This window comes from Gymnoscopelus braueri (assembly GCF_963280865.1).
Source record: "Gymnoscopelus braueri genome assembly, chromosome: 12".
Classification (NCBI taxonomy): domain Eukaryota; kingdom Metazoa; phylum Chordata; class Actinopteri; order Myctophiformes; family Myctophidae; genus Gymnoscopelus; species Gymnoscopelus braueri.
The window spans coordinates 25,372,518-25,444,606 of NC_137614.1; the positions used below are offsets into that span (position 1 = coordinate 25,372,518).

General features: G+C 43.4%; 1 protein-coding gene across 1 annotated transcript; it reads right to left on the bottom strand.

Annotated features, from left to right (window-relative positions):
* Window positions 1-6,131: 6,131 nt before the first annotated feature.
* On the bottom strand, window positions 6,132-18,972 carry LOC308096451 (uncharacterized protein; the record flags this gene model as incomplete). Its single annotated transcript, XM_080443872.1, has 7 exons — window positions 18,811-18,972; window positions 16,203-16,806; window positions 12,407-12,417; window positions 12,179-12,213; window positions 11,682-11,754; window positions 11,429-11,517; window positions 6,132-6,356 (listed from the first exon to the last, which is right to left on the bottom strand). The coding sequence occupies exons 1-7, from the start codon at window positions 18,935-18,937 to the stop codon at window positions 6,132-6,134; spliced, it is 1,164 nt and encodes a 387-aa protein (XP_080299998.1). The 5' UTR covers window positions 18,938-18,972.
* Between the last annotated feature and the right edge of the window lie 53,117 nt (window positions 18,973-72,089).

Sequence of the window (72,089 nt, forward strand, 5' to 3'; positions counted from 1 at the left end):
AATATAAGTGGTGCCATGCCGTGTACAATGGAACAAATAGTAAGAGATCTGTGGTCATGGGTGAAGGAATGCCTCAGCGAACAAAAGTGGCGACGCAAACCAAAACGCGATGCACATGGAGCTGACAGGAGTCTAGTAGTAACAAGTGTGTGTGGTATGTGAAAAAGAATTATGTACAGTATTTAATATGTCACTGTACCCTGCTTAAGTTGTGACACAGACATGAGCACATAGGTTGTGACATGTTATTCACTGTAGATGAATCTGTGTTCTCCCTGTTCGTGACTCCTTCTTTATCATTATCCCACCTACACCAAAAAATGGCTGTCACAACTGGATTCCATGTAATTTTTTCATGAAACTATCAATTATGTTCTGTAATGGAAAGCCCATATGAGCAACCTAGTGGGGATTGATAATTCTCTCCACAATCTTCTTAAATCTCCCTTTTCCCTTTCTCTGCTCCCTTTTCCCTACCAATCCTTTCCCTTTCCCTCCTGCTCCATCCCGTTTCCTTCTCAGAGATCTATACTTTCTAATTAGAGCCGATGAGAAGAGGGACTTCATTACCGACTGGCTATGAATCATTATGTGGTGTAATTGGCCCTCCGGTCCCATAGGAGGTGCCCTGTTCCAGCCAGCCCAGCTGGTGAAAGCCCTGATGGCCCAGGTGGAAGCCTTTGTGCAGCTGAGGTCTTGCTTTCGCTCCACCGATTTCATTCATCTTCACGTCTGTAAGTGCCTCCATCTTTCCGTCTGTTGTTGCTTAACTAGTGCTTCTAATGCGTGATAAAGTGAAATGGTTATTCAGGGGGTGTTTTTGAATTCATTGCATTTTCAGTATTACCCAAGAACCTGATGTTGATGTTGAGTATCTCTTCCACACATCATGAGATAATTAGCATGTTTTTTAATGATTTATGAGATGCTAATGGAACTGAGGTTCCCATCACAGCAGAGAAGGTCTTAAGCCAACTCAAGTAATACATGACTGGCGCAGGGGATAGCTGGTGCAACAAGCACTGCATGGCCAGTCACTCTCTAATATATATTTCATACATCATATCTCCCTGTCAGAGTGATTCATAATTACCCTTTTTATCACACCCTGAACATTTTCTAAAGGATTCTCTAATGTTTTCCTCTTTCAATATGTACAATTATTGCAGTCTCCTCTCATTCAAAAAGTAATTAGCAAGTCTGAGCATGATGTTGTCTCTCAGAAAATGATTTGCTAATGTTGATTGCTAATTGAAAAATTAGAAAGTCAATTAGAGGCTGGAGATCTAATTAAGGAAGAATTGAATGAAAATCTTGCTCCAGCCCGGATTGCTCTCTCCAATTTATAATCTCCTCAAGGCTGGATACGGCTGGCGAGTGAATGCAGCTCTCCTCTGTGTGTTCCTAAAATGCAATTGGCTTCTCCACTATACAGCCATCTGACAGATTGATTTGGATTCAATCGCGTTCCCTTCCCTGGCTGTGAAATAGATGAAAATAATAATGTTAAGTTATTACTTGGATGGGAAGTCTCTAAACAAAGACAGACCGCTGTGACCCCTCACCACCACCGCTGCCATTGCTGGCACTGAGGGAACCACGCAGAATGACTCTCTTATCCAGATCTGAAGTGCAGGATGCTGCAGCCAATTGCTACCGTATACGCCACTGGCTGCCACGCTTCACCAGCACCTCGAATGTCTTAGTTAAGCACCTCAGCACTATTCTTTAAGGAATTGATGGCAAAATGAAGATGTCACTCATGACAAACTAGTCTGTTTGCACGAGCCCACCTCTCATCAGTTATGTTGTCAGACTCTGGGGCAGGCTCTGTCTGTCTTAGATCTATTACAGCCCAGCAACGCTGTAGCCTCCGTTCGCATCATTGTTTACCTGTTAGTTGGTGTACATTTTGGAGGGGTGTGGGCAAGGCTGGTTAATTATAAATAACAACAGCCCTGGGCAGCACCAGATAATGTATCGACATGCCGTGGGTTTGATGCATGAGAGGCTGAGAATGGTTTGTGGCCTCGCGGCAGGAGTTCTTTGACAAACAGCCGCGTGAAAAATGAAAATTGTGTCGGCTAACTGTAATCTATAGTTTTCTTCTGCTCCACTGTGTATTTTAGCTTAATATGTTATGCTTACTGCAGACGGCGGCAATTTTTTTCCCTCAGCCTGAACATTTTTTTTCCTGCCTCCTGGCGAAGCCTGAGGAGATCCATGAAAATGATTGATTGGCCATTTGGATAGATATCAGAATATGGATAGATGGGAAGTAAGAAACTTAGCAAACAGAGTCTTCCCAAGCCAAAACAGCAATGTTTTAACCACATGAACGCTAGTATCCCTATTCTGGGGATGTCATAGGAGAACATTTGGCGAAAATAGGCGAACATTCGTTGAAAGTAGCAGCTCTATAAGCTCACATCACGTTGCGTTGCTGCGACACGTTGTGAGCATGTAGATCGGCTATTTTTGGCTAAGAGATTTCGTATGGAGGGGAAAAAAGTAGGGGAATAAGTATAGACCGCTGGCTAGGGCACACCAGTCAACGATGTATATACGGTTTGGTAAATAAACATTAAATTATTATAATTTTTATTGGCGATAATTTTCTTTTGTGTGTGGCTCTAGCCAAGATATCACAGGGCTAATCCACAAATGGAGCACACATTTCCTCTTGGAGTTCTTTTCAGTCTATAGGCTAATGTGTAAAAAAGCTCTCTGCAAACAGACTGAATATTCATTTGTTCAGTGTTGGGTGGGCTCCACTAAGCCATTTATCCCCCCTGTGGTTATCTAAGGCGTCCTCATCACACATTGAGAGTACAGGCAAGGACAAATGTTCACCTTCTCTTCCCTATTTAGTCTACTGTACTTTCCCTCCATGGTTGACACAGATTGCTGAAACAGGATTTTCTCTGCAGAATTCTCATGAAATATACTGAATGAAAGGGACTCTTCTTTCAAAACATAAGACAGCAGGTTTAGCTTGAATTATTAATTATTTAATTTTCTGATATCTGACCTACATCTGTACTAGTATGACGCTTAATGTGTTATTAAATTACACAAATAGCTGCTTTAATTTATGTTTGGGATTACAACAGTTTACGTTATTAACATTTTACATACAGTATACTAACTTCCACCTGTTCTCCCTGTCTTTGTCCCATTCGTATAAACATGTCTTCAATTGTTCGTTTAGTCTAGCTATTACTGTGTGCCATTTTATTGGTTGTGTAGCTTTCCCTATGGGAATTAAGTCTGAAATCGACTTCTGCAAATTTATTTTGTATTTAGCACTCCAGCCTCTTAAGTAGATTGACTTGTGGCCATTATTGGGAAAAAAAGAAATCCCTTTCCATAATAGCCCTTTAAGAAGCCATTAGGGACTGAACAGTAATAAATTATGAACTGTACTATAATGAGCTTGCAAGATGGGCAAGAACTTATTAATGATGACTGGTCACAGATGCTTAATTTAAAGCATTAACTCTGATTCATTTGTTAATATTTATCAGAATGGGGGAGTACTTGAAGGATCACTTAGAGGAACAGCAATGTGATTAGTCTGGGGTCTTAACATGAATTCTGCTAACTTTGCATTGTGAAATCCAAGCCCAAGCTAGACTTTCATAGTTTTTCTCTTTTGTTTTTTTGACTGGACCAACAGCGGGGCAAATGTCTGTAACTGACTGACTGACTGATGAAGTTACCCCATTGGTAGACCAGTTGGCGTAACAATGAACTAGCCAATTGTAGAGCAATCGTCCATCCAGCGAAGACGATATAGCGAGGGAATGAGCGTGTGAGAGAGATGGAGAGCAATCGCACTTGCAGGCACTTCACAAGCTCACTTATTTTTTTTACTGTTTTTGGAACACAATCATGTCTGGCAAAAGAACATCACGACAGGCATCCTTTTATTTGTAATGGTGGGTATAGCATGGTTTGTGGCCAACATTTGATACGTTTGGATGAACTTGTGCAGCCCCAATCTGCAGTTTCTGATAGCCCTGTGCGGGACCGTTTTCTTAGTCCTGCTCTCAACCGCTGGCGTTGGATGTCTGGACTATTCACGCTCACGCTCACGTCCACAATGGTTTATTTTCTGAAAGACCACAGTTAATTTCTGACTGACTGCTCCTGCCCGCATCAAAATTTAAGTGCCATTTAGTCCTGCATAATCTTATTATGTTACCATCTGGTGCTGCATAATCCCACAATATTTCCATTGGGTCCCAAAATTATTACAAACAGAAACAGAACTAGAAAGGTGCAATTCTGGGAAATTGCAAGTGTGGTTGCATCGACGCGAGTTGTGGGTTACGACTGGGAGGAATAGCTTTTGGAGTACACAACCCTCGACATGTGATTCAAATTTGAGATTGACTGGACGTTTCGTTCGTGATTTTTGGCATCCAAGTGTTGTAACTGTAGCCCTTACAGTTTCCGAGAGAAAAATACTTGAATGGGAGTTTTTGCATTTCCCATTATAAGTCAATGGGAAAAATGTATTTCACAAATAAATTAATATCAATTAAACTATACAACATATCTCTCTCGGTGAAGCCGGTCGATTTGACATATGGCTCGAGTGTGTGCCGCAAAAACTGTGGAGGAGTAGCCGGACAAAATAATGTTTATCTAGAATAAAGAATAAAGTCACCCAAGTAGGCCTACTAGAGTGTTTTGCCCTGTTAGGGCAACCACACTAATGAGAAAGACAGCGAGAGAAAGAGACCAGAGAGAGATGGCCATTATAGCACCAATGCATGGACAGCGACACAGTAGGCTCGGCTGGACTTACTGCTTGACAGTACAGTAGGTTATTAAATACATGCCTTATGCACATACCTATTGCGAAAGGATGTTCTCCTATGCATTTAGCCATAATAAGATAAATGTGTTCATATCAAGCTAAAGTGAAGCACAACCACACATGCCTCAGATGCGCTACATCATTTATCGCAGGATTTTGTGGGAACCACAGGTCGTTTCTTTTTTTATCGCCCATTACCGCCCACAACCTTAAAAAGTTTGCCATTGGCTGGCCAAACAATGAAGCCAATAGCAATAGAGAGAGAATAGCAGAGCAATCGTCCATCCAGCGAGGAAGATGGAGCGAGGGAATGAGCGTGTGACAGAGATGGAGAGCAATCGCTATGTGCAAGCACTTCACAAACGCGCTTATTTTTTTTTTTTACAGTTTTTGGAACACAATCATTTCCGAAAAAAGAACGTCACAACAGGCATCCTTTTATTTGTAATGGTGGGTATAGGTCATCTAGCAAGTTTTGTGGCAAAGATTTGATACATTTTGGATGAACTTGTGTAGCCGCATTCTGCAGCTTCTGATAGCCCTGTGCGGGACCGTTTTCTTAGTCCGCCCGCTGCCGTTGGATTTCTGACCATATCCGCCCACACCTTCAATTGGTTTAATTTCTGAAAGCCTCCAGTAAATTTCTGACTGTCCACTCCCGCCCGCACCAAATTGTAAGTGCTGTTTAGTTCTACATAATTCCGCAATATTACCGTCTAGTCCAGCATAATCCCATAATATTTCCATTGGGACCAAAAAACATTACAGACAGAAACAGACACAGAGAGACGGCTATAGCACCACGGACAGCGACACAGTGGGTTCGGCTCGACTTATTAATGGTTACATACATGTAACATACATGCCTGGAACAACATTTCAAAATGATGTTCTACTATACATTTAGCCATAAGATAAATGTGTTAATATGAAGCTAAAGTAAAGCACGACCACACATGCTTCAGGTGCGCTACATCATTTATTGCAGGATTTTGCGGGACCCCCTTTTCTTTTTTGACAACCCATTCCTGCCCACAACTATTTAAAAATCATTTGTGTTTCTGTCATTTCAAAATAAACGCTCCAGCGTTTCATGCACTGTTCAACCATATACTATTTGTTGGCCTAGTATTGTTTCCCATGTAAAGCAACTTTGAATATCTAGAAAAGCAATGTGTGTGTGTGTGTGTGTGTGTGTGTGTGTGTGTGTGTGTGTGCGTGTGCGTGTGCGTGTGCGCGTGCGTGCGTGCGTGCGCGTATACCTCCAGCCAAGTGCTGGAGGTAAACAGGTGGAGTCAGAGCTTTACTCCTTGTGTCTGGCCTCCCAGTGTGTATCGTGTCCTGTGGGGAGACCTGCTCCCTGTGCCCTGTTTTCTGTTGGTGCCTTGTCCCGGCTGCCAAGGGCCTGGGGAGAGGGGAGGGGGGAAAAGTCACTCCCATCTGGTGCAACCGGATCATTGTGGTCGGTGGAGGGGGCATGGGTGGCTATGTGTCCCCCCACATCAGTGACAATGCCACTCTGCAGACACTGTGGAAGGAAAAAAAGGGGGGTAAAAAAGGGGGGGGGGTAGTTACATGTACAGTATGACTGGTTTAGACTGTCATTAGATGCTGATTTGTAAACTGGACTATCATGAACTGCACACTAACTGTCTTTTACTACTAGAATGACAAAGCTGATGTTTTTATAAGTGCACGTGATGTGCTGTGATTTCAACCTTGAATTACTGGCAGTTTGACTTTCATGTAGCATACAGTAGACGTGTTAATAGTGACTTGTAAATGTTAGGGCTCTATTATGTGTATTTTTATGATTATCAGCACTTTGATTCTTCAGTCTTGTATTTTTCTGTAGGAAACAACATAAAAGTGTGAACATCTTTTTTGTTCCCCCCAAATCCGTCCCCCATGCGAAATCTTCAATTAGGGCCGGTTTCATGCCATCATAGGTACTGATGGTGAATATCAGTATCTTCTTAGGCATTTGGAGGGATTGCTCTCATCTGATTCCCAGGCCCTTAGCGTGTTGCCTGAACCAACAGAGACACTGTGTAAATAATAGCCTTCTCTTCGCTTGTTTACCAAATTACAAATTGAGAAGGCTCCCGAGTCAATTTCTGTGATAACATTGCTAGTGAAGGTGCAGTCACTTTGCATCAGTTTCTCTCTGTGTATACTCAGTAAAATCCTCACTGTTAATTTAACCCAGAGAGTGTACAAGGATTGAGGATTTTACGGTGTATGTATGTTATTTCACTGTGTATAGAATGTACTGTGTTCTTTGAATGCATCTGCCCCTAGTTAAAATAGATAATTGATAATAGATTTTTCAAGATAATGCGGTTAGATACAGTGTTCAACTAAAGCAATTAAAACCCACTGGAATCCCACCCACAGGAGCTCCACCTTGTTTCCAGGTGCAGACCTATTAAGGCTTCTTAAATAGCTAATTATGCACTATGCTCGTTAACTTTAGAGGGTGCTGTGCCATGCCAGCTGCCCTGCCCTCTGCCCTGCTACTATCACAGTTGTTAATCATCATAGTGTAGCATGGCAGCACTGTGTTTTCACGTCTCATATGGCAGGAAACTAGGTTAACAGGAGAATTGGGTAATTTACTGACATTTTTGTGTACAGGGCTAGAACTTTGTGCTTTCAGATTTTTACAGATAATGAAAGAACAGTTTCAAATGTGTCATATAATGAAATCTGAAAATATTGAACATGACAAAGAAAACAGGTCTTCATAATGTGAAATTTTGTACAAAAGGATAGCAAAAGAAAAATCCCTTCTCCAAAACAATCAAGATTCAGGGATCAACATGCTCTTGTTGGAGCATGTTGTAAAACAAAAGTTGCAGATGAGTACATTTAGAGGTTATGAACTAGGTTCCATAGTGCCATTTCAAATGGATGTCTAACTTCTCTGCTTGGCCGTTTCTGCAAATCAAAATGAATAACAGTGATGGAAGTGAACAAATGAAATCAAATAAAACAGGGTCACACATCACTGGAAGGGCAATAAATGGGCACTGGAATGGAAGTAATCTTTTTCCCCTTGTGTTTCAACAAAAAAAGGGTAAAAAGCCATCAGTTCTGGTCAAAAAAGCAAGTTGTTATTTTGCCCGAAGCACAGCTAACTGCATCAACAAAAATATAGGTCTGCATGGAACTTTGTGTGACAGAGAAGGGTCAGTCATTTTAATGTAAAAGGACAGTTCTTTTGTGAAAAAGCGCTGAGCGATACAAATTCCAGGCAATGTAAAAATGGTTTTGAATAACCTGAATCTTATTCAATCTGATTTCCTCTCTTGCCCTGCGCAGGCTGAGGTACTCTACTGAGCCAGAGGCTTCTTGAAGTGATCTGCTGGCTGTGGAAGAATGCGTTTTGAAATCCTTGCAGATTTTATTGAACCCACTAACACATCAAAACTTAAGTCAGCTCTCAATTTTCCATCCTCTCACTATACAAGGGAAGATGGTTTTACTGCAGTTAGTTTAAAAGAACTGGTAACTTTTCATTAACTTGGAATTTTCACAGAAATAATATGGTGTCAATACAACATTCATGATCGCCTCTTGTGTCTATTTGTTTCAATAAAATCTAATAAAGTAAAAAACAAACAAACCATAAAGCAATGTCAGATGTGATTGGTTGCGTTATGAAGCATTCATCATTTTGAGATTAAAAACAAAAAAGGTATATATTGAGACCTGCCTGAAAACAATGGGCTGTCTACTCCTAGAGATAACTAACTTTGACAGTTGCGAAGGAACATCATTCTAAAACGGAAGAAATCACAGCAATTCAATGCGAGGAGACCACAGGGGATGACCGCTCCAGATCTCTGTGCTTTGACAGAGCTGTCATTTCAAAGTGTTGTGATGACATTGCAGAGTTCTGCCTTAGCACGCGCTTGTTCTATTATTGCTTCGATATTAAGAATTTTTGAATAACACGTTCTCTGTTGTAGTAGCAGTTGTAGTAGCTGCTGTCTTCTCAGTGAATCAATTCCCTAATGATATCACTTCACTTACAGTTTAATGTTAGTTTGCCAGCCCAGCCCAGCCCAGCCCAGCACCACAGACAACATGTTCACTTCTTATATATATATATATATATATATATATATATATATATATATATATATATATATATATATATATATATATATATATATAATATATATAAAGCTGGCAGAACCTTCGTTAAAACATCCGGGACAACGCTCCACACATCCCAGACTCTTCTCCCTTCTGGCTCCCAAACTGTGGAATGAACTCCCCTATGTAATTAGAACTGCAGACTCGCTCCCAATCTTCCACCGTAATCTGAAAACTCACCTGTTCAGACTCCACCTTAGCCCGTAGCACTTTCCCTAGCCTCGACGACCCTGCAGGCTTATGCAAAGGCTAAAATGTAATTTAGCGTCTGCTAAATGTCTAAATTGTAATTGTGTATATATATAACACACACACACACACACACACACACACACACACACACACACACACACACACACACACACACCCCCACACACACACACACCCACACACACACACACACACACACACACACACACACACACACACACACACACACACACACACACACACACACACACACACACACACACACACACACACACACACACACACACAAACACACTATTATATATGGTACATATGCACAATGACCACATGTTCACGATTTTATCTGCAACAGTATACTGTTAGCCTGGCTCCACCCCCTGAATCCTTTGCCTAGCATTCAGGGTCTGGTGACGCTTTCGAAAGCGGGTGTTTCTCGGTTGAAAATCTGTACGACGAATCGGGATCGGGACAATCCAGTATGAACCAATCGCATTGGTTCATAGTAGAGTCCCACTTTGGCCACGCCCCCATCTCAGAACTCCGCTGCATTGAGAGGGCTTTCAGACTGAATAATGGAGTGAAACGAAATGAAAATTCAGGCTGAGTGTCAGGCTAGTATACTGTATGACTCATTCAGGAAATGCCACTGCCCTGCGTTGCGTGAGGATTTACAGTTTAACTGCCCTGCCAGGCAATACTTCTCAAGGGGGGCATGAAACATGCTGGAACCAATTAAGAGTCAATGGCCACCATGTAAAGCATGGGAAAGGTGGCCTCACCTCTTCTCTAATGATGTAAATGCTTCCTGACAGTATCTCAGTGCACTGCCTGCATGATGAATCACAGTAGCTGGATATGTAGCCCTACCCATGTGCCACTGTTGACATACACATGTGTACTCAGTTGCAACTGTAAAACATACTGTATATGTGTGTGCACGCTGGCGGTTCGCCTGCAGTCAAAAGGTAGTACAATATTTGATTTGTGGTTTGTATTACATTTGTAGTGTTAATGGAATACAATCTTCCGCTTCCCACAAGCAGCATGTGTGCCACTGCACAACGACTGCATTATCATTTTATTGATTTAAAACCTCGGGAAATGCATTGAGGGAGAACCCTCATTTTCAATGGTGTCGAGGTACAGACATACAGTTAATGCAAACACAACTAAAATCAAATAGCATGGCTAGAACAAATAAGAAGAAAATTAAAAGTCATGATTAGTCAATACAATTAGGTATTAAATCTTGGAATTGACTCACCGGTATTAATGAGGTCAACTGAAAGTTTGTTTTGTAAGTATATTGGGGCACAGTAACAGAAAACAGAATCGGACGGGTATATCATGTCAATAATCAAGAGCTGGGAGATAGGGAGGAGCTTTTGTAAAATAGCTTTTAATTAAATAAGAATGCTGACCCCTCCTCACTGATAGAGCACGCCGGCCAATATTTTGGTATAGCAGGCAATGGTGTGTCATATAAGTGAATGTGTCCGGTGATGAATCTTAATGCGGAGTGATATACTGTATCTAAAGTTTTGAGAGTGGAACTGGCCGCCTGCCCATAAATAACATCCCCATAGTCCAATGCAGAGAGATAAACTGTTTCAACTATATTTTTTCTTGTAAATAAAGTAAAGCGAGATTTATTTCTATATAGAAAGCCCAATTTCATTCTCAGCTTTCCCATGCAATACTCATACAGTGTATGATGTGTTCTGTAACAGAGGATGAAACCCTGTGGGTAGATCAAACCGTTGGCACATTTAAACTCTACGTGGACAGCCTCTCTCTCTTCCCTCCCTTTACCACGACTCAGCCCTAAGCCCTGCAGGCCTGGCACACGTGCGACTTATAATTGATTCATTAATAATGTGAACAGATGTTTCTGGTCCCGACTCCTGACTGGCATCCTGCCAGCTCTCCAGCACATTACTTTAGCACCGCTGTCTGCCTGACTGCATCCTACTAAATGCCCACTGACACCGAATGGCGCAAGTAAAGCATTTTTCATCCCTATGAGAATGATGATGAAAGCATGCATGTCAGGGGCACGTGTCACCCACTAGACAAAATAATATCTGGTTTGGTCTGTTAAACCGTGTGAATTTAAATGAGAGTACATTGAAGTGTTACAAGTGTTACAGGAACGGGGTTTGACCCTGATCACATAACTGACTGTTTGGATACCCTAGCCTAGTTGATGCAACGCTACTATATTACAGGTATTGTGGGTTGAAGGGACCTATGGGACGAAGGTACAGATGTCACACTTGGGGAAGGTCCTTGATTCATAGCAGGCTTTACGAAACCTGCAACACATCACACGATAAGGATAATTCCTTTTAACAGGACGTTCATGAAAGTCCTTGCGGGCTTGTTTCCAATGAGGGCCTGTCAATCAGGGGTTAAGAGTCTTGCTCAGGGACAAATTTCATTTCATCGACACATATGCTGACCTGGCCTGGAATCGTACCTGGGGCAACCAAGGCCTCTGGCTCACTAGGCGGGCTCACTAACCACTCAGCTATGGCCGCCCCGATGATGTACTGTGTGACACAATGAACTGTGTCACACTGTAAATGGAGTCCTTACTTTGGACTTAGACCCTCCGCAAAATTCCCAAATCGAATGTTTTTAACCTGAAACACCAGTACCTAGGCATGAGTAGTTCCAGTACAGCCCGCCAAGAGTGACCCAGCGTGAGCACCCACCACAGCATGTGAGCACTCAGGTTATTATGGGCACGTATACAAGAGCATCCAAAGCAAGCATTTATGTACTTGTTAGGTCTACCGTAGCCCTGTAACAGTATGACATGCTGGAGAAGTTGTCCGACAAAGCAGCTGGCTGCTCTAGAAATGCTGTATGCGCCACTTTTCGGTTGAAGCTGCATTGTGTGATACACAGCCCCTACCGATAAACAAAGGCAGTTACGATAACGAGCTGTTGTTTCAACACAAGCCAGCTCACCCCCTTGTCTCTGGCACCTCCCTGTCTCCCTGTGTCTAGCAAAAAAAAAAAATCACACATACCCCCAACAGACTTCGGCAGAGAAAACGTGACAAGCTTAGCTATTTTTCCGTTGTTCTATCAAGTAAAGGGGTAGGTAGGTTACTGCGTCTAACAATTAAATTGGCTACTACATTTTGATTCATTAGTGCAATGCTCATTAAGCCAAAATGCAGTTAGAATCCTTACCTTTCTGGATTCTGTAGGGAAACATTGGTAAGGGAGGGGATGCGCTGATTTGGAAGAGTTGGCCTAGATTTTCAACTAAATAAGAGTACATTGAAGTGTACTCTTATGACGGAGGGCATGTCACACATTGTCCATTGTCACATACATGTATACAGAGGTGTGTGTGTGTGTGTGTGTGTGTGTGTGTGTGTGTGTGTGTGTGTGTGTGTGTGTGTGTGTGTGTGTGTGTGTGTGTGTGTGTGTGTGTGTGTGTGTGTGTGTGTGTGTGTGTGTGTGTGTGTGTGTGTGTGTGTGTGCGCGCGTGCGTGTGTGTTTCTAAGGGGGTAGAGTGGTCATCCTCATCACCACCCGCTGACAGCCACCGCGGCCTCTGACACCAGGCACAATATGAGATCACCATTAATCAGAGTGGGCTATATTCCTGCTATCTCCCCCCATGGGAGCGACCACAGTTCTGGGATGTGCTTGTGTGAGCAGCTAAATGTCAGCTCCTTCCATGGTAGCGTAGCAGCACAGCACGCTGAAGTCTTAATGTCATATCGTGGCACATGCAGAGAATATCAGTTTTCACCCCTCTGAAAGGATAATAAGTATTGTAGCAAAAGAAGAATTGGGGGGCCTTTGTTCTAATGAGATGGAGAGGAGAGGCTGTAGAGCTCGTGGTGAAGGTCTAATTAATCAGTCTCCGTTGCAGACTCCCGCAGCCATCCATTAGAGTTTCATTCAACAAGTCAGCGGAGCTCCTGTCCTACACTCTCATTGTTGGAAATGGCTTTGTAATAATAACATGAGTGTGGATTGATCACTGGAAGGTTCTGAATGGGAATCCGTGTGGTGAAGAATAATGACCAATACCTTGGTGCAGACATCCTTGGACAAAAGTATTTGAATGCAAATGATGTGTCTGTGTCAGAATCTGTGTCAAAGCAATCTTATTTTTCCCATCAATTCAAATCACTTTGGCAACAGTCCCAAACACTTTTAGCTATACTCAATCATAGTGTGTATTGAGCATGTTGGGACACATCATTTTTTGTTTGAGGTGAAGAACTGTTGCTGATAGCTTTCTAGGCCTCAGTCATTTAGCTCCCTGTGACCAATGGCTTGATATACTGTACTTTGTTGCACGTGGTGTACCAAAAATAGCAGATCTACAAGCTCACAGCACCTGCGCGCTTCAACGCATTGTGAGCTTGTAGATGGCCTAATTTTGGTGCACGACACCTGCGAGCAACTAAGTATACAGTAAATCACCCTTTTCCAAAAGAACCCTAGCGTTCCTGTTCTGGGGCAAACCTTTGCCGAAAATACATCTACGAACTCATAGCTTGTGAGCTTGTAGATCGGCTATTTTCAGTGAAAAAGGAGGGGGCCTATAGACCTCCGGTGGTCCTTGGTCAATTAACACTACTCTGGATATGAACAGTATGCTATCATTTAAAGATGAGTAATACAAACAGTCTGTTAACATGGGTTGGCCTGCAAGGCCATGCTATATCTGTGTATAGGGCCTAGAACTTGACCTCAGGGGAGGCTTAGATTGAGGGAGTACTGCTGATGGGCAGCATAGAGATACATTTTTCTTAATGAGGGCTAATTGCTTCAGATACTGAGGGGATGCATGACAGCCAACCAATGACCCCCTTCCGCATAGCCCTATGCGTAAGGGGGTGATGATGATTGTTCCCCCTAGGACAACTGTCACTCCAGTTCTTTATCACTTGGGTAGATGATGGGTGGATGATGGCTCATTGTAAAGCCTGGATGGATTCACTAGGCACTGTTTCCTCCTCACATTAACCACTCATTAACACATTGAGTGCCAGAGGTTTTTAAAAACAGGGTACATCCACTGCCGGCGTTTTTTTTTTTACCGTTTTTCTGCGATCTTTTTAGAGGTGAAGAAGCCACAACGAGGACCTGGATGTAAACTAAAGGTGTCTGGGCGATGGCCAAGGGTCCCGTCTAACGACTGGAACAACAACATTTCTACCGCGATCCGCCATTGCAGAGAGATCGCCCGTCGAAAATGGCTTGTTTTGACCACTGTAAAAATACATGGTAAATGGTGCATTTATATAGCGCTTTTATCCAAAGCGCTCGGAGATATGGACCTTTTTCTCAATCATCGTCACATCCGTCCATTCCCTTTTTTAAAGGGTTCTAGGATCATTCCTAAGTTGCGTTAGAGCGCCCCCTTGTGGGATTTTCTTTTTGAAAAAATGTAATATCACGTTTATGGCACTCCACGGGTGTATTATTATATATAATATTATGTTTTTGGCACTGCAGCTGATTGCAACACAAAGATGTAACCAGTTACACTAATTAAATACAAATAGGAGACATGCACGCACACACACACACACACACACACACACACACACACACACACACACACACACACACACACACACACACACACACACACACACACACACACACAGGCTGGCTCAGCACAGGTGCTCACATACACACACACACACACACACACACGCACACGCACAGGCGCACACACACATACTACTAAAAAGACAGATCTACAATTTGAGTAAAAGTGCTTTAAGTACTTAAAAGTAACTAAAGTGACTAAAAAGGTAACTACAGTGGGTAAAAAGTAATCAAAGGAGAAGGTTGTGCGTGCGTGCGTATGCATGTGTGTGTGTGTGTGTGTGTTGCATCGGTAAGTGTGCACCACTACATTGTAAGATACATTACTGTATCTTACAATGTGATGTTGTTTGAGGTGAGACTTTACAGAGAAGCTTTTTACTTTCATCTCCAACTGTCAGTGGTAGGTCAGGTCTTCTCTCCTCTATGAGTTCTCTCATGACGTTTGAGATGACTGCTCTGTCTGAACCTTGTTCCACACTGGTCACAGGTGTAGGGCTTCTGTCCTGTATGAGTTATCTCGTGACCTTTGAGTTGACTTCTCGTGCTGAACCATTTCCCACACTGGTCACAGTGGTAGGGCTTCTGTCCTGTATGAGTTATCTGGTGTATTTTGAGCTCACTGTTCGTGCTGAACCGTTTCCCACACTGGTCACAGGTGTAGGGTTTCTCACCTGTATGAATTCTCTGGTGAAGTTTGAGATTACTGCTCTGTCTGAACCGTTTCCCACACTGGTCACAGTGGTAGGGCTTCTCTCCTGTATGAATTCTCTGGTGTTCTTTGAGATCACTGTTCTGGTTGAACCGTTTCCCACACTGGTCACAGTGGTAGGGCTTCTCTCCTGTATGCATTCTCTGGTGTTTTTTGAGAGTACCTCTCCTGCTGAACCGTTTCCCACACTGGTCACAGTGGTAGGGCTTCTCTCCTGTATGAATTCTCTGGTGTTCTTTGAGAGTACCTCTCCTGCTGAACCGTTTCCCACACTGGTCACAGTGGTAGGGCTTCTCTCCTGTATGAATTCTCTGGTGAAGTTTGAGATTACTGCTCTGGCTGAACCGTTTCCCACACTGGTCACAGTGGTAGGGCTCCTCTCCTGTATGAATTCTCTGGTGTTCTTTGAGATCACAGTTCTGGCTGAACCGTTTCCCACACTGGTCACAGTGGTAGGGCTTCTCTCCTGTATGAATTCTCTGGTGTTTTTTGAGAGTACCTCTCTGGCTGAACCGTTTCCCACACTGGTCACAGTGGTAGGGCTTCTCTCCTGTATGAATTCTCTGGTGAAGTTTGAGATTACTGCTCGTGCTGAACCGTTTCCCACACTGGTCACAGTGGTAGGGCTTCTCTCTTGTATGAATTCTCTGGTGTTCTTTGAGATCACCGTTCTGGCTGAACCGTTTCCCACACTGGTCACAGTGGTAGGGCTTCTCTCCTGTATGAATTCTCTGGTGAAGTTTGAGATTACTGCTCTGGCTGAACCGTTTCCCACACTGGTCACAGTGGTAGGGCTCCTCTCCTGTATGAATTCTCTGGTGTTCTTTGAGATTACTGCTCTGGCTGAACCGTTTCCCACACTGGTCACAGTGGTAGGGCTTCTCACCTGTATGAATTCTCTGGTGTTGTTTGAGAGTACTGCTCGTGCTGAACCTTGTTCCACACTGGTCACAGGTGTAGGGCTTCTCTCCTGTATGAATTCTCTGGTGAAGTTTGAGAGTACTGCTCTGGCTGAACCGTTTCCCACACTGGTCACAGTGGTAGGGCTTCTCACCTGTATGAATTCTCTGGTGTTGTTTGAGAGTACTGCTCGTGCTGAACCTTGTTCCACACTGGTCACAGGTGTAGGGCTTCTCTCCTGTATGAATTCTCTGGTGAAGTTTGAGAGTACTGCTCTGGCTGAACCGTTTCCCACACTGGTCACAGTGGTAGGGCTTCAACCCTGTATGAAATCTCTGCTGATGTTTGAGATGTCTATTTCGGCGGTAGATATGTTTGAGTTGGACAGGAAAGACATCTGGGAGGGAGAATGAGGAGAGAGAAAAAATATGTTTTGAAATTACATGCAAGCTATGTTGTATTAGTAAGTAAGCCTTGTCGAGCCATGAGGCCCATAGGGCAGGAACCTATGTTCTGTTTCTGTAGCATGAGGCAGCTTGATGTACAAGTACACCCCCTGCACATGACGCTAGTATGTTTTGTAGCAGGGACATACCCCCAGTCCAATCCTTGATTCTGAGTGCCAAGCAGGGCTGGATCCCATTTTTAGTCTTAGGCAGTGTTGGGCAGTAATGAGTTACTTTTAATATATTACTGCAATATTATTATTTTACCAAGTAACGAGTAGTGTAATGTATTACTCTGCCAAAACAGTAATATTATACCATTTTACTGATCTAAATAACGCTGCGTTACTTGTTACAATGAAAGTGATTTGTTTTTGTTTCTGACCGAGATAAAAGCGCTCTCTCTGCGGTTGTATTGTCTATGAGCCGGAGACGCAGTGTGTCATGTGGGTGTGACCCACATGCTCCACGTCGCTGTCAGTCCATGCTGGTTGTGTGTGTGTGTGTGTGTGTGTGTGTGTGTGTGTGTGTGTGTGTGTGTGTGTGTGTGTGTGTGTGTGTGTGTGTGTGTGTGTGTGTGTGTGTGTTGTGTAACCTAGCCTACTCCTCCTGTTTGCTCAATTTACTTCATGTTAATTAACTTGCTCCGTCAGAATTCAAGAAACTTTCATAATGACAATGAAAAGTTAATCCTACAAGACGTGTCTCCACATTGAAATCATTCACGTTGTAGACGCGTCGCAACGTTGCCTCGTAAAAAAAAAAAGCATGTCAGCCCAAACAAAGTAGTCCATTGAAGTAGATATAGGGACAACACTTGTTGTCGACGTAAGCACAACATTTTAGATCTCTTTAGAGAGTTTAAAATGATCAATTCCACCTGAGTTGTGTGCTAGCAGTTAGCACATAGCAGTGACATAAGGTACTTCTTTGCCTTGCCCTTGAATATAATTGAAAGGCAGAGAGTGACATGGTTTGTTTTTTTCCTGGAAAACAATGAAAGGCAGACAATGTTGCCATACTGTCTGAATGGGAAAAACGTTTTATTTTATTAGGACTCGAACTCAAAATTTCCCTGGCTGGGACCCATTCAAATGACCACTCGTGGGGTAATTATTATTCCAAATGTGGAATTTGCAGCAGAAAAATTGTTCAAAACATGAGAGACTGTTGACTATTTTGTTTTATAGACAATTATTCAGTTTGGCTGATTAGTGACTCTTATTATTCCAATAAATTGGATTCAGTTCAAAAAGGAGCTGGCTAAACAAATTGTATTGTCTTTTTTTTCTTATTATTTTTGTGGGGTTTTTTTGGAGGGGGGGGGGGCAAAAGTAATATATAATATGATATATTACTCTTGATTCCAAGTAATAAGTAACATAACAGTATTTCTTTTTTTAAGGAGTAACACGTAATAAGTAACATTATTTTCTCGAGTAATATATTGCCCAACATCGGTCTTTGGTATGACCCAGCCGGGGGTCAACTTCCCAATCTCAGGACGGACACTCTAACCACAAGGCCGCTGGGCTGGTGAGCATGCAGTGTTGTATTACCAAATGATACTGTTCTAAATTTAGGACGACAACAGCAACTGCCCGGCACTGATTGGCCGTTGGAACATTTATGCTGATTCCTGGCCTGCATGATGACTGATTCTTCTTGCAGCTGTCTCTCTCTCTCTCTCACACACACACACTCACACACTCACACACACACACACACACACACACACACACACACACACACACACACACACACACACACACACACACACACACACACACACACACACACACTCGCTGTCTTCAGTGCTTATATCTACAGTTGATTTAGTGCTGGAAGGAAGCATTACTCCGTTACTCCACCGAGTACCGACAACATTTCTGTACATCTGCTTTCTATTGAAGATGAAAGAAAAGTGTACAGTGACAAAAAAAACATGCACACACCTATTCTGTGTAACTTTATCACAGGCTGCTTCAGCATGGCTTGCTGGTAGATCTGTCGCTGTTCCTCCTCTGACGCAGCAGCTGAAAAGTTGTTGGACGACATCTCTCTTTTAAAAAAATAGTTCATCTTCTTCGGTCCACTTTGATGGTCGACACTTGAGGCCCGGGTTTTACCGTTTGGGATCTGACTGTACTTGCTGACATTTTACGGTCTTGAGGTCAGTAGGACACTGGTAATGACTTGACCCAGTCCTCTGCTCCGCTCCCTGGCTAAACTCTCCCAGATCAACACTGGACAGAACAGCGCTGTCATAACCAGGACCCTCCCACTCTCCACCCACTGCTCCACCCACTCTCCACCCCCTGCTCCACCCACTCCCCACCAACTGCTCCAGCACTCACAGAGTCACATATGGGTACATGCACCCAGATCACTGCTGGAAACTAGGTATATTTACTCAAGTACTGTACTTGAGTAACATTTTTAGGTACTTTTACTTTACTTAAATATTTCAGTTCTTGAGCTGTGCCAACCGCTCCAACAAGTGACTGAGTGTGTTTGTCCGTATGAGCACGGCCTCAACAGCCGCAGCTGATTGCAACACAAACATGCAAACAGTTACACTAATTAAACACAAACAAGACAGTGCAACACATGTGCCACTTAAAGACATGCACACACACAGAGGCTGGCTCAGCACACTTGCGCGCACACACACAAACACTAAAATGACCGATCTACAATTTGAGTAAAAGTACTTAGAGTAACTCAAGTAACTAAAGTGACTAAAAAGTAACTACCGTGGGTAAAAAGTAATAAAAGTGTGTAAAAAATACTTAAAGTACTTAAAGGGATTGTAGGCAAGTTCAGAGATAAACAAAGAAAAAAACTCCAGCAGTTCGTTTCCCCGACCACCAGGGGGTGACGCAGGGAGGACTTCCATAGAGTTAAGGGGACTTCTAAACGGGCCATGCCGAATATAGGTTGCTTTATTCGGATACAATTCGCGGAACTGCCCGCCCCTGCCGGTTCTCTGAATTTTTATTTTTAAATAGGCTCTTTCATGATAAATTGACCACATATATGAAGTTAAACAACTAAATTCTATCCTAACGCTATTTGAAAAGTAAATTCTGTGCCTCAAAAAATAAGTTTGAGAGCGTTTTAAAACCGAAAGTAAAAAGTTCACACGGACACGGATGCGCACATGCGTGCGTTAATTTACGCCCCGGACAAACATAAACAGTAGGGAAAATACGGATTTCAGAAAGAGGACTGTGTTTCAATGCAGGAAAACACCCCAACATCATTATATAGTGGCTGATAGAGGGGGAAAAATGCAAAATATATATATATAAATATTTTTCAAATTTAGGCTTAATGTTGCCTACAATCCCTTTAAACTGAGGGCCTGGGGGGCCACTGGTGGGCCATGAGGATATTGCAAGTGGGCCCTCAAATGATTGGCAAAAAACTAAGATTTTTATGACAAAATAACATTAATATTAATATTTATTAATACATTAATAAATGAAACAATAATGTTACAAAAATGTCATGGTATTCTTTCTTTAGAAGTTTTCATTGTGATACTGAACTGAAAACTGAAAGTATACTATGTTAGTTCCACTGATCCAAGCCCAAACACAATCGATGTATTGATCATTAAAATTAAAATGCACGCGGCCCACACATCTCACCACTTAACACATCTGACCACTTAACACGACTGCCATTCGGCTACCGTGTTAAGTGGTCAGATGGGTGAGCCGCGAACACTTTGGTGATTTCCGAGTGGGCTCTGATGCAGAAAAGGTTGAGAACCGCTGTTTCGTCCCTATAGTCTAGAGGAAAAAGGGATGCAACATAAACAGGGAGTGAAACCCATTTTTATTAATAGCTTAAGATATTTACAGAAAATGAAATACTTCATATATACTTCAAATCATATAGGACACACAAAGCAACTCAGGGAAACAAACATAACAGTCCTAAACCTAAGCTTTGAGTTTTAAGTCAGAATTCTTTATGATGTAGTCAAAGTTATATGCTTAGTTCTACAGAGTTTTAGCTACCACTACAGTATAGTTAACGTTGCATGTCTATCTGTAGAGGGCATGCAGATATGCACATATGGACTAGACATCCCCGATTCATTGTCAATGCAATAACCCCGGTAATGATGGGCAGGCTGATATGCGTCGTGTTATCACTCAAATATTGACATGCCCGGGCATCAGCGCAAATCAGCACGTCTCATGCCCATATACAGTATAGAGATACCGATGGTGTGTGTGCCCGGATGATGCCCATATATAGAGTATTTTTAGTTCTGCTGAAACACTAGCGAAATCAACAAATTGTTATGGTGCAGGGGAAAAGTTCCTGCCCATGACCGGGGATGAATCCTCCATGGTTCATCTGGCTTGGCCTGGCACTTGAGAGAACAACAGAGCACAAACTCACCAAACACGTCTGCTGTGATTAGTATGGTAGAATTCTTGGCTGAGACACTGGAGTCTATGCTCAAGGAACCAAAACACAGAGAAGAAAACAGTGACCTTTTGACGGTTTATAGAATGGTTGCGTAATAGCAAGGCTGGCAACCAGCAGCACATGTTTTGCTTTCAAACAACTCCCTCCCTACACTGTTGGGAAATCCCCTTCGGGCCTTCCTTCGGCTAGGCCACACATAGGCAACATACGGCCCGAGGGCCGGACCCGGCCCTTTGACCATTTCAATCTGGCCCCCGAAGTCCTCAAAGAAAAACAAAATTACCCGACCAAAAATCTACATCTTAAAAGGCAGCATTAATGGTTTTGAGGGAAATTAATTTAAATCGACTCCAAATAATTATGTGTAATTAATAAATGTTAAAATCAAATGTTAAAATTATATAATGTAACAGTGCATACAGTCTCTGCCTTGAGTCCATATTTACAACATAATGTGAGTGATACAATGCAGCTGTCAAATAAAAAAAAATAGTTGACCCTATTGTATAGTCTGCTGTGTCTATCAAATTCGTGCAGTTTTAACATTTAGTTTCAATCCAGTGGCCCTTCACCCACTTTATCGAAGTCAGTATGGCCCCCTGGGGAAAAAATGCTTCCCGGGTGTTAGGCATTTGCCTCTTACCGTCGGAAGAGAACAGATTTTGACAGAAGAACAACCTAACTTGGCAGAACCAATGTCCAATTTGTAGAGAACTAATGTTAAAATCGGTTAATACATTTGTATAATTATGTAATAATAATTACATAATAATAATAAAAATTCATGGTTAAGCACTATTGAAGTTATAGTTTATCATTGTCTTTATGAATAAATAACACTATGGGAATGAGAGAGGAGGAAGACATCCAGCATTATGGTCCGGCCAGCCAGGAATCGATCAGGGCATTGCACCCATGTGGTATGCGCCCTAACCGCTTGGCTATTGGATCACCGCATTATTAACAGAAATTATGTATTAAGTTGAAACTGTTTTAAACTGTGCCTTTTATCACTTGTACCTTGTATCTCGTACAGAAAATGTTACCTTGTGATTCCTAAACTTTTGTCAAACTTAAACCTATTAAACATAATATTTCCACCATCACCAAATCAATTATAATAAGCACTGCTGGGGTTTTCACCAAATACACTTAAAATATAATGCTCAGACCAGCAAGTTTAGATTGTAATCCTATGAGATGGCATTGCAGTAGTAAATCACACTCATTGTCTTTGTATTGGGCAATGAATCATGGAAGAGTCATGGGCAAATGTTCAGCCTGGTCATAGCAAAAAAAAAGAGGAATGGGTTCCAATTGAGAACTTTTTACAAAACGGATAAAACTGAAATTATTTATCCAAATGGGCCATTTTTCCTCCTGACTCTAATTCATGAACTTCTTCTCACTAATATGCAATATTTTCAGTAATTGTCATGCCGCAATTCTAGTGAAAAATTGACCTTATTACCAGCAATTTGTGAAACTTCTGCATAGAACTTTTGCTCTGTTTAATACAGTAAAGTATCAGCATAGCAGCTTTTTGTTATGTTATCAATATTATGAATGTTGGTGGCACCTTCTCCTATAGTAAATTATGTGTTTTTGATTATCTCAGTGCTTTGCAAATTACTTTAATTAAATGGTCTTCCCAAGATTTAAACAACGTTCCATGCAGTCGGAATAAAGCAGCATTTTTTGTATAGTATATTTGTACTAAAATATACGTTTGTGATAATACTGTATATAACTCAGTTTATTTTGCTCTTTAACTGTCACATCAAGCAGTGCAGTGAGTGCACAGAATAGCCTACTGATATTCCATGTCAAAGATTTATTGTTAAGGCAACATATTGAGTAAAGTGGGTGGCCACTCTGCATTTACTGTACATACATTTCCGTTCTCTCCACATGCCTGACAGAAAAATGTGATCCATGCATTTTCCTCTTAGACATAAGCCCAGTAAAAGCCAGTGGGCTACAAGACTGGCATCAAGGCATTCTCCTTCAAATATCCTCTACCTTAGGTCCTCCTGAGTGCCCAGCCTAGCTAAATGCTTATGTCAGTAAAAGTTTGTGGCTTATTTCTCAGCAGCTGGTGATTCGACCAAAAGCCACCCCTTCAGCTTAACGCTGCAGGCCTCATTAATGCAAATCTAGCTCTAGCAGACTGCTGGGAAATTGGCTGCCTCCAGTCCATAGCTAGGCTGTCAAAAAGGCAGGAACAAGGTGAAGAGAACGTTGAGGTTAAGTAGACTTGGCACAGCTAGCGGCGAGATAGAGCTTGATTTGAAAGAAAAGTTTTGTATCAGTTAACTGGTGCACACACCTGGAAACTCAAGGCTTCAGAAGTCTAAAATTACATGGCCAGTAATGGTTGGCGAATGTCACATTATTTGTGTAGGAGCCATACAGATACAGTGGAGGCTGATGATCATTAGCACAGTATCAGAGTTAACAAACATACAATGAACCAAACACATTAACGTGTCACTGCTCAATAAAGGATGTTGCGGATGAAAGCAGAATGCAGAGAGTAATCATTTTAACAAAGGCAAAGAACTACATGTTCATGTTACTTATATTTGCTTGTTTGTCACGGTGGTTGCTTTGCTTATTGTTTTGCTTGGCTCATGTCACTTCAAGGTTCTTGGGTAATGTCATTTAATGTTAAGAAAATTTAAGTTTAAAGTTTAAATTGGCAGGGCTGAAAAGCTATGCAATCAGTAAGAGGATTTAGTGTAGGCAAGTATGTCAGAGCAGCCTATTTGTCTTTGGATATTCAGTGGAACACTGAGCCAAGCTTGAGATTAAGTGCTTCAAAGACTTACGAAATGATCTGCAAAAATGCCTTTTTATGTATAGATGTACAGTATGCACTGTATCAATCTGAATGTTGCCAAACATAAAGGACAGCTCAGCATTATGCCCCATACAGAAATGTACAGTAGGGAGATGTTTCTAGAGTTGCTATTAATGTAAAAATATTAAAAAGGCTACATCAAGCAGAAATGTGATGGTCTACTGTACATATGCACATTTGCATATATGCATATATGCAGGGTTATTTGTTAGGATGTTTACTTTGCAGAGTGCCTCTGGGTGACATTGGATTGGTCTCCAATGCTAATCACTAATTTAGATTGCACCATGAAATATTATGTTTGCAAACCATTCAAAAAATTTCTGACTGTGTTAATAGCATATCCTAATGGTTCAGCCCACCATTTATTCTTGGTGTGACATGATAGGCTCATAGATGATGAAGTTAGACAGAGTGCTATAGGCGGAAAATTAGATTGCGGATGTGTTGTTCATGGTTATGTGACAGTATACTATTGGTTGGATAACAAGGACCAACACCAATTAAAAATCACACATACATACTAACACACAGTACACAGTATATCATTTTTTATAAATGTTTTGGACTATTAATTTTTCTCATTCTTCTATACAGCAGTATCACAAAAATGTTTTGTGTGTTTATTCACTAAAGGCAATAACATAAAAAAAAAAAAAAAACACAACAGCTGTATAATCAGCATGTCCGAGCGCAGTTGACCTGCAGCCAGAAGCTCGTCACCCAGAAATGTGTGTTGCAACTTTGCTTCAGGCGCCTGAATGTGGAACGCATGTATGAACGCATTATGCTTTCTTTTAACACATGGATAAACTTGTTCCTCCACACAGTGAGTTCACTGTGTCGGTCACAGAGAGTGATATAAATTATAGGAGAGAGCAGCCATTGGTGTTTATAGGATGTTTGTGAAGATGGAAGGAGACGATCTCTTGGCCTTTACACTCTGAGAGTGTACAAATGTATGTATGTAACCAAATGGATTCTTACTGGTCCATTTGGTTAAATTTGTACACTTTTGGAGTTAAAAATGGATAAATGAACACTGAGGCTTTTACTGTGCACCGCCTTGGTCTCAGCCACTCTGTAATGAGGGACATACTGTAGCACAGTTGTTCTCAAAGTGGGCCCAGAGAGGGTTCCAGGGGGTCCCCAGCAAACTTATAATATAGCATAAAAATCAGTTTAACCACTACACTATTTTATATTTCAGCTATTCAAAAATAGCTAATCTACAAGCTCAGAATGTGTCGCACTAGCAATTTATTTTTGAACATTTTAGAAAATTCTTGAAGAATTGTGACCAATTTTTAATAATTCGATTTGTTTAACACCCAGATCTGTTCTTATGGGGGTGCCTGACACAAAATATTTTCAAATGGGGGTCCGCAGCCAAAAACATATCGATTTGGGGGTCCTTGAAATTAAAAAGTTTGAGAACCACTGGCACCACTACAGGTTAACATGCTGGAGTCACAATGTCAATATGGATTAGGGGTCTGAAGTTGCCCTAGAGAGAAACAAGAAATGACAAAGTCATAATATACCCGCTTGCGGCAGGCTCATTGTGCAGAATGTCCCAGCCAATGCAACCGGGTGTTGTTAAAACATTTAGAACACGTGCACGCCTTCTCTGTTGCAGCCAGGCCATTATATCTTTGTAGGTTGCAGGTATGAGGGGATATAATTCCTTTGTCACTTACTTTAGGCCTATAGAGTAGGTCTACATGTACATAAAGGTTCGTCATCATCAAGACTGGAATACTTTTTAACTCCGTGGCATTATGAACGTCCGAGGATTATGCCTCTGTTCTGAACGATGTTGCCAGATTTGGCGAGAGAAATAAGCAACCAGGTCTATGAAAACAATCTCAAAAGAAACGACTATATATAGGCCACCCAAGCACTTTAAAGTTTAAACCTATATAGAAATACATTGAATATTTGAAAATAGCCGATCTACAAGCTCGTTGTGAGCTCGTAGATCGGCTAGAAAAATCTGGGAAAAAAATGTTTTGAAAATGTATGAATATTTTCCAAATTCACACAGATCTTGCATGGGGGGTTATATGTGACTGGGTACAATGCTTTATGCCGCAAGTTGGCATTTTTCAAAATTGGAACATATTTGAAGAAGATGTGATCATTTGAATCTGGTTATCTATAATAGTGCAAACTGAGATAATCCCTTCTAAAGAATTGTCACTTCGGAGCACCTCTCAGCTCCAGGTAATGGGCGTGAACAATGGGTAATTTATTCAGCCTAGCCACTCCTCTAATCACTCCCCCATTGACACCTTTCAGTCAGCTGTCCACTTTATTTAGTGCCAGGGACCCCCATAGAGGATCTGTGTTGTAAAAAAAAGGCATAATAAGTAATCATCATCATAATAGATTTAATACAATATTTATTTGAAAATAGCAGATCTACAAGCTCACAATGCATGCTTGTAGATCGGTAATGTTCTAATTGCCGATGTAAGTAAATGTATTGATACAATCCAGTGCTAGTGTTGTATGTGTATATCTATAAAGTAACTAAAGTTTTCAAATAATTGTAGTGGAGTAAAAGTACAATATTTGCCTGTGAGATGTAGTTGAGTAGAAGCAAAAGTACTGATAATTGGAAATACTCCAGTTAAGTAAAAGTACCTCAACTGGTTAATTATTTTAAAAAAAATTGAGCATATTAAGTAATCATCATCATAATAGATTTAATAAAATATTTATTTGAAAACAGCAGATCTACAAGCTCACAATGCATGCTTGTAGATCGGCAATTTTCAAATTGCCGATGTAAGTAAATGTATTGATAAAATCCAGTGCTGGTGTTGTGCTGTGAGAGAAACAAGCTACGAGGTCTATGAAAACAAGCCCAAAAGAAACGACCAGTTTCGCCAGTTGAGGTGAAATACATCAGCTATTTTCAAAAAGAGTCTTGAAAGCAAGGCCAAATAAGCAGTGGTGGGAAAAGTACTCAAATTCTCTACTTAAGTAAAAGTACCAATACTGCAATCTAAAAATACTCTGTTACAAGTAAAAGTCCAGAATTAAAAATGTACTTGAGTAAAAGTACAAAAGTATTGGCATCAAAATGTACTTGAAGTACCAAAAGTACGAAATATTTGAAAATAGCAGATCTACAAGCTCACAATGCGTCGAATGTGAGCTTAAGTACAGTACTTGAGTAAATGTACTTAGGTACTTTCCACCACTGCAAATAAACGGCTTTGTTGAACTGCAACATGGCGTTTGCACTTTGTTCATTTACAGCCTGTACATCTACATAAACGTTCAGATTTGCAATATAAAGTGCTTACCCCATGGCCACGGATGTTACACGTCATTTCGGGTGGGTCTAAGTACCCGTATCTTCCGTATTGTTAATTAAAAAGCATTTTATTCCGATCGGCGGCCATTTTCTCATAGAGTTATAATGTATCAGAGTGCATACACCCCCCAACCGCTACAGCCGCGTAGTTGAGACAATGGCCACCAATCGGATCAAAATGCTTTGAAATCTGAACGTTTATGTAGATGTACAAGTTGTAAATGGAGAAATGCAAACACCAGGTGTAAGTTCAACCATGACGCTTGACGTCAAGCTAACAATGCTAAAATCGTCGACTAGCCTCGTCACTCCACCGTTGTTTTTGTCCACATCTACAGTGAAATTCTTCCATACAAACGAACATCGAGCGGCCTGTTGTTTAGCTGGAGCGCCCTCACCAATAGCTGCTGTGTTTGCAACATGTGAGCAACATCATTTCTTTGGTTTTAATGTCAATCATTAGCGTCCTGTCTCGGTCGCGCGCAACATAGCCGTTCATAGTATGGGGAAGTCTCAGGCTCCCAGTGGGGGTCCTCGGACCACCAGTGATTGCTTTGCGGGGGTCCCCAGGCCCCCTTGTATATCCGCTATAGCTTGAAGTGCTAATCTCTCTCTCTCTCTCTCTCTCTCTCTCTCTCTCTCTCTCTCTCTCTCTCTCTCTCTCTCTCTCTCTCTCCCCCTTTGCCTTCGGGAGGGGAAGTGCTGGGAGGGGCGAGGGGAGGCGGGTGCTGCAAAGGAGGAGAGGCATTGGCTTAAACGGGAAAGTGTCCCCATTGGCTTAAAGTAGTGAAGGACAGCCAGGACAGCCAATGACAAATAGGTGTCGCATAGGTGTCAAGTGGCCCAGCCTGTCTGTAGACTCGCCAGCTTTCAGCAAGCGGGTAAAAAAAATCCTCTCCCATCTTCAATTACAATAAGCAAACACGAGAGAGAGAGAGAGAGAGAGAGAGAGAGAGAGAGAGAGAGAGAGAGAGAGAGAGAGAGAGAGAGAGAGAGAGAGAGAGAGAGAGGAGAGAGAGAGAGAGAGAGAGAGAGAGAGAGAGAGAGAGAGAGAGAGAGAGAGAGAGAGAGAGAGGAGAGAGAGAGAGAGAGAGAGAGAGAGAGAGAGAGAGAGAGAGAGAGAGAGAGAGAGAGAGAGAGAGAGAGAGAGAGAGAGAGAGAGAGAGAGAGAGGCTAATAGTGCTGGGTTAAACCCACACAAGACAAAGTAAACATTATTAGCTTAATAAAATGTTTGATTATCTATTATACGCCCATAACTGCAAGCTAATGGAACACAAAGGCCAAAATTAATTGTAAAATATTATTTGGAATTACAATTAGTTTAAAGGCCCTCATAGACCCTAACTTGAAAGGTGTGTAGACTAGAGTAGGTGAGAACTTGCTCTAATTTCATTGCATTTTTCATCTCTGGCCATTCATGCATGATTATAGTGCATTATCCTCTGTTCTTCAGACAATCAGAGAGCCATTCAGCACACAGCCACAGCTTGCGATATCTCAGTGACTGTTTAATAGTCTCGTCGCCAGTTCTCCCATTACCTCCACCTACAGTAATGACTTTGCTCATGGACTGGTATTTTCACCGGTGATATGGACTATTACTTTTGTCATTTTGAAGATTGTGCCTCCATGAGATTTTTACAGTACATTACAGCACAGATAACACTTGTTTGAACAATAACTGTCTACCTACTGTTTTCCCAGAGATAAAATGCTAGTCAAAGTGTTTTATGACGTGAGTGGTGTCCAGGTGCTGTGTTCGTACTATCACTCGCCATCTGCTCTGGCTGGCGTCATCTGCTTTTTCTTTGCAGTCATCAGTTCTTCATTTTATGCTGAATTATAATTAACACTTTCATATCCAACCTTGAGCCACTGTTAAATTATTCATTCATAATAACGGTATTAGAGAATAATAATGAACACAATTATATTTCTTGATGCTTTACGCTATAATTCGTTTCCCAACATGAGTTCTCTTTACAGCCCGTTTGTCTTCGATACAATCACCCCAGCGTCTTACTTATTATCATCTTCACGTCTGCTATTTAATTTGGAGGACTTGCTGTTTTTCACAAGATGACATTAAAATAATAAATAAAGAAAATAGGAATCCATTGAATGTGCAAATGGACCGACTGCTGTTCTGTTTTGATGCATAATGAGAAACAGAGGGAACCTGTCACATTCATTTCCTTCTGTGTAATTAGGAGCAAGGGGCATCACTGCATGAGTTTGTGTCTTTCGCCCAAAACCCAAATGTCCCGTGTGAGCTCTGCCCAGTACAGTAGCTGTCCAGATATTCCCGATACACTGACTAGAGAGACCATTCAAGCTGGACTGACCAGCCCAGCCCAGACAGTCTAGACGAGACCAATAAGGCAGCCCATCCACCACCAAATGTTGTACTGTTAGTACTGTTGTACTGTAGTACTGTTTTTTTTTAAAATAAAAATGTCAACTTCCTGTTGATTTTGCCATTTTTAATAAGTAGAAAACCCGGACTGGATCGGCGGATCCGGATCCAGATCTTCAAATAGTAAAATCAACAGGAAGTTGACATTTTTATTAAAAAAAACAAACAGTACTGGGTTTGGTGATGCTCTATATTGTCTGAATCAGCTATGTTTGGGTTCATTTATTTTATGTGCTAAAAGAGTGACTTTGAGAGCTGTTTTACCGTACAATGTAAGTCAATGAGGAGCATATTTTGAATTATCAATTTCTAATCAATGGAGCAATTATTTTTTATTTCTTGCCCGCCTTTGGAGTTACATCATGGCAAGGTAACTACACAACCCAAACCTCTACTAAAGTGGTCTTACCCTTTAAGCCAGAACGATATAGAGTCTGGCCGCTATATCGTTATAATTATGCAGCCGATTTGCCTCAATATTTTAGGGGATCATATTGAAAAAATAAATAAATAAAAAATGTAGATCTACATGCACAAGTTTATTTTGAAAACGTTTTTCAAATTGATTAGAATTCATTTGGCACTTTTTGATAGTTTTGATCGTTTTATATTCAAAAAATTAAACATCAGTAATTGGTGGGATAGGACAGTAATCGGGATCACAAAGGACCCAAAAATCGGGGATCGGACAGGCTCTTGTGCAGGCCCCTTCTGACACTCTAGGACACTCTAGGTACTCTGAAATGTCGGCCTTCAGCAGCTCCCATTTCATCGTTCAATAAAATTCCACTCATTAATGCACTCTATGTTAGTCATAATTTTTTTCAGGGTTGTGGTGACATCACGCCATCAAGGTCAGTGGTTAATTTGTGGATAGAGAGGCACACAGTTGGAGATGTGTTTGGTGCAACACATTCCTTTGCTCCTGTAGCCTTTGTTTACCTCAAATCAAGCTGTGAGTGGATGAAATCCCTGTCCCGCGGGGGCACAACAACTTCCATCAAAGCCGGACAAATTATTGCACAGGCTCTTTATTATGCACGCCTTAATAGTTGGGGAGGAGAAGTGAATGTGTTTAAATGGCCTGAGCACTGTGAAATGATGGCATTAATACACAGCCAACCATGTGCTCTGGTTCGGAACGGCTCTGTTGAAGTGCATGTTGTATGGCTCGCTTTTCCCTCTCACCCACAATCACACAGAAATTCTATGTCGCCATGAAAGTGATGCCTGGTGCGGTTTTATAGTTTTTTTACTGATCCAATTGACTTGATCTCTGATAAATTCACTAAAAGGTAATTTAAATCATACAAGCAGATGTGGCCGGTTTCAGCACTGGAGGGAAGGCACACAGTAGGATACATACATTTAAGTGAATACAATACAAAAACAATACAACATTATTATTTACTTGGACATTATAATCTTATACATAGTAAAACTCAGTGTTAATTTAACTATATGTAGGGTACAACAAATGGACCCTTATGGGTCCATTTGGTTAGATTTGTACTCTCTCAGAGTTAAATTGAATGGGTTGAGAGTGCTATGTTTTTTACTAAAATAAGTGTTAAATAGCTCTATATTCTGAATCTGATAACTATCATTGCTAGTATGTTTGTTCAGTTACAAGGGTTTTCCAGTCTCTCCAGCTCTTTAGCGAACTGAACATGCATTTTCAGATTGGGATACCAATTGTATCCAATTAAGAGACAGGATACAGGATAAACAACCCCAAAAATGAGCCTATTTTGGGGGGTCTCTCTCCTGATTGCATAGATACTGAACAAACACTCTATAGTCTATTAGCAATGATTACTATCAGAATATAGACCTTTTTGAATACAAATATATCCCTTACACATACGCTACACCCCAATGAGGATTTTACTGTAGCGCAGTGACCACAATTTATTGCGAAACTGTCCCCATTTTGTCTCGTATCACTTCAGTTGCGTATACTAAATTGGTGCAGCTGCGTTGTGCCCGCCAGAGCTGTCCAAAGGGTACATGGTACAGGGCATGGTACGCCATGCGTGGGATGTGTGTTGTGCAGACCGACTGCTGTGCTGTGGGCATTCCTGAGACCTATGGACACCGTGTGGGAGAGATGTGGCCATTACTGCCAGCCTTCCCTCCAGTGCTGAAACGGGCCACATCAGCACGGGCCTGTGGGTCCTTGTTAACATTATTGGCAGGTGGTGCATAAAGCCAGTTGTCCTTGCTCGGACCGCGGGGCGCTCCTGCACAGTTAAATCCTGAGTGTTAATTTCACTCTGAGAGTGTACAAATGTAACCAGATGGGTCCATTTTGCTTACATTTGTACACTTTTTGAGTTATACATGGATAGATGAATACTGAGGATTTTATTGCGCGACCTCTGATGTAAAGCCCTGGTTCAGATTGATAAAAAGGGAGCTGTGTGTTTTGATATGACAGAAGGAGAGGAAGAAATATAACGATCTTGTGATGCTGAAAATGTTTTAGTAATTAAAATGCTAATTGCTGCTACTGATAAGAGCTTTTATCAGTGAAGCATTATTTTTAACTGCTCTTATGTGTCACTCAAAATGTCATCATGCCGCCAAAACCTATATATATTTCTATGAACAAAAATGGGAGAGACAGACATAGTACAGGTAGATAGGGTTATTATAGCATAGCTTCGTAAGGTACTTACTATGGGATATCATCGCCCCCTGGCGATCATACAGAGCACGCACAGACTCCCGAATTCAATTTCCTATTGGAGTAGGGTCGTGTGACGCAAAACACCGGCGACCGGTGGTGGTATAAATACCACTGCGTCATATGGGCTCGTTCTCTTCTTCCACTCTGCTTACGCGACTGCGCACGAGCCGAACTAGCACGGAGAAAACTCCAACACAACCCAAAACGAGGGCATTGGCGTGCCACTCTACGGGTGTTTCGTAAATCAGTTTTCAGTTACTTTAACTCTCTCGAGTTCCTTCATTTTATTTACTCTTATTATTACTTTCTTTCCTATCCTCTCCGTTTTCTCGCCACGAGGCGAAAGCTAAGCTAAGCTAACGCTACGCTACGTTAAACAAGCAGCTAGGCTAGCTACCTAGCCTTTGTTGTTTGTTTGCCTCGTGCTCGACGGAGAAAGGAAAGAATGGAGGCGCCTCGTCCATGCGCCATGCGAGGATGTGAATACCTCGTAGCTGCGGACGATGACCACCGCCTCTGCCTGTCCTGCTTGGGGACTAACCACGCCTGGCTCGCCCGTAACCGAGACGGAGACGAACTCGGGTGCGACCCCTGCAGGAGCTTCTCTGAGGCCCAGTTGGAGCGACGCCTGGCCAGGGCCGCCTCGCTAGCTGCCTCAGGTAACGGCTGTGTTAGCCCCGAGGCGCCGCCCGCCAAAGCACCAAGGGCGCCGGCGGCTAGCACTAGCCTGGGGCCATGGGCCCTCCTCTCTACTCTGCCCCACGTTCCAGTGGAGCCATCAGCAAGATCCGGGATGAGGAGGCCTTAAGGACCACCTCCTCAACCCCGGACCCAGACGCCGCTGCCGAGGCCGTCGGGCCGTCTCAAGACAGCGACTTCCTCATCTTCTCCCCCACCACCTCCATCGCCGCCTGGGGAGACACTGCCAATCCAGGCTTCGGCAGTGACTTCGACGGCGCCGAGGAGGACGACGAAGGCCTCGTCGCGGTGGCGGACGAGGATGGGGACGTAGGCCTCACATCCTACCAGGAGTCACAGGAGGTGACGATGATCAGCCCGGTTCCTCCTGTGCCTGCACGAGAGACGGCGGTGACCCCGGAGATTCCTGGCCAGGCGAGGATATCCGAGGAGGCCGTCTCCGTCGTGCTCAAACGGGTGATCGCCAGATGCGGCCTGGCGCAGCCCATGGAGCCAACAAAGCTGTCCGTCGGGGTCCCCATACCGGGGTCCCAAGGTTTGACCCCCCGCCCCCCTCGAGCAATCGAGTCCAAGTTGCTTCCAGAAGCCTGCGGCGTCAGGGACGCGGTGCAGTTCTCCTGGGCGGTCAGGAAAGAGCCGGAGAGACTGGGGTTTGTCTCCGACATCCTGACTGGGGCCGACCTGGGGGTCGCGGGCCTCCCGCCGATGGACAGAGACCTCGCCACTGCCATCGAGAGGGCCAAAGCGGGGTCGGTGAGACTTAGCCACGGGAGTGGCCCCGTCTTCGTCGACCACGGTAAGAGGTCCATCACCGCCACACACGCCGCCAGACTCCAGTGGCTCGACCTAGCCGCTGGGTGCAAGGCCATACTGACTACGGGTCTCCGTGGCCTACCACTCAAAGCCGGCAACCTGTTTGACACCGCAGCCGACCTGATCACCAGGACCAAGGCAGCGGAGAAACAGCTCGAGGAGACAGCCGCAGGCCTCCTCTCACTACCCACCGCCCCCACTGTGGCCAGGCCGCAACAGCAGGGAGCTGCGGGTGGCAAGCGCGCCTCTGGACGCAAGCGTGGCGCGTCCAAGGCATCCAGCTCCAGAGCCAGCTCCTGGGAGCGTCCTCAAGGCTCTTTCGGCGCTCAGGATGTCAGGCGCAAGGATGAGAAACGCGCTCCACCTCCTACACCTTCGCCTAGACCGCAACGTAAGGACAGCGGGCCTAGTCGCAGAGGGAGGCAGCCGAAGTGACACTCATCGCCCGAATATCGGGCCCCCAGCCTCTTGGCCGGCATCATGCGGGGTCAGCTTCCCACTTGGGAAAAAGAACTGGCGCTTTCCTTGCCCAACCGGACGGAGTCGAGGACCAGTCCACCGGTGCAAAGAGACTAAGAAAGACGCTAAAGACAATGAATATGGTTCAAAGTCATGTGTGCCTTTTTCGTTCTCAAGTGATGAGTGTACAAAATGTGCTTCCTGTGTGTGGAATAAATCTATTGCCAAAATCACAAATGCCCATTTTTTCCCATGTCATGAAAAGTCAAGACAGCATATTTTCCGGAGGGAAACACTGTCCTCTGCAATCATTCATGAGCCCTCAGTGTTCGCCATGTCCCCTAACCAGTCAGGACGACATCCCAAACACTGTAGGGACAAATACTGTGCATGCTGTAAACATGATGAGTCAATCGCAGGTAGAGAAACCTTTGCTAATGAATCAAATGTCTCAAATGCTTTGTGTAAAAAGGGGGTTCTCTGTGGACAACATTTTAATTCCATCTGCATCTCTGCAGTACCTTTTTCCGTCCGGCAGAGGGCGGCAAAACGCCTCTGGGGCTCGGAAAGGGCACTTAATGGCCGCCTCTCTGAGCCGCCCCAAAATGGCGGCAGAGAGGCGGAAGTTTACGTCACAGAGAACCCCGGTGTTACACCAGCGAAGCTCCCCAAGGGGAACACTAGTTTCGCTCAGGGTAGAAACACCGCACGACAGGTCCGTTCCCCTCGACCTCACCAACATGGCGGGCGAGGTGCGACGGAACTCACATCAACAAACCCCGGTGTTACTCCATCAGCATTCCCCGAGGGGAGTTGCGGTCCGGACAGACACAACAACGAGGTTTGCTTCCGAGGTTACGTCACGCAGAGCGACAGCGTCTCACGTTCCCATGGGAACGGACGCTCGCTCTGTGACGACACCGACATTAGCCCAGATAGCGCTAACGAGCAATGCTACAGGGCGGATGTCGACGGTGTGTGGGATTCCCCGTCTACGTCACAGGCTTCCCCCGCTGTCGAACGGTCAGAACCCGTTGGGGCAGATGACGTCAACAGCCCCCACCTTCCCCTTGAATCCCCTCGCTCAATGTTTTTCCAAATGGAAAGCGTGCGCACCGAATCCTTGGGTACTACGTACCGTACTAAAAGGATACAGGTTGCAATTCATGAGCAAACCTCCACTAACAACCAATGTAGTGTTCTCCCGTGCGTCAGGCCAAGCGGCCATAACACTGAGGGAAGAGGTTCTGGCTCTCCTGAGCAAGGGCGCAATCAGGGAATTATCTCCGGATCAGAACCGAATGGGTTTTTATTCGGAGTACTTCCTGGTGAAAAAGAGGGGGGGGGGGGGGCGTAAGACCTATTCTGAACCTCAAGGGTTTGAACAGGTTTCTAAAAGTTTTCAACTTTCGTATGCTCACAACGGCGACGTTGTTGCAAACAATACGACAAGGAGATTGGTGGACGAGTATAGACCTCAAGGATGCCTATTTTCACGTCTCAAGCTACCCGCCGCACCGCAAGCTACGAAGGGAAGGTGTACGAATACACGGTGCTCCCTTTTGGCATGTCACTGAGCCCCCGGGTGTTCGTGAAATGCACAGAGGCGGCGATAGCTCCGCTGCGTCTGCAGGGTCTGCGTCTGGCGACGTACATAGACGATTGGCTGCTGGCAGCGGAATCGAGGGAACAGGTAGCGCGGCACACGGAGATAGCCATTGCGCACCTGCAGTCCCTAGGGTTCACAATCAACGTTCAGAAGAGCGTTTTGATTCCATCCCAACAAACCACCTTCGTGGGGATATCCTTGGATTCCACCACGATGGTGGCGCGCCTGTCCCAGGACAGGATAGCGAGCTTCTTGGCATGTGTGCGCTCCATGCGCCTGGGGCGCAGGGTCACGTACAGAACATGCATGCAAGCCGCGGGTCTCATGGCCTCGGCCATACATCTGATCCAGCTGGACAGATTCTACATGAGACCTTTCCAGAGATGGATGCGGTCTCTGAGGATACCGCATTCCTTGGGCTCTCGGAAGGTGGTAGTGTCACCACGCTGCGTAATATCACTCCAACAGTGGACACAGGCGACTTTCTTGTCCAAAGGGGTCAAGATAGGCGCGGTAGTGTCCTGGAAGGTGATCACCACGGATGCCAGCCTCTCCGGTTGGGGGGCTGTCTACGAAGGCTACTCAACCCGGGGGTTGTGGGACTCCTCCCAGAGGAGAGCCCACATCAACTACCTGGAGTTGCTGGGGGTCTTCCTCGCTCTCAAACATTTCGAGAGCCACATCGTGGGGTGCAATGTCCTGGTCAGAACGGACAATACCACAACAATGTGTTATGTCAACAAACAAGGAGGCTTGGGTTCCCTTGTGTTGGACAGGCTAGCACGCGAGCTGACGCTCTGGAGCGTGCAACGCTTGGCACGGCTGCGCGCCGTCCACCTGCCGGGCCACCTGAACAGCGGGGCGGACCTGCTGTCCAGAGGGGGGCTCCGGTACGGGGATTGGTCGCTTTACCAGAGAGCAGTGGATCTGATCTGGGCCCGGTTCGGCCGGGCCCAGGTCGATCTGTTTGCGTCCAGAGAGAACGCGAAATGTTCACGGTTCTTCTCGATCAGGGCCAAGGACCAGTCCTTGGGAGTAGACGCTCTGACGCACGAGTGGCCGAGCGGTCTACTTTTTGCCTTTCCGCCCCTGAGTCTGATCCGTCCGACATTGGAACGGATCAGGACCCAGGGTGGGAGGGTTCTGCTGGTAACACCAGCATGGGGCACGTGGAGGTTGGAGATCTCTCCCCTCCTCTACGACGAGCCGTGGCCTCTCCCCCTGTTCAGAGACCTTCTGAGACGAGGCGGAGACGAGATTTACCACGAGCACCCCCAGACTCTGGATCTGTGGGTTTACCCCGTGAGAGGTCGAGTCTAGCCTCGCAAGGCCTGCCCCCTGCAGTGGTAGCCACTATACAGGGGGCTAGGGCGGATTTTACCAGACGTCAATACGACGTTAGGTGGAATATGTTTGAAACATGGTGCCTGGAGCAATCACCTCCGGTGGTGGCTTTTCAGGCCCCTGTGAGAAGCGTTCTGGTCTACCTGCAGGACAGGTTGGACCAGGGTTTGGCTTTCTCTACCATCAAGGTGTACCTGGCAGCCATCTCCGCTTGCCACGATAGATTCAATGGCCAGTCGGTGGGCGAGCACTGGCTGGTGCGACGGTTTATGGACGGCGCCAGGCGTGCTAGGCCAGTGAACAGACCTTTGTTTCCTAAGTGGGACCTGACTGTGGTGCTGGACGCACTGTGTCGGCCCCCCTTTGAGCCTCTTGAAACGTTGGATCTGAAGATCGTGAGTTTCAAAACGGTGCTCCTGGTGGCCCTTTGTACGGCAAAACGCGTTGGTGACATGCAAGCGCTCTCTGTGAGCGAGGAATGCATGTGGTTTTCAGACGACGGCAAGAGGGTTTTGTTGAAACCCAACTTGACGTTTGTGTCTAAAACCGGCGCGGTTGCCAGGGCCCCGGTGGAACTGGGGGCTTTCCATCCTCCGCCGTTCACTTCGGCAGAGGATGAACGATTGCACTGTCTCTGTCCAGTAAGGGCCTTAAGGCTCTACTGTCAGAGGACGGCGGTCGGCCGTCTGTCGTCTCAGCTTTTCGTCTCCTTTGGCCGGGGTCAGAGGACGGCGGTGGCTAGACCGACTCTGTCCAGATGGATCGTGGAGGCATATGTGAGTAGCGGGGCCGCGGTCCCGTTGGGACTGCGGGCCCACTCTACTCGGGGTGTTGCTGCATCTTGGGCCCTCTACAAAGGGGTGTCGATGCAGGAAATATGCTCTGCAGCTAACTGGTCGTCTCCCTTGACCTTTGCATCTTTCTACAGCCTGGACGTGGCGGCATCCGAGATGGCGCGCACGATCTTGGGTGTAGCGGCTGGCTCAAGTTAGGTGGACACAGGCATGCCTGGCGGCATGTGGTTCCTTCCTACTGGTGAGCAACAGCTGGTTCAGGGCAGGGAATGCGGGGCTTGCCTGGGGGCATGTTCTCTTTCCCTGCCTGGCTGGCCTTTTCGGCCTTCAAGGTTAGGTAACATAAACATGCCTGGTGGCATGTGGTTTCCTACTACTTGTGGGCAACAGCCGGTGCAGGGGGAATGCGAGCCCTGCTTGGGGGCATGTTTCTCTTTCCCTGCCTGGCTGACATTCCAAGCCCTCTCTAGACCTGCTAGGCATGGTCTGGGAGGAGGAGACCTTGGTTTCTCTGTCACGGGCCGGTCAGACCGGGGGTCTGGTCGGGCTGGTGACTAGGGACAGGACTTATGTCTGTCAAGGTCTTGCCATAAATCCTTTCACTTCCTGACCCGAAGGGTCAGGGTTGCGTGGGGGCCATGGTCTTGCCGGGGGCGGGACCTGTGGCCTTGGGCAAGTGTTTGGGTAGGGTTGGTAAGCATGGGCTCCCCGGGGGACGTTTATGTGTCCCATAGTAAGTAAGCTATGCTATAATAACCCTAGGTTACGTATGTAACCCAGGTTTTATTAGTAGCGTAAGTAAGGTACTTACGTTCTTTACCCCCTCTGTGCGCAGTGTGGCGTGCAGAGTGGAAGGTTTCAGAGAACGAGCTCATATGACGCGGTGGTATTTATACCACCACCGGTCGCCGCAAAACACCGGCGACCGGTGGTGGTATAAATACCACCACCGGTCGCCGGTGTTTTGCGTCACACAACCCTACTCCAATAGGAAATTGAATTCGGGAGTCTGTGCGTGCTCTGTATGATCGCCAGGGGGTGATGATATCCCATAGTAAGTACCTTACTTACGCTACTAATAAACCTGGGTTACATACGTAACCTAGGGTTTTATACCGTCAGAAAATAAAATAACACTCCTGATTTTGCTGTGAATAAAATCAACTTTATTGTGTCAACTTCATTGTGTTCTTTTCTTTTATTGCAGCTAACGTTTGCTATGACCATAGTAGGAAATAAGCTCGGATGATTTACTAAACAAACTAGGCCACTTGTAATGTCGTTGTATGTCTGGAGTAAGACATGCCCTTACTGGCCTGTTCAAATGTTGCCTGAATACTTCCTCCTGTGTCTCCTTTTCTACAAAGATTGCATGGACTGTAGGCATACATTTATCAGAGCAAAGTACCTTTTTGAAAAATAAGTCTAGTTCCTTAATGTACTTTGCTCTGATACATTTATACCTACATTACACGTGCAGATTCAATATAAGTACACAGGACACAAGTACACAAGAGTAAAATGATGAATTTTAGGTGCCTTTGAAGGTGCTATACACTATAGTTATACGATATATATACATACATATACGTGTATTTCCTTGGGAATATTTCTCCCCCTAACCATTAGTGTACTTTTTGTGCTAAAAGTATACTTTAGCACAAGAAAAATACATTATTTTTTCACTTGGGATGTATAGAGTGTACCAACGTCGCCTGAATGGAGGGAAGTTTACAACCACTGATGCCCTGGGCTGTCCGCAAGACCCTCTGCAGTGCACATGCGATGGGGTCCTGCTGTACTTTCACACTTCCTGTCTAACTTACTATCAAGAAAACAAAACGAGTATTCAACGAGGACAGTACTACCTAGTGCCAACCATCCTTTAACCACTGAAACCGTCTATTCTTTGTAAAAATGTTACAACAAATGAGTAACAACTTAAAACTGTACTTTGGCTGTTTTTTTTGGTCTACACCAATTCTCTTCGCCAAAAATAGGCGATCTACAAGCTTTCAACGCGTTGTGAGCTTGTGAAGAGCTGAAATATTTTCAGGCGTTTTTAGGCGAGCGCCTTGGCGTTTTTCAGCTTGGGAAAACGCCCCGGTGGACACGGACCCTAAGCGTTTATGGTTAGAGATTTTTTGGCTGAAGGGCCACAGAGGTGAACCCAGGGTGAAATCATTTTTTAAACACACACACACATACACATACACATACACATACACACCCACTCACTCACTCACTCACACACACACACACACACACACACACACACACACACACACACACACACACACATACACATACACATACACACCCACTCACTCACTCACTCACACACACACACACACACACACACACACACACACACACACACACACACACACACACACACACACACACACACACACACACACACACACACACACACACACACACACACACACGCGCACAAACACACACACATCATTTAAACACTTACATGCACACATGCACTGTTCAATTTCTCTGTGTTCCTCAAACAGCCCTCATTTTATACAAGGTTAAACTGTGCAAACATTTGCAGCTTGTAATTTATGGGCCTATCAAACAAGCTCTGATGTTCATGTCACACCAGGTGGGGTGGGGGGTGGGGGGTGCGGTGAGGGGCAAGGGTTGACAGGCCAGTGTTGACAAGGCATTAGAGACAGGTGTGTGTGTGTGTGTGTGTGTGTGTGTGTGTGTGTGTGTGTGTGTGTGTGTGTGTGTGTGTGTGTGTGTGTGTGTGTGTGTGTGTGTGTGTGTGTGTGTGTGTGTGTGTGTGTGTGTGTGTGTGCGTGCGTGCGCGACTGTGCACGCGTGCGTGTGTGTGTGAAGGGGGGGGGGGGGGCAGGGGGAGAGTGTGCTGGGGGAAGGGTGACAGCCAGAATGTTAATGAACTACACCCCCCCCCCCCCCCCATCCGTCCAGTTCTGTCCATCCACTTCAACCATCCTTTGTACTCTTTTCTCTGAGCATTGCATTATCCATCCATGATAGATAGATAGATAGATACAGTAGATAGATAGATAGATAGATAGATAGATAGATAGATAGATAGATAGATAGATAGATAGGTAGGCTAAGTAGAGTTTTTTGTTTTGTTTATTTGACCATTCACTTTAAAAGGCCAATTACTGTAGTCTACATGATTGCAACAACAATGTACATTAAAAGAGCATCAAGTATAACAAAACATTCTCAGGACTTATTTCCATTGTGGTCCTTGTTGTAGTTGGATGCAAGATATGTAGATAGATGCCATTTATGGTGATACTTTTCACTGAAGATTTTGCCTTTTTCCTTTCCACAATTTACTATCACACCACACTTATTTCCCCCATTGTTCTAGAATACTCCCGAATAACCTTATTCTCACGTAAACAACCAACCATGTTCACTTATACCCTCTAGTCTTATTGAAACGGACCTGAGTTGCAACTGCAGATTGGACCGCTTTTTTCCCTCAACACCAAATGTATTCGCTAAAAACTGCAGATCTACGCACGTGACGGGTTGTGAGCTTGTATATCTGCTATGTTTTGCTAATGCCCCCCCCCCCCCAGAATATGTATGCTGGGGTTCAAGTGGTTAAATACTATTCCATTCTGTTTACACTTGTTTGACATAGCAGACAGATATGACAAATGATGTCCCGTCAGTTTGTATTCTGGTGATTGAATGGGGCTTAAAATACAACATGGTCAATGATGCAAGTTAGTGGAAGCTAAATTATATTTCCTGCCAGAGTTGAGCTACGATTTTCCCTCTCCTTCCACAGATTGTGTCTACACATCCTGCTGTACAGTATCTTTATTGTTATGCCAGTATCTTTATTGTTATGTGACTTTATCACACCACAGAGACCTATCGCTCCATGCAGACGACATGTTATGGTCAGCGCATGTGCCCTCTTGCAAAAGACAACCTTTTTTCAGCCAACCTTTCTCACTCTAAAAAGTTTCCGCCAACTTCCGGGGCAGTGTGTGTGTGTGGGGGGGGGGGGGCTGACAAGAGATTGTCGCTCCCATTACACCGACAGCCCATATGTTGCCCAGATCTCCGCTCCAGAGGCTTCTGCAGCTGTCAATGTGTCTTGGAGTCCAGGTGAAGCTGAGAAACGGAGAGAAGAGAACATCGTACCAGATGATGGGCTTTAATGCTGGCTCACACTCAATTCTGAAAGCCTCAAGATGTGCTTGCCGAGCGCTTGTTACAGTGGAGGCTAGGATATATAACTACGTGTGCAGATGTTGATTTGCTCACTTCTCCTGGCAACTTTTCCTGAACAGACTGTGCATCTTAAGCACTGACACATGGATGCTGACATACAGACAGATTGGATGCTACTTGGCCTCTTGGTCTCCATCTGATGATGTTGATGGGAATGGATGGGGCCATTTTTAAGGGATGACTGGTCATCTCGCAACCTGCTGTGTATTTACTCAGTGATCCGTCTTGTGTAGATCTTGTTTACTCTTGGTAAACAACTCTTCATCATGAGCACATGTTTGGCGTAGAGGGACTCTACTGCGATCCTTTTTTTCTAGAGAACAAGAGAACAGCTACATTTGTCCGGAGCAAAAGTAGACCCATGAAGACATTATTAGCCCTTTTGATATTTCAGCATTGCATTTGAGTTCGGGACTAATCACTATAATTGTATTAGTCTGCCACATGTCTGCCACAACAGCAAACAGCTGTTTGCTGTTGATGCCAGGTTCAGAAACTGAGAAAACAGCCACAATACATAGTTAAGGATGCTGTTTAGCATTTCTGGACACTGGGATGTTGAGGACAGGATGTGTGATTGTGTGCGTGCACATGTGCGATTGTGCGTATTTCTGTCTGTCCGTCTGTCTGGCGGGCCACTGGGCCAGGCCAGAGGGGGGAGTCAGAAACCGTTCTGCAGATCTAGGCATTAAACTAATGTGCTGGGATCAGGGGCCAGTGCCTCGCAAGCTGTCTATTTGGCTGAAGGCTATAATGTGAATGGGCAGTGAGTGAACACTGGCATGGGTGATGGCACAGAAACCAAACACCTGCTTAAGTTCTGTTCCAGGCGCCATAAACCCATACATTTCCGTCCATCTAATGTCTTCTCCGGTTGTAATTAGTGTCGTCGACAATGGACTACGGTTACGAGATTAACGTTTCTCTATAGTCCAGAAGGGTTGTTGAGAACCCATGATTGGTGGCAGGCAGGGGTTGGAACACACAATGGGTGAGGCCATTATACTTTTAGTGAGCACATGGTACTAGTTTCAAAATGTACACCTGCCAGTACTTATCTCTGATTTAGATTGCAATGAACTCACTAACTCATGTTTAAATTGTGGTCAGTGGTCTGTTGTATAATTGTCACTGTCCTCTATCCTTCTATTCAATTCTACAGTATAAATGGATGTGGTGTGTGCTGTGCTACCTGGATCTAGTCTTCACCAGCCATAAAGGCTGTCAGTCAGTCATATCTACAATAGCTTCATTTGAAAAAAGAATGCCTTAGTCACAGCTTATTTACAGTAGCTATATTAACTTGATATTTCATCAGCAAGATTAACTGTTATGGGAAAAGCTGAGTCTTAAGAACTTGATATGAAAGGAGCTTTATTTATTTTTATTACCAGTGATGGATTCTTTTTGACACACTCACTGGTGATCCTTTAGATGTTTTTTGACAGTCCTTGGGAGTATAACTATTTTCTCTAATAATCTTTATGGTCTCTGTAATTTTATCTCTAATCTGTCTCTGCCCCAACACTGCCACTGTGGGCACAAGCAATTGAAGGGAAAAGGAAAAAAGATATTTGTTGTAACTCAGGTATCAGGTTAAGACAGGGCTACTCAACTTAAGATGGCTCAGGGGCCACTCAGCAAAATACCAAAAGTCCAAGGGGCCGCAAGCTAAAAATGACGGTCCTATTTTGGATTTTTCACACTACGCATTGTTATTGTTATAAGAAAATGTACATTTTGACATCATATTCTTTTCACTGTACCTGTTTATTTTGTGTGTATGTCCAGTGGCATCAGTTCAGCAAAAGCTAAGGTATGGCAAGGTTAGGGTTGCCAACTCCCAGAGATTGAAAAAAGGGACACCTACCCTGGCCGGAAAAAAATGGGGGTCAAACCCCCCAGAAAACCCGAAATGCATAGAAAACTATGCATTATACCTGTAACAATTGATGTTTGTTTTTGAAAAATGTTTTAGCAACCCATATATTTGAACGGAAATGTATATTTTTATCCTGTGCTTAAAAAAAAAAAAACCCATGAGGGGCTGCCAAGACGCTGCGTTGGGGCCGCATGCGGCCCGCGGGTTGAGTAGCGCTGGGTTAAGAGAAAGGTAAATGAGACTTGGATCATTGGGAGACTTGGAGCTTTGTTGCTTGTGGAGATAATATTTCATTGAGCCAAAGTATGTGCACTGTGTTGTACTGTAGGTGATTGGGATGTGTGTATTGCTTGGTGTGGAAGTGTTACCTCTCACCAGCAACTCTCCGTGGGGAATAGCCACATTGCCAGTTTCCCACCCTGCTTTGCTGCTGACTTGCCGACCTCCTGCTGTTTTCAAGATCATTGGGTCCATCCTTAATGCTGTGGCACAAGAGAGACTTACATTCTCTCCTTGTCTGGCATTAGCAATTACTGCCACCGTGGAAAGGTCAGGGGATGTTTTTTAAAATGCGACCCATGCCTTTGCCTGACTGCTGCACTGAAATGTCGTCATACATTTATTGGGTATCAAATGAGGCTTCTGCAAGTTGAACCAAGTCAAATGCCTTGACATTCTGACATTTTATTACCAAGGTGAAACCATTACTGGTGGATTTTTTTGTCTTTGTCTCTGTAATCCATGATTTTTGATCATGCTAATTAAAGTGCTACTTTTGAAGTATAAAATAAGGCATTCATTTATGAAAAACATAAAAAGATGTAATTACAATATTGTAATTAGATAAATCATTCCATTTAGAGGGTGATGATAGATACATTACATACAGAGAGAGATAAAGCAAAGTTAGAAAGCCTTAGAATGAGTTAGATAAAGGTGCTATGACAACATTTTTAGTTTAGGGTTCTATGACATCCCTTCCACCAGGAAAAAAAGAAAGACGTTTGAACACTCTGAGGTTTATTTGTGGTCAGGGTATTTCTGAATGATGTGTACTCAAACAGGACTCTGAAATTTGCTCTCTGTCAATGACATCATTGTCGGGCTAATCCCACCCACCAGGCAGAGAATTGTGTCTGTGGGGGGGGGGGGGCGTTTCGTCTCCCTCGGGAGGCCCGGCCTCAAAGTGACCTGGCCCAGCCTCCCGCACCGGAAAAACGAGCGCTCCCCGTTCCGTTTGTCTTGTATAGCCAATTTAAAGTTAAACTTAATGTTTATTCACTATTTCTGTGTTTTTGTTTCCACTAGCCTATGACATAAATTAATCGCTGAATTCCAGCAATCAGTAATGAATTTGATAAATCTGAATCTAAATGACTTAGCTCTAGTTTAAAGGTAAGCACACAGCTTGGGAAAGACAATGTAATCTTCAGCATGGCAGAAAATTAATTTCTATGTCTGCAGGATGTTTAATTTACTTTAAGGCTGATAATAGACATAAATGAGTTCTGATCTGCCATTGTCAAATATGTGCAGTAAGCACATAACACATCATAATTAATGATTTAACTTAACTCCTATGTTTTATTATAAAACATAGGAGTTAAGGTAAATCAGTTAATTATAGTACAGTAACAGATCCCACTGCAGCGCACGTCCAAAAGAAAGCATAAGATATATATTTATGTGGAAGACATGAATGGTACAATAGACTATTCTTCTATTTTTATGAAACTGAAGGCACCCGTGTCATGTTATCTGAAATTTTAATTGCTCCGCAAGAACTAATGAAATCTCAGTTTCATTAAAACTTGGAATTCCATCCATTAAGTCATGTAGAAGCTATTCTTTGGGCTCCGTGAGCTGAACGATGGGGTTTACCCACTCTCAATTCTGTGTGTAATGGTAAAATGTTGGCCCCTAATGTGAGCCTAATTCACTTCACCCCTCAGCAGTTTGGGCTTTGCCTCATCCATCTCACTTAGAAAGCATACAGCCAGCCAGATCCCGGCTGTATTGAGACGTCAGCTTTATTACACCACCTAAGACAGGGTTGCTAAATTATTTATCTTATTTAGCTATGCTATTGCAAATAATGGTTAGAGACGGGGTAGCTGCACTCTGGTTATGTGCTGAGTGGCTGACTGTCCACTGTCACACTGGCTTGTGGATATACCGGTAGGTGACGGAACAAGAATGATGTATGGAGAATATTTTTCAAAGGTCACGCCTAGACCATATATCAGATTTTAGTCATGTTTGTGTTACAGCGGCACTGTTGAATCACTACACAGTACAATTCTCTGTATTCATTCAACTCTGAGAGTGTACAAATGGAACCAAAAGGAACGTAGGTGTCCATTTGACTAGAGTTACAAATTGATAAATTAACATGCTAGGAATGACATTCAGGAAGTTTGGGGATTATGCTTTTTTCCCATTCAGATAATTATTTATGGATTCAGAATTATACACAGGTGTGACAGTAACATATAGGTGCGTGAATAGGATTTTTTTGTAAATAGGCATTAAAAAAAGGACATGGATCTCCAGGATTTAATATGTATACTTCTGACAGAGCAGAGAGTTGTTTTTGCATTAATCCATTTTCTGGGAGAAAGATTAATAATAACTATGTATGTAATTACAGCAAAAGCCTGCCGGGATATGGATTTGCTCCAAGCCAAATGGAACCTAAGATTGATCATGCATTTTCTGGTGCATACATTTCCTTTGTCAAAAAGTATGAGAAAACACCGGATGCCTGGAATGGCAGAGCCGTACTGTATGAATGTGTGGCATTATTATGCATAAGGAATCCATCACACATGTCGCTACTAATTATAGCTAACCTTTTGCGGGTTGATAAACACCTTTTTTATCAGGCTAAATTCTTTCACATCTTTTAATGGTATTTTGGACAAGCTTTGAGGATTCGTTCCAATGAGTGCCACCATTTTATTGACGACTCTTATAATTGATTAACTGATAGGAACCTATTAGGAGACCCTGGACCAGGCTTTCCATGAACTGCTGGGTATGCAGAACTCCTGATTCGTTGGATCAGGGGAGCCATTATCGTCTGGTCTACTTAGCTGTGGCATCTATCTTGACTGGCTTTGTGCTCCACCTCCCTACGGCCCAGGGCAGATAAGGGCAGCCATGTCTACAAAGGCACCAGAACAATGGAAGAGCCAAGGTGGATCATTTGTTTAGTTGATAAATTATAGATAGCATAATCTGATAGGAGACCGTGGCCTTTTACTGATCGTGACCACTCCCCCCCCAACCCCATATCCCCATAATGCGGCTCAAACACTTCCTCCTTACGAACAAATACACTAGATAAGAGGTGCATTGATTCTGCAGAGAAAGTGTGTTAGTAACTTTTAAAGACAAAAGCTAAGCTGCCACAACCTTGAGGTTCTACAGTACCTTTAAATAATTTGGTCTTAAACTTTTCAAATGGAAAACACTTGAGATATGGATTTATGAATAAAGCTTCTTCCTTACTTATAAAGCTTCTTACAGCCAGAGGCAGCTGTTTGTTTTTCTTCCTGACGCGTTCCTAACTTTGCCGTCCCTCCCAGCAGGTCTCCGCCACATCTCCCTGGCAGCTGCCCCTCTCACCTCCCGTCCTCATCTCGCAGAGCTGGTGTAATTGGCTTGGTTTGCACCTTCCTTGAGATCCAATCCATGCAGACATAACAGGCAGCCCCACATGCGGGACACTGCGTCAAAGATGAGTAAACACACAAAGCCCTCTTCCAAGGTTGTGCGAGATCTGTTTGGAAATGCAGTATAGTGTTGTTTTAATGTAGTGAAATGGGGGGGGGTTGCTTCAGTTTGAACAGTGTTATGAATCATATCCCATAAAGGGGCTGCTCACTGAGAATAATGTGAACACTGCTGCTCAGCAGGAAGTCCCAAGACATGGGAGGTAAGTAAGCAAACACTCGAGGAGGCATTCGGTATTACCCTGGGCCCATGTGTGTTTACATGGGAGCGGGGAGTCTGCTGCGCATTTTCTTTTAAGAGGGCTATTTCATGATGCGGATCCCTCTTTCTAGAGACAGTGTATGCCTCAATTGTTTTCAGGCCTTTTAAAGAATGCCAGTAAGTCAACAAACTCCTAAAATTAACAGAATGATGTAGACGGGACCAGACAATGAAGTTTTCTCAGAGAGGGCTAACAATTGCCACTTCAGTTTACATTTAATTGACTTGAAGTTTGCCAATGAAAATTGCCCATGAACAACATACTGAAGGAGACAGAGGGGAAAGAAAAAGTAATCAAATATCTTCGGGAGAAAATGGAAAGGTATCACCTCGATTTACCGCGTGACAGAGCTACATCCCTGTGAAAAGTATTCTGGGAAATAACAGGGACAGATGTGTGCAATTTCTGAGACTCAGTCTGGGGACCGCGGATGGGGGGAGGATCGAGGGCTGTTATAGTGCCGTTCTATTACTTGCCGTTGTTTTTTTATCTGCCTTTCAGTGTGATTAATATCAGCTAAAGGCCCCTCTGCCCTTCCTGATAGATTTATGGACTTCACAGTATAATAACTTAGTGTTTCCTTGTGCATTCGTTTTCCCTACATTGATATTTGTCATTTATAGGTCTTAGCATTTTTGCCTATCCCTTCCCCCCCATATCCTCCGGTGCCTGAGTTGATTGGTTCACAGTCCCTCAGGCTTGCCGCTGGGGGCTAAAAGCAGTCTTGTGATATCTCTGAAAAGGGACAGCACAATCCTTTAAAAGGGTAGTTAAGGGATGTAATAGAATGTAAAGAGCAGGAGATGTGATTGGACTCTGGAATTCATATGATATATACCTATACTGGTGCTGTTTTTACAACTTCTGTCGAAGTTGTATAAACATAATGTGAGTGACCTTGTCACGGTTGTTGATTTTTTCATGTCACTTAACCCTCTCTGTGGGTCCTACAGATTAACTGAGCTGTGAAACCTCTACAGTGTGCCTTGAAGGGTCACACACACCATGCATGCCACACCACTCCCTGTGCAGTTTGTCCAATAAGCTCACTAGATTTGGCAATCTTTTGTAATGCATTATTCTCAAGTTGGCCTCCCTCATACAATGTCAGTGGAAATGCCCACAGGGAGTTTTCAGGAAATTCCACCTACCGCACAATTGCCTTTTTAACTTGTTTCCCAAGACATAATACCATACTAACAAAAAGATGAGTTTAGGAAGATTCAATTCTCGCTGATGTATGGACAACCCTTGAGAGAAGAAAAGAGATGAAAATCTTTTAAATCATGTTTGTGATGCAACCCGATATCAAAATGGGTTTGGATTTTTAAACCTGCACTCCTACGGTCTGAGTCAGTCCTTGATCAAACTTCGGCTCCCATCAGCCCTGCAGTGATCCAAAAAACCCCAACTGAAACTCTCAACGGTGATGTGGGATCACGACAACAACAACAACCCTTCCACATCTTTAGCCTTGTTGGGTGAGAGAGTGTACCTTGGTTGATCCCTCTGCAAATTGCCTCTCTGCTGCAGCCTGTTCAGCACCTGGTCTGGCTGGGGCCACAGTGATATTGTCCATCTCTCAAGGCTTTTTGAGCTGCTGGAATGCTACCAAGCACTGCCCGGCCAGATGCCGCTGGCCTCACCAGCATGCATGCAACAAACACACAACTCTAATCTACAATTTTAGCTATTTCTGAAAATCTTTGAAATTTTGCCCAAAATAGGGATGCCACGGTTAATGTTTATTCAACCCACAGCAGAAGTTTTGCGCTCCTGTTTTGCATCTGCGAAGATGCTCCAATTGGTGTGAGGGCTGAGTCGGTCCAGTGACCATAACAACATCCAGGATGCCCTTCCAACTTGGCTTCTTGCTGATGCTTTGGAGGTGATGATTGATCTCCCCTTTGGAACATGGCGCGGTACGCCGCATTACGCAGATGCAACGATTAGCTTATAGGTCGGCTATTTTCAACACGTGACACTGTTGTATAAGTATAAATCGGGCTTATCCCTCCTCCTGTGTCATACAGTATAACTGCACAGGGTGATAAGCTTGTCCCCGGCCTCCCAGGATACCACAGAGTTCTGCCAGAGTGCCCTCCCTCTCCCATCCTCTTTGCCATGCCCCAGATTATATTTTTTTCCTTCTAAGTTGGAGTCTGAAAGTTGAAAAGTAAAAGAAGAATTTTCTGTTCTTGAGTCCAACATTATCTCACAAAATGTGAGCAATTTGATTGCCACTAGCGTCTGACCTCCCACCCCTCGAGCTGAATGTTCCCGTTGGCCATTGACAGATGAGGGCGCCTTGCTCAGCTTTCTGCGCTCATCAGCTCTGGTTAGTGTCACATGTTTGCTAGGATCAGGGGCATGGCTTCGGGCGACAATGACACATCGCTTGATTTCCTTTCATTATTTCCTCGCTTTTCCCATGGGATTTCAAGAAAAAGAATAACAACCTTTGGTATATCGTGTCCCTTTGGTGGAACACATTTATTCTGGTAGACTAACCACATTAGATTATTTTTTAAAGATCTTGAAGGCAGAACATTGAGCAAAGTCAGATTTTCTCTGTGCGTAGCTTCTGGTCATCTGAATAACTTTGACACTCAAAGTAAATAATAATAGGTGCTTAGGTTGAATGTGTTTTTACAATGATTCATGCTTTGTTTAATGACTACATACATATACTATACTGTACTGTATTAGGTCTGCTGAAAATGGGAATCACACATAGTTTGCATTGTGGTCTTGTTTATTACTACCGCATTTTGTATCACAGGCATAGACATATTTTTACAGAAACAACAACAAATCATTTACTTGTCTACAGAGGCCAAGTAACAACATTATTGGCAGGTAATCATTTCCATGTTGATGGTGTAACAGAATGTAATAATGAAACGGAATTGATTTATGCCACAACCGTGACAATTTAAACAGGTTAAGAATAAGAGATGTAGGCAAAACAAGATTAGAAAAGGTTGGAAAACATTGATTTGGTTATATTGGGAATTTGATTAGATACACTTTATAAAATATACTGAACACTGTGTTAGATGTGGGAACAATAGCTTCTCCTAGATTTATATTCTGTTTACATGACCACAGAGCACAGGGATCAAAGATAAAATACATCTTTTCTATCTGTATTCCAGCTCACTTTCAGTTTTTCCAAACACATACTTTACAGAGATATGTCAACACAGTGAGGGTTTCATTTTTTATGCTTTGTGTTTGTGTCTGTGTGTGTTTATGGGGGGCTACTGCTTCTTCTTCACACTGCTGCCTCTGCTGACTGATCTGTTTGTCACTGCACCTCAGAACTCACAGCACATACTCACAGGCTATTTGGGGGTACTGGCTCGGTTACAGTGGTGGAAAAAGTACTAAAATGTTCAATACTGCAATGTAGATTGCAGTAACTCTGTTACAAGTAGAAGTCCCGTATTCAAAATGTACTTGAGTAGAAGTACAAAAGTATCGGCATCAAAATATACTACCAAAAGTAAAAGTACTCATTGTGCAGAATGTTCAGAAATGTCAAAATGTATACAAAATTATTTTGAAAATAGCCGATCTACAAGCTCACGCATCATGACGCATCGTGAGCTTGTAGATTTTCAAATGGCCGAAATATATATACGGCTGAACTGGTTTTTGTAATAATAATCAAAATGGGGGCGGCCATAGCTGAGTGGTTAGTGAGCCCGGCTAGGGAGCCAGAGGCCCTGGTTACCCCAGGTACGATTCCAGGCCACGCCAGCATATGTGTCGATGAAATGAAATTTGTCCCTGAGCAAGACTCTTAACCCCTAATTGCTCACAGGCCCTCATTGGAAACAAGCCCGCAAGGACTTTCATGAACGTCCTGTTAAAAGGAATTATCCTTATACAAAGTAACTAGTAACTAAAGTTTTCATATAATTGTAGTGGGGTAAAAAGTACAATATTTTCCTCTGAGGTGTAGTTGGGGTATTTGCAAATACTGAAGAAAGTAAAGAAAGTACTTGAGTATATGTACTTAGTTACTTTACACCACTGGTCGGTTATTTTGACCCATGAAAAACAAGCCATTGACTGTAAAGATAACATATTCATTTATTTTTAAAAGTTCTTCAAAATCTTTGAGTGAAAATTTATAAAGATTAAAGGTAGGGTAAGTGATATTTTTTGGTTAAAACAAAAAGTATCTTGTTAAATTGTTAAAACACTATATTCTGATAGTAATCATTGCTATAGAGTGTTTTTACAGTAACAGATGTCTCCCTGTCTCTCCAGCTCTTTAATAAACAGAAAATACATTTTCCGGTAGGTGTCAAAATCTCAGCCAATCAGGAGAAAGTACTAATTTTTTGTATAGTGTTCCAGTTCCAATTTTGTCTGCTCATTTCTTAGTGTCATCACTTCCAATTTCACTTGTTTAATCTATATCCTGATTGAGTTCTCTGTCCTGGTTGGATAAAATTGGAAATGAAACTGAAACTGAAACGAAAATGCATTTTCTGTTTAATAAAGAGGTGGAGAGACAAGGAGACTCCTGTTACTGAACAAACACTCTATAGCAATGAGCACTATCAGAATATAGAGCTATTTAACACTTATTTTAACAAAAGCAAATCACTTACCCTACCTTTAAGTCCAAAACCAGAATAATGACTGAGATCGAATGAAAATGCATCCTCGCAAAATTGAGGGCAATCTGTCTTTCCTGTTCCAGAAAAACCCTCAGTGTTAATTTATCCATTTGTAACTCTGAGAACTGTCACCAAATGGACTTGTAACACTCTTTGAGTTGAATTCATGCTGAGGATTGTGTGTGCTTCTAATAAGATGATGGGTAGATACAGTAAGGCAGCATGTTCTCAGGCTCAGTGGAGGCAAATCCCCTCTTACTGCTGAGTGCTAGTGCTATGCGGAAAATAGCTGATGTGCAAGCTCACAACGTATTGCGATGCGCCGCGTTGTGGACTTGTAGATCTGTTGTTTTCGGCACGGAACGTCGTACAACCAAGTATTAATCAGGCTTTGATGTGTCTTCTTTTAGCTCAACATCTCTAGACAGCCAGCGTCCTCCTGGGCCATGGCTGTCCCAGCAGCACCTCAGACGTCCCATCTCCTCCATGGATCCATGGCCCCCTCACATCCATTTGACCCGAACGTTACCAGGAGCTCTCCATCTCGGTGAGTGAGTGTGGCAGGGTTCCGGGCAGACACCGTGAAATGGGCACGGCTTTGGTTCACGGAGCAGGCCGGTCAGCCCCGTACCGCCCACTAGTCGGCCCATTTGCCGTGGCCCATTAGTGTGATCATGCTTTACTGATCCCACAAACGTGTCATTCATTCAGCCGTCTGTGCTAAACGTCTTTGGCCCCTGCCGGTGTAGAAGACCCTCTGCTTCACTGCAAAATCCAGAGTGTTTTTTAACCCTGAGAGTGTAAAAATAACATTAGCAGGTAGTTCTAATGTTAATGGCTTTGGGCTCCACCGGCTAGTAATGACTACAGAGCGAGCTAGACACACAGGATTGATCGTTTTGATTAGATGGCACATCTTAGGGGATGCAATGCTTAGGGTTATTGATTTGTTTTGTCTGAGGTATCAATCATGGATACGGCCACATATTGCAACATTAAACTGGAAGTCAAGCTGAGGTTAGAGAAGGCTATTATATTTTAATTGCACCAGAAATCCAAAGCCAGAAGTTAAGGTAATGGGGAAATACTGTACAGTTGATGATGATAAAAAATGTAGTGTCACTACAAAATATCCTTCATGTTTATGGTATATGGCAGCATTGTGCGCGTGTGTGTGTGTGTGTGTGTGTGTGTGTGTGTGTGTGTGTGTGTGTGTGTGTGTGTGTGTGTGTGTGTGTGTGTGTGTGTGTGTGTGTGTGTGTGTGTGTGTGTGTGTGTGTGTGTGTGTGTGTGTGTGTGTGTACGCACGTGTGTGTACATAATGTGTAGGATAGAGTGTGCCTGGCTGCATATCTGTGTGTGTGTGTGTTTCATAATGTAAAGGCCACTGTGCTTGTCATTTTGGTGATTTATTACCCAGCTGGGAGCCCTGTGGCCTGACCATGCCAACCTCCCCAGGCCACAGGAGTCACGGCATGTGGCCACATCACATCTACAATCAGCACGCACAATATTGCCCTGCTCCGCTTCACTGACGCCGATTGACACATGAATCTGTTTGTTGACACCGTGGTGTGATATCGGAAGCCCAGCAGGTCAAGTGTCACTGCAAAAGGGTTAATGTGAAAATAGATTAGAACCCCACAGGAAAAGGTGAGATCTGGCTGTTATTAGTGTCGTGCAGACTCAGGTGTGCCATTCCGTATTAGCCAGAGTGTAGCTGATAAGCTCCCATACAGTGCACCACATATGCTCAAGAGTTTCTTCAAAATGAAGGCTCGGATCAATGTCGAAAAAAAATGCAATTTTGTTTGCAGTTGCAGGGCAGAAGGCTGATGTGATGATGACTCAGCTTCCCTATTTTCTTTGGGCATGCTTTAAAAAAAAAACAACTAAAAACTTTTTTGTCTACCTTCGCCCCTCAGACTCTCCCGTGTCTAAAGATAGCTTTGTCTGGATTGTACCAATTAGAGGACCCATCAGTGCAGGAGGCGCTCTGCGCCTCATCATTATGTGAAGTGGTTGTTGGATGAATTAGGCGGGATGTGTTTTGTCCTCGTGTCAGACTGTCTCCCACTGACACAGGAGAGGGGACACCAGAATGAGTCAGCCCTCAGAAATAACGCTAGTATGTCCATCTCCCAGAATGGCATCTGCCTGGCACAGCTGTTGCAGTATTGATTCTCATTTGCCATCTTTTTAAACTATCCCCCCCCCCCCCCCCCCCAACTCAAGAACAAAAACTGAAAAAAAAAGTCACGTGCACATTCACTGCAGAGTCTTTGAGTACTTTTGTCTGTTAATTATGTACCATACACGGCTGTTGAATATATACCTTTAACCATTTGTCTTTTAATCTAATGGACCTGTGGTTGAATAGAGAACCAAAGCGGAAGGCTATGGAGATTAGCATTTAAGGCTGTTCCTTCTCAGGTGGTTTAGTGATTTCTATTCATGCAGTGTGTGGATAGTAGTTACGAATGGCGCATAATCAAGTTTCAGGGTGCTTAGGCGGAATTTCAATTGGCAGAAAGTCGAGACTCAATGGTCGCCTTTACCAATGAGCCCAGGTTTGCTCACCTTGAATTTTATGAGACAAGTCTAACCTTTTAAAGAAGCTTTTATACTTTCAAGTTTATTGGTACCATTCTGTGTTTTTCTGGTAAATCTTTATTTGAGGAATATATAAATATTTCCTATATAATAATCCATTAATATTGACTAAGTTTTATTAGAAACCATAAAACCATTTATTTCTGAATACTTTATAATTATCCATAGTGGTCTTTATTAAAAAAACATATGATGTTTTCTCAAGATCCATGGTAGTACATTGGCCATAATGAGATATATATTTACATATTAATACACAATAACATACAATTTAAAGACGGGGTGCCGTGATTTTCAGTGATTTCCCCCCCCCAAAACATAATCATCAGGAATTATGGTTATACTAGGAGGAAGATGTTTTTCAAAAAAGTGTACAGAAATTGTTAAAATTATGTTTTTATGTGGACACGCCTCCAGTTCATTAAGTATACCTGGTTCTCACCTTAGCACCTCCTCCACCACCTTAGCACCACCCACCTGTCCTAGTCCCTCCTCCTCCTCATGCCCACAACTGTTGTGTTATGATAATGAGGGGGAGGGTATGTTTTTACTATGTCACTAAAGCGCTGTTTCTCTATTGGCACGTTTGACCCTCAAGGTTTCAGCCTCCAGGTAGAAACTCAAAATAGTCAGAGAAGACATAAAACACCATAAAAACACCACCAGGGGGCTTAATGAAGTTCTATCAAGAGAAGACATAAAACACCATAAAAACACCACCAGGGGGCTTAATGAAGTTCTATCAACCTCATAGACACATGAAAAACTGAAAAAGTGCAAAACCATGGCACCACCTCTTTAAGATGTCCAATATTTTCTATAATTGAATTATTTAGTTAGTTTTTTGTGGGCCAGAGATGAAGGGGCCACAAACACGGAAGGCCAAAATCAATCGTGCACTCGACCTGTGCTCCTTGAGCCGTGATTTAAAGCATGTGTCCCGTAATGAAGCTAACGAGAGGCTGTTAACGGGCACTAAGTTGGCCCCCACGGGCGGAGGCTTGTTAATGTCACTGCCACGTTGGTGATCCCCAGGCCTGGAGATCAAGGGCATGGAGGAGCAGGGCACTGGGGGGAGGGGGTAAGGGGGGGGGGGGGGGCAAATGAGAACATTTCACATTTCACACACAATCTAATTGCTCTCTGAATTATTAACCTCGATAGAGGCTGGGTCGTTTGACCTGGTTGATACATCTGGAGGTCTGGGGTAAGTCTTTCAGCACCCTGCATGCATATTTGGACTAGCGCGTTTCTACTTCCCATCACATGCACAGAGAGTGCACTCCTCCAGCTCTTTGGACATTGCACATTCAGATGAATGCCACTGCAAAACTGTGTAATGAGTGTGTGTATTTTAATAATTAGGAGCTACATTCCAAGTGTTAAGAGACTTGCCGTCTCTCAGAGTTGAATAGATTGTGTGAAGAAGCAGTATGTATTTATGAGCGTATGCTTCATTCTTGTTCCAGTCTGATTGCCTTTCTAAGTGCAGTCTTTCAGCAGGAGAGAGAGAGAAATGTGATTTATTCATTGATTCAACAATATATGTTTACACTTTTACAACACCATAAAAATATTTCCCAGAGAACGTCCTTTATATTAAATAATTCAACAGGCCATACATTAATAATGAATACAAAAATGTCTTGGTAAATGACAATGTAAATGTCACGCTTGGTGCACTTTTGAGCGACTTATTTGATCAGAATTTGTAGCAGCATCTCGGCTATTAAGACAACAGAGGACAGATGCTGCTGTGTGCAGAGCAGCCGAGGATAGCAGCTTTGTTATTGACCGATATCCTTGGTGAACTTTTCCTCTCGTCCCAAGGAACACGACGCTGGGTAAATTCCTCTGTAACCTTTTAAGCAAGGATCCTGAGGATATGGTGGGACGTGTTTCACCTCTTGTTCCCCCTTCCAGCTGAGATCCTCAGTGTCCACACTGCACAGTGAAGCCAGTAGACACGACAGTGCTTCTAGCTTGGAGGAGGGCCAGTTAGGAATGTCATTTTACAAATGGGCCGCCTCTGTGATAAATGTCCTGCCGTCTATAGGATCAGGACCTTGATGCTGTGGCGCGGGGGGATAGGGCTATTCATAGACACAGCCACAGAGCAGCGTGGCAGTAAAGTAACTTTCCTATACTACCACTTTGGCCGATGTCACACCCCTCTCTCTTCTTTTTTTTAAACTTATCACTAAAGCCTTAAATGTCACTTCACCTATTGCTGTATCTCTACGGCCCAGGGTAGCTGGATAATTCCCCCTGATGATTACCTGCAGTGCTGAATTTTCCCTCTGACAAAGAGATGGGCTCGTGCGTGGGCCAGTAGAGCCACATCCAACCTGCGACACAGAGAAACCCCACTCTCCTCTTTTCTTTGGCTCATTAGTGAAAACTTTTAAAACAAGGTCAACTGATGATAATGGATTGTGGCCAGGTTTGTCCCTTTAACCCCTACATAGTGCTGCAAGATCGCACACAGCTTGAGATTCTCAAGTAGCCTACAGCTTAAAGGTGTCTGGACATTTGTCGGTTCTGGACCCCTAGGCTTCAGAGTGCCCTTTTCCATACACCTGACTGGGCAAAATTACAAGTTTTCACAGGCAGGCTTTTATACGTTTTGTCTTTTCCTACCGTATGTTATGTTAACCTCTTCAATTCCCATGTCACACTGTTTTAATCCACGACTTCCCTATTGTCTATACAGTATAAAGAAGATCATTCATTGTGGCTGGTTTTATGGTCACAGACTCATGAAAACAGCATGATTGTTTTCCTTCTCCAGAGCCCTGGATGTTTTCAAGTATTATTCACACAAATCTACAGAATTATTATTATTTTCTGAATTTCTGTCGAATATGAACCGAAATTGGCTTTTGTCAAGAAACTGATGCAAGTCTGCGCGTGGCTATGCTCCCTGGGGCAGAGCATACAGTGCATCTTTAGGTGCCTGAATGTGCGATTATGCTGTGTGTTCCTACCTTCCCTTTGTTCTAATTCACACACTTGGCTCATGGGGGCCATTGTTTCGTCAGGGGGTACAAGAGTAACACTATGGTTTCAAGCTGACTGTGCACACAGGTCAGCTGTGTCTGCCAATAAGGCCCCGTTCTGGAGGGTGAAGCTCCCCAGTGTCCTCCTGCAAGTATCATCCCCTGCCAGCCACTCTGGCCTCCAGGCCCGTATAACTCCCACTCTCTGACAAGTCGCAGAGACATCTTTGTAATTTAAGGCGTAATTCCCTTTTCCTGGGAGCTGTATGAAATCTATATTACAACCATAAACAACCCGGGTTTCCCTTTGAGCCTCCCCATCGTCCTCTTTATGTATGCAGGAAGATATTATTGGAGATGTGCAGTGGCAAGCACTTCTGTTTCCTGAAAGGCCAAGTAGCAATAAATGTGGAATGAGATCCTATCCTTGGCCCTCCTGATGGGCTGGTATTCGGAACCCCGTTTTAACTCACTTTTCTTTTTAGATTGTGAATATGACAGGATGTGAATCTTGTTTAGTTCCTCCGCTGCACTGCTTGAATGAGACATACGGGGACATTCACACCATCACCATCTTTTGTCTGAAGAAGAGCTTTACGCTTGAAACGTCACTTGGTGGTGTACTAATAAATGTTCATTGGAGCATTATCTAGCATGCGGACTCTATTTTTCTTTTTTCCCACATTCATACCATCCACACTTCTCATGTAACAGATGCACTGCCTCAGTGGCCTTGAGAACTTCCTTTGTTTCAATTGTGGGACTAAAACTTCCTTCTTTATATTTTCTAAAAACTTAGGCCCCTCCTTTCCTCCACTGAGGATTTGTGAATTTGCAGCGCCATGAATACTATTGTACATGGTGGTGGTTGGGGAGCTCATTATCCTGCCGAAATCGCTGTCCTGTTGGGGAAGCGCTACTCAAGCTTTTTCACACAATGCTTCCATTTAGAGCAGTGGATACTGATTCACGACAAATAAGTGAAATAATCATCGCCATTATTTCTCCTAGTTATTTATCATTTGGCTGACAGCATGTCAAAAGTACTGAATTTCAAATTTTCATATGGTTCTGCAGTAGGGCTAATTATGCGTTTCTGAGTCTCTCCAGCTATCGTAATGATTTGTGCTTAAGAGGTGGCTCATTGTGTGGCAGTTCTCTCTCTGTGTGTGTGTGTGTGTGTGTGTGTGTGTGTGTGTGTGTGTGTGTGTGTGTGTGTGTGTGTGTGTGTGTGTGTGTGTGTGTGTGTGTGACTGTGTGTGTGTGTGTGTGTGTGTGTGTGTGTGTATGACTGTGTGTGCGTGTGTGCGTGTGTGCGTGTGTGTGTGCGTGCACACTGCATGCGGCAGAGGCTCCAGGCATTATTCCACCTCACTCTGACACCGCTGTCTCTTCCAATTCCACCACGTTGCATTAGTCATTAAGCACACAGAGCTGACACCACCCATCATATCACTGCCTTAATCACAGCTGAACTCCGCCGTGTACATATGACCATATCATTAACACACAGACCTCCATCCGTCCTCTCTCTCTCTATCTCCTCTACCATCCCCCTGGTTCTTCGTCTATCACCCGCAGACATGACCCTCTGAGGTTTTTCTTCTTTTTTTTGAGCCATCAAAGACGGCAGTCCAGGTATCCTCACACGGTGACAAATGGTGTTCGCTTCACATTGATTAATCTGCTGACCATTTTCTGCCATTCACCAAACGTCACCGCATATACCAAATTATTCATCCTCAGATGGGGAGGGGCCTAGGGGGAGTAAGTAGCTGTGATTGAGCGTAAAATGGGTCCCCCAGCCTGGTGCAAAATGAAAAAAATAAATCTTTACCTACATCCACCATCAGCCGTCCTCTGGAACAGGAGAGACCCCCCCCCCCCCCCACCTTCCATCTCCAAAAGTAATGATGAAGGAATCTGAGGCTGCCAGGCTGATATGGAAGGCTGTTAGTGTGTGTTAGTGTGTGTGTGTGTGTGTGTGTGTGTGTGTGTGTGTGTGTGTGTGTGTGTGTGTGTGTGTGTGTGTGTGTGTGTGTGTGTGTGTGTGTGTGTGTGTGTGTGTGTGTGTGTGTGTGTGTGTGTGTGTGTGTGTGTGTCTGTCGAGGGCTAATGGTCTCTCTGAACTCTCGGCTGAGGTGGTGATTACAGACACCCTGTCACCTGCTTAACAGACAACTCTGAAAGGCGAGGACAGATCCCCTGCAGCGGCCCTGCACAGCAAAATCCTGAGTATTCATTTGACTCTTGTGTAAACATGGACCCGACTCAGAGACTTAAATGAACACACTGCATTTTGCGGTGTGTACTGTGAAGCACAGTCTTGTGTGTGTGTGTGTGTGTGTGTGTGTGTGTGTGTGTGTGTGTGTGCGTGTGCGTGTGTGTGCGCTCGCGCATGTGTGTGTGCTTGCGTGCGTATGAAAAAGTTCTTACACACAATCTAAATAAGACACTTTTATCTATGGGTATTTATCTATGTATTTATTCTGCTGTTATATTATAAGTTGTTTCAATAATGAATTTATCACTATATGGAGAAAGAAATTAACCTTAATTTAGTCCGAAATGTTGAGTGATGCTTGCAGTGTTTGTATTTTATAGCTCGCCATGCCTTGTGTCAGGCCATCCATCTTTTTCATCCTGCTCTAGAACAGCGGGCTTTCTTTGACATATTGTAAGTGATTGTAATACATGAATCGACTAATCTAATTTAGGATGCAGTGCTCTCTCACAGAGGGGCATGGAAATTTACAGTTTATGTTTTATTTATTTAATTTCCTCGCCAGGCTATTTGATGCTCTGCATGTACACAGTCGCACGTCCAGCACTCTCAAGCGGTTGTATATCTAGCTATTTTTAGCTCTCAGTTGTAACCTCCAGACAACGTCATTTATGGACATGAATGCGTAAAGCGACTTTCATTCGCTGATATGTGCTAGTCTCATAAAAGTGACAGGGGACAAAGTCCAATTTTGTCCGGTATTCACCTCATAATGAATTCATAGTAGTGTGCCCCATCTTTTCTCATTGAATTATGTCGAGGACGAAAACAAGCTTCTCTTTCGGGACACTTTTTGATGGATACATGCAGTTGGCTGTGTAATTCCTTGTATATTGTCAGCATCATTTCAGTGTCTAGTTATGATGAAACCACCGTGACTGAGGCATGGCTGAGGCTTTTTTTGTGAGTGAACTTTGATGGATTAAAAGCATAGAAGCTGAGACATTTTATCACATACCAGAGCTTCAGCGGGCATTGCATGAAATTGTTCACTTCCACACCTCTTCCTTCCTATAATACGTTCCGCTGTAACTTGTGGCGAGATGAGCAACAAAGTTGGGGGCTAATCTGAGACCTGTCACTGATCTGTCTTCAAGCACTACAGTGGCCTTCGGGAGAGAATTGAATTCTTGCAATAACACAATCATGTCTGTTAGATTAGCTGACCAAGTAGTTTTTTGGCTCAGATTTAGATGCAATTCACTGCATCATTCTACTATGGTCCGATTGTATCAAGGTCGAACCTATGGTTGGGATTGGTCGACAGTACACAGCAGGGAGTTTCAGTGTATGGTACAGCAGTATTGTGAGTAGTAGCCAGCTCATCTGCTGCTAAGTCCTGACTTTGACGGCAGGGATCTTGGCACCTCCTCAGATCATGAAGTAGCGTCTCCGTAGGCTGCTTCCTTTTCTGGGCCTTTGTAGCGATGCGCAGATCCACCCCAAGTCCTCGGTAGGCACTGTTGTGGGGCCGAAGAGGTTTAATATGGAACTAGAAAGGGGCATTACACTAAGTGCATATCTCCGCCAGGCTGGGTTGCTTACCCAGTCCTGTGTAAGCTGTGCGTTGCAGCCATCAGGACCTGAGGAAGCTACAGGGGGAAATAGCGTTTCTATGACATACGGTGCAACTTTTTGTGCTTGTGTTTAAAATGTTTTCACAAATTGTTTTAAATTGCAAAAATAGGAGATCCTCAAGCTCACAACAGGTTGTGACGCACTGTGAGCTTGTAAATGTGTGAAAGGCTAATGCTGCGTTCACACAGGCAGATACAAAGATACACAGATACACAGCATATTTGTCGCTCTCTCGCTTTGTATCTGTGTTGCTCAACACGGTCGTTGACGTCATATTCATCATCATCATCATCATCATCGGAACTGCAGTTGTAGTTTTGTATCTTTGTATCTGGAAGTTGAACCCAGCTCAACTCCTATTTGTAGCTCATTTGTATCTTTTGTATCTTTGGTAGCAGCTACAAACGTCGGATGTTGCTTTGTATCTTGGTGTCGCTGGCTTCCATTGAAAATGAATGGTAGCCTGTATCTTTGTATCTGCCCGTTGTGAACGCAGCATTATGTGGTTAAACCTGATTTAGCATTATATTAAAAATAAACGTTTACACTACAGAGTGATAAGAGTGTAAATCAAGTGTTATAGAGGCTATTTTGCATGGATATGAATACAGGTGTGCCTTGAAGACTTGCCCATTGGTGTGCCGTGGGCACAGACAGTTTGAAAACCACTGTACTATGGGACTCAGTGCTGTGTGCTACTTTTGTTTGCTATTTCTTTTCCCTGCCTCCCTCTGTAGGCACTGAGTGATTGCAGTCGATGGTCCTTTTCTAATGACTTTCGAGTGTTTGGATGTACTTATTAAGCCTTGTCAGGAGAATAGATGGCAGAAATACGGGGCAGTGAGAATGATTAGCGAAGAGGCGGTGGGGGATGGGGGTGTACAGCCGTTAGTGATATTCATACAATCACAGAATGCATTATTAGTGTGCGGCCGAGCACAGAAAATGGCAGGAGTATTTAATCCAATAAAAGAAGTGATGTACAACCTGGCAGATGAAACATTCCCTCACCAGACTGTCACATGTCCCACATTCATCTTTCCAGTTTAAACTGAGGGTGTCACAACACAGCAGTGCATGATGCTTATTTTTTTTATTTTCTATTATTTTCAGGGTGTAGAGCGAAAAGGACCTAGCTGTCTAGAACAGGGTTTGTCTGTATCTCTCTGTCTATCTCTATCTCTGTACGTATGTATCTCTGTATCCCTGTCCACACAAAAGCTCACACTGCTATGCCAATTACGGCTCAGCTCTTGCTTCTACATGCATACGGCCAACCACACAGCTCAGCTCACATTGTTACGCCATTCACAACTCAGCTCACGCTGCCACATGCATACTATGAACCACACAGCTCAGCTCACATTGTTACGCCATTCACAACTCAGCTCACGCTGCCACATGCATACTATGAACCACACAGCTCATGCTCACACTGCTATGCCAAGACACAGTTCAGGTCACGCTGCGATACAGTACAGCAAACCACAACTGTAGACGTTATCAACGATAAATTACTTACTTTAAATTAGCATGTCATAGAGTACAGAAGTCCTGACGTCACTCGTTCATCCCCAGGTTCGTAAAGTAATTTCGCTATGGAGAATAACATTGGGTCATCATAGAATCGTCTCATATAAGAATTGTGGTCCAAAAATAAACAAACTGTCCTGGCGATATTGTCAGGGAGGAGGTTCTGTATCGTTTATGATAGTCAGTCACTTATATTTGATACAGTCTGTTTCTGGCGAAAATTTTACTAATTCGGCGGAAGTAACATTAGCGTTTTCTCACCGTCAGTTGATGCTTCATATCCATAAGAGTAAAACCGCCAGGGTCATTTGTTTATTTTTGGAACACAGTTCTTATGTGACGCGATATATACGTCTATGGGGATTCAGAATGGGGGTGGAAAACCGCGAACCAGGTAGACAAACCTAGGATGTGTAAATTACGTCAGACTTCGGTGCTCTATTGGTGATGTTTAGGCATTGCGGATATGTAGCCCAGTTTTAAAAAAGATGCAGGAAGGCAATTCTCCCACTACATAAAGGCTGAAGAAATTGTTTTAATTTACATTTTAAGATGTAGGCCATTACTGTATATGTAGGGGGATCAAAACAGTTAGCGAGATAACTGCTAATTAATTTAGCTAACTGTCTGAAAACCTTTCCAATTGCACAGCGAAGCCACACTATTAGACTCTTTCTTATTTTCTTGTCTTTATTTCTGTAGTCATTGCATTGCATGGCTTTTCTTGTGGTTGTTGTAAAGAACTCTTGAGACTTTTGTGTCATACGGGAGTAACTTATTGCTGGTTTTCCTGAATGTGACATGTATTGTTCATTGTTCTTGGCCTAGAAATAAAGCATTTTCATCCACCTCTGGGTAGTACTTCCCCTTCCCCTCACTGGGGATATCGGTGCAGTGTTTTACACAGATACTATGTGCCACCTGGCCTTGTGACTCCCAGCAGTGCTGAAAAAGCACAGCGGCACCTGGCATTAGAAACTACACAGCCACAGCCATGTGACTCTTTCTGTTTTATTTATTCCATTATATTGCACTGTACAGGATGCTGGACAGTTAATGAATGAGACTTGCATATGCATTTATTAAACTTTTCCCCAAATATGAATTGACAAATATTTCAATTGTAGACTTTGTAAATAATATTCCGTATTTATCAAACCCACTTTTACTGTAGGTATGGCCTCTGTTCGCGCATATTAGCAAAGCTAGCTATCACGCAATGTAGCCTGATGGGAATAACTGTTCCTGCTGATAACTTATATTGCCATTGCAGCACTCAAATAATGCACTGTTGACTAATAGAAGCAGGTGAATCAAGTTACATTCCAGATGTTGAACATAAAATGTAATTATGCATTCTTTCATAAACTATATTCAACCTTAAAAATGCTCTAGGTGCACAGAACAATCCTGAGCTTCCCAGGCATCTGTCCAGTAAATGCAAGCTCTGCATGTAATGACCTCGATGCAAGTGGCAGCTCTGTCCTATTAAAAGGTCCCTCCTCCCTGTCTTTGTATCTCTGTAAACAGATCTTTAAAAGGCGATGAGGTTGCCTGGCTTTATCTGTGAGGTTACAATTGTCTGGCGAAGTTGACCCTAGGCTATTGATTTGTGATCCCTCACATAACACACAGACACACACGCACGCAAACGCATACACACACACACACACACACACACACACACACACACACACACACACACACACACACACACACACACGGTTGAATGCCCTGCCTGCCTTAGTGTCAATCTTCCTTCCTTTTAGCCTTCTTAAAGGTTATTTGCTGGCCAGCACCCGAGTATTGCAGATGAGGGTGAAACAACACACAACACAACAAAACAAAATATGAAACTTTCGTGAAATGGTGCATCTATTTCCAACACATGGTACACACCGTACAAGCCGAAACAAGAAGAAGAAGAAAAAATATGTATTCATAATATGTATAAAACAGGGCAGCAAAAGATGACATTAAACAAAAAGAGCCATCTGGGTGATTATCACAGCACACAACACTCCACCCCCTCCCAGCTTCCCTGCCTGGCCACCCTCCATGTCACTTTTCAGAGGCCTGACTGTGTCAAATCAATGTCAAATTTAAATGTTAATAGAATTTTAAATTATTCACCATGCAGTTTGACACATTTGACCCGTTTCCGGGCTCAAAATGAGTCCTCCACATAAATATGTCATGAAGAATTGGACGCCCGGTCTACCTCCAAGGTGCATTCAATAGCAAGGATTCAGGGATTTTCAATTAATTGTGTATTACACAAGTACAATAGGTGATCATGTGGCTATAATGTGCTGTGTTCAATAGTTATTGATTGTAATAGGGCAGATTGCAGATACCATATAATGAGTTCTACTGATGTATTCATTCAAAGGGCAGATTAATAATAATATAATATAACCTTCACATAAATCTTATCTAAGGCTACACAGTCTAATACAGCAATCTGGTGGGTTAGTGTAGGTCCTTAAAAAGTGGTCTTGTTAAGCAGCTTTTTAATTTAAATGAAAAAAATCCTAAAATTTGTCAAAAGGTTTATTAGAGTGCAGGACAATTTGCTGTGAGAGCCTCAGAGTGACAATGTTTGACAACCAAATTTGTCAGTTTGGAATTATAGTAACCATTAAAAAAAAGCTCAGTGAGGGGCTCACCTGGTAGATCGCATACCATTAAGGCTCAGTCCTTGCGCAGCCGACCTTGATTCAAATCCGACCCGAGGCCCTTTGCTGCATATCCTGGAATCCTTCCCCACCTCTCTGTCCTGCAATTTCCTGTCTCCACTGTTCCTGTCAAATAAAGGCTTGAAAATTCCCCAAATAACTTAAATGCCCCCCAAAAAAAAATTCTCTGAGCTTAGTCAAGAGTAAGCAAAACTATAATGACCATTGTAGAATCAGCTCCCATCATCCCACTCCGTTTCTCTGCCATATATACTGTACCCGAGGCATACGTCCTTTAGCACTTTTTAGCAACATTTAAATAACTTTTTGGAAATGTTTTAAAAACATATTTAGAAAAAATGTCATACAATATGAAAGATTAATTCCCCCTGTTACACTCAGTGTGTTTGTCAAGTGAAAATACGTTTTAATTTACATTTTAAGATGTAGGCTATTATATGTAGGGGGATCAAACCAGTTTGCGAGAGTTTTACTTTTTTCTCACAGATCAACCTACATTTTTGCAATTGATACCCCTACAGCACCTTATTTTTAAAGAAAAAGTTATCAAAACAAAATATATTATATTACAAAAAAAAAAGTGGATTACTGGTCACTTTTATTTAACATATGAGATTAATTGATTTAGCATTTGCCATTTAATTTATTGAGTTATATTAGAATACAAGTTATAAAAGTAACAGGGCTGACAACAGGATAGTGTCACCCCTGTTACTATCCTATGTTAAGTCAACCCTGTTACTATCCGGTCAACCCTGTTACAGTAACAGGGTTGACATAACATAGGATAGTAACAGGGGTGGCATCAACAGGGTTGAGGAAAAATGCTAAATTTAGCCATTGCTAGCTATGTGGTGCATGTAATGACACCACATGGTCATGCATTCATCGGATACCAAACATGTTTATGTGTAAATTAAGACTATTAAACAAATAACTTTTAACTCATTTTAAACAGGGTAACAGGGTTGACGCCATGAGCTCGTCCCCCTTTGTCAAACATTACAAAACTCAAAGACAATTCATAAAAAGAAGAGCACACTTAGCTGACTTTTTGCCAGCAACTTCATGAAAGAGTGATGATGTCACTTCCTGGAAAGGATGGACTTTTGGAACATTCCATTACCTCTGAAGGGGTGTTTTCTTTTACAGTAACAGGGTTGACTAAAACATGGGGACACAACTAAAATATAGTTTTTTTTCTCAATTCTAAAAATAAATAAAAAGAAAACCTTTTCAACAGTCATGAAAAGACACTTGAGGCTTTATATGAGATATTGATTTTCTTATGATCATAAAAAAAAAAATTGGCTCGATATCTGGTCAAAGTTGAACAATCAGAGGGACAGGCCATTTATGCATAAATCCAATACTTTTTTAAAAAGTGTTTAAATAACCCTCTAAAACAATAAAACAAAACATTTATTGTTCTTATGTTGTGAGGTGAAAACACATCAAGGAAACTAAATTATGATTTTTTTAAATCATTTTATCATTTTTTTGTAAAATGTACACATCTGTTTGTTCTGAGGAACAGAAAATGGCACATTTTCATAGAATGACATATATTGTAATGTCTGGTGCCACGCACCGAAAACCCACTGCAACACGTGCTTGCAGATCGGCTATTTTCTGTGCACAGCACCGGCACAGAATCCTGCTTAATAGTGCCACTAAGCTCTGGGTCAGACCCTATGACACTAATGTCTTTCATTGCTCTTTGAATGTATTCAAATGACTCACATGTGTGCTGGTGCTGACAGTGCTGGCCGGGAAGGAGGTGGAGGTTCTCCCTAAGAATGGGAGGAAATAACGAGAATAATACTGATGAATAATGGAGTGGCTGGCTGGCATACGGGAAGAGAATAAAATGCAGATGGTAAGGTTATGGGGATATGATGGCAGAGTGATCCAGTGAAGAAATGAACTATTATGCTATCATTTCAAAGTGGAATTTATTTGCAGAGGGGGGGGCGGGCCTGGTCATTATAACAGAAAGAAAATAATGTATCACTCTGAGTACTGTCTCAAGTATGTGAGTGGCTATTTATCCCTAGAGCCATCCAAACAAACAAAGTGGAGGTATAGTCTTGTAACCTGACAGCAATGGCAGAGTAAGGCATTCTGATGTCTCCCAGATGTTTTATGATTGGACATAATGGGCTGTCTAAAAGATTGCAGCTGAGGTTGCAGCCATCAAGTGTCCATTTTCACCCATTTGAGAACATTATGCTGCTCCAGAGACTGTTAAACATCAGTCATGTATTAGGGGTGGGGCTGCAGACCATATGCAAAACCTACTGTCGCTGAATTCCAGTACCCAAGGAAATTATGCTTGATGGCGATAGGCGGTATAAAATGTTGGTGGCCATTTATACAGCGGCCCATCTGTTCACATCACAAAATCACATCAAAGCCTGGTCCTCTAACAGTAAAACACACACACAACCACCTGCTCCGCTCTGTTTGTAAGGCTAACGCTGTAGGCGGCTGCTTATGGTCCCAGGAAACACTGTTTTATAATACGGCCATGTAAACAGACACACGCATTGTCTTTTTTCCTTCTGTGCATCTACCAACAGTATAATTCCACAGGCCAACAGCTTTTGATTGAAGTTTTGATTGAGGTGTCAACAAACGACAGCCATTCAATTTGTAATCCATCAGGCTTGTGTGGTGCCTTCTGGGATCATTCAGCCAGTTGGTTTGAAAATGTCTGGGCATGATGCTGTGACTTCTCGTACCCTCAACAGGCTCCGTGCAGAGCGGTTGCTTTATTCGTCTTGACCTTGATGCCGTTTTCTCCCTTCTGTTCCATATGCATGCCTTTATGAAAACCTCACGTCACTGTTAATGCCGCTGGTGGGCTGTCGTTTTGACACTTTCAAATATGTGACAGGCTTTGAGAACAACAGAGCCCCCATGCTTTCAGTCAAGAAAATGAAACACTGAGACACACATGGCGATGTGCAACACCCACACACATTCGCACGCACGCACGCACGCACGCACACGCACACGCACACATACGCACACACACACACACGCACGTCGCACAGGAAGAAAGAGAGAGGTAGGCTGTCAAACAAACATCACATTAGCCAGACGAGGCACCTCAACAATAGCCAGCGTGAGGCGTTACCGCCCCTGCGGATCCGTCATTTAGTGGACGGCTCCCAACTGCAGACCAACAAATATTGGTTTTCTCCTTTTCCCTACATGACTGGAGGGGTTCACTCCTCCCCCTCTTCTCCTCTTCTACACCCCGAAACCCCCATCTCTCCCACGCACATCACCTGCCTCTGTAGGATCGATGTTTTCTTTTCATAAAGCCCTGAGCGGATATCCCACGGATTTTAGGATTAATAAAATATGAAGGGACATTAATATTCCCACAGTCGCATTCTGCTATTATTGCAGCGGGGGCCCCCATGACACCCCCCTGACTGGCCCAGCCTGCCAATCTCCCTGCAGGTATACGCTGCAGCTAGTCTGCCCTATTCTCAGGCTGGAGACTTAGCAGCTTCTCCTACAAGGGCATTAAAGGGCATGTGGTGACACAGGGGCATCGCATCGTCTCTGCATTTAGGGACCCCCTAGGTTTAGACTCACACCTAACTCAGAGGATAGGGTTAAATGGGGAGGAGAGACACACACACGCATGAGCCTTTTCTTGTTGTTCCACTATTCAGTTTTGTGTGTGTGATAGCTCAGCACTGATGTATCCATTGTGGCACACTATAGCGACAGAAAATAATGTCTTCTGTAGAGACACAAAATGTCTACTCTCTTGTCTCTTGTTTACGAGGGGATGTCTACTGACCGTACACCATTTATTCACATGGTGGTCATGCTCTGGCCACCAGTGTGAGAACGGCGAAATGGCCTCCATGTCACCATAGTCAATTAGGCTTTGAGGTGTAACCATTTAAGGATAAGGATAGGATAATTCCTTTTAACAGGTCGTTCATGAAAGTCCTTGCGGTCTTGTTTCCAATGAGAACCTGTGAGCAATTGGGGTTAAGAGTCTTGCTCAGGGACAAATTTCATATCATCGGCACATATGCTGGGATAGCCTGGAATCGAACCTGGGGCAACTAGGGCCTCTGGTTCCCTAGGCGGGCTCACTAACCACTAAGCTATGGCCGCCCCTTATTTAGGTCCTATATACTTCGTTGTACAGCGAATATTGAAAATATCCGTTCCTACAAGCTCACAATGCGTCGCAATGTCACTAACAAACACATTTTTTTGGTTTGTTTATGTTTTAGCCTCTGTCCTTGTGTGTGTTTCTGTGAGCAGCTAATCTCGGACATCACTGGACCGATTGGCGTGAATTTGAAACCATGGACAGTAGGCCATGGACCAACCTCCAGGAAGCTAAAGGAATTTCACTTCCACCCATAGGGCGCACCACAAATGCTACAAATGTCACTGTTTGTTGCAGAAATGTGATGTCAAACAGGGTTTGATACTCCCACAAGTTTCCCAAGGAGCTTACTGGGGAAAAGGGGGTGTGTCAATTATGGGCATCACTTCCTGTTGTCAGTCATTCAATTCATTAGAGAGATCAAATCAGTCAACAATAATGTGGGAACACAACCTAACAGAAATAAAAAAGGGTCATATTAGTCTGCTTACTTACCCTACAATATCTCCCTCCACACAGCTGATTCAAATCACTTAACAAGCACCATTTAATCCCCATGCAGAGATTCAGGTGTCACAGCCAGTGTTGCCATGTCTGCTCATTATAAGCGACATTGGGCTTGTTTTTCTGTCGCTTGTAAATATTGGTAGTTGCGGGTTGCGGTTTTTGGGGCTTTTTTTGTTGTTGCTTATTTGGCTTGCTTCCGAATGTTATTTAAACCAGTGGTTCCCACATTTTTCTTGTCAAGGACTCCCAGATTAATATGTAATTGTCTTCGGACCTCCATTTTTTTATATTTTGTGCCAGGGACCCCGATACAAGATTTGTATTGTTAAAATGTTTAGAAAAATATTATTATATTTTTTGAAAATAGCAAATAGCAAATCTACAACCACACAATGTGTCGCGATGCGATGCATTGTGAGCTTGTACAGTAGATGTGCTATCTTCAAATAGCCTAGTTGCTTCTTTTGGGCTTGTGTTCATGGACCTGGCCGCTTGTTTCTCTTGCGAAATCTAGCAACACTGGTCACAGCAGCAACAGCAGCCAGTAAGAATGAAACACAGGACAGGAGTAACAGCTAACCTTGCATCATTCTAAAACTGATCCATATAACTGAGCCAGATCCGGT